At 45.9% G+C, this 56,486-nt stretch overlaps 4 protein-coding genes across 5 annotated transcripts; 1 reads left to right on the top strand and 3 right to left on the bottom strand.

Moving 5' to 3' along the window:
- The first annotated feature begins 12,670 nt into the window (after positions 1-12,670).
- On the top strand, positions 12,671-21,595 carry LOC122541503 (nuclear factor 7, brain-like). 2 transcript variants are annotated; one of them, XM_043678324.2, is made up of 6 exons: positions 12,671-13,258; positions 13,348-13,443; positions 13,535-13,768; positions 14,793-14,815; positions 14,913-15,016; positions 19,040-21,595. In XM_043678324.2, the coding sequence occupies exons 1-6, from the start codon at positions 12,848-12,850 to the stop codon at positions 19,567-19,569; spliced, it is 1,398 nt and encodes a 465-aa protein (XP_043534259.2). In that variant the 5' UTR covers positions 12,671-12,847; the 3' UTR covers positions 19,570-21,595. The 2 variants fall into 2 exon arrangements, with proteins under 2 accessions (XP_043534259.2, XP_043534260.2); XM_043678325.2 differs by lacking the exon at positions 13,348-13,443.
- A 2,190-nt stretch (positions 21,596-23,785) lies between these two features.
- LOC148140002 (heat shock 70 kDa protein-like) lies at positions 23,786-26,173 on the bottom strand. The gene has a single exon (XM_087979150.1). It carries the CDS (start codon positions 26,042-26,044, stop codon positions 24,125-24,127), a length of 1,920 nt encoding a protein of 639 aa, XP_087835276.1. The 5' UTR covers positions 26,045-26,173; the 3' UTR covers positions 23,786-24,124.
- Positions 26,174-35,349: 9,176 nt separating this feature from the next.
- Positions 35,350-37,725, bottom strand: LOC148140001 (heat shock 70 kDa protein 1B-like). Its single transcript, XM_087979149.1, has one exon. It carries the CDS (start codon positions 37,617-37,619, stop codon positions 35,691-35,693), a length of 1,929 nt encoding a protein of 642 aa, XP_087835275.1. The 5' UTR covers positions 37,620-37,725; the 3' UTR covers positions 35,350-35,690.
- Positions 37,726-51,091: 13,366 nt separating this feature from the next.
- Positions 51,092-53,469, bottom strand: LOC148140000 (heat shock 70 kDa protein 1B-like). The gene has a single exon (XM_087979148.1). The coding sequence runs from the start codon at positions 53,360-53,362 to the stop codon at positions 51,434-51,436; it is 1,929 nt and encodes a 642-aa protein (XP_087835274.1). The 5' UTR covers positions 53,363-53,469; the 3' UTR covers positions 51,092-51,433.
- Between the last annotated feature and the right edge of the window lie 3,017 nt (positions 53,470-56,486).

Below are 56,486 nucleotides of genomic sequence, written 5' to 3'. Positions count from 1 at the left end.
GGGGAAGGAAACTCAGTTGAATTCAATTTATTGTCACATGTACCAACGCACAGTGAAAAGCTTTGACTTGCCAGCAATACAGGCAGATCACAGAGTTAAGTAGCATAGACAGTAAATAATAGGTAAACAGCGGTAAAAACAAAAACACAGGTACAGGTGAATGTTAAGAGTTTGAGTCCATTCAGTATTCCAACAACAGTAAGGTAGAAACTGTTGCAAAACCGGCTGGTGCATGTGTTTAGGCTTCTGTACCTTCTCCCCGATGGTCGAGGTTGTAGAAAAACATTGCCAGGGTGGGATGGATCTTTGAGAATGCTGGCGGCCTTTCCTTGACAGCGGGCCTGGTAGGTGGATTCCATAGATGGGAGGTTGGCCTTTGTGATTGTCCGGCGGAGTTCACCACTCTCTGCAACCATCTCTGATCTTGAATGATACAGTTACCATACCAGACAGAATGCTCTCGATGGCGCACCTATAAAAGTTGGCAAGGGTATTCTCCGTCATGCCAAATTTCCTCAGCTGCCTGAGGAAGAAGAGATGTTGTTGGGCCTTTGTAACCAGTGCATCCACATGAAGAGTCCAAGAAAGCTTACATAGAACATAGAACAATACAGCACAGAACAGGCCCTTCGGCCCACGATGTTGTGCCGAACATTTGTCCTAGCTTAAGCACCCATCCATGTACCTATCCAATTGCCACTTAAAGTTCGCCAATCATTCTGACTCTGCCACTCCCACAGGCAGCGCATTCCATGTCCTCACCACTCTCCGGGTAAAGAACCTACCCCTGACATCTCCCCTATACCTTCCACCATTCACCCTAAATTTATGTCCCCTTGTAACACTCTGTTGTACCCGGGGAAAAAGTTTCTGACTGTCTACTCTATCTATTCCCCTGATCATCTTATACACCTCTATCAAGTCACCCCTCATCCTTCTCCGTTCCAATGAGAAAATGGCTAGCACGCTCAACCTATCCTGGTACGACCTATTCTCCATTCCAGGCAACATCCTGGTAAATCTTCTCTGCACCCTCTCCAAAGCTTCCACATCTTTCCTAAAGTGAGGCGACCAGAACTGCACACAGTACTCCAAATGTGGCCTAACCAAAGTCCTGTACAGCTGTAACATCACTTAACGACTCTTGAATTCAATCCCTTTGTTGTTGTGGATGGCTACTCCCGGGAGCTTGACACTCTCCACTCGTTCCACCCCTGTGCTGTTAATGTATAGGGCGGGCATGAGTAACATCCCGCCAAAAGTTAATAATGAGTTCCTTGGTTTTGCCAGCATTGAGAGCTAGGTTGTTCTCAGTGCACCATTTTTCCAGGTCTTCCATCTGTAGTCTGTTTTGTTGCCATCTGAGATTCGACCGATTATGGTGGTGTCATCAGCGAACTTGTAAATGGCATTAGTCTGTTTGGCGACACAGTCATGGGTATATAGTGAGTATAGTAGGGGACTCAGTATGCACCCCTGGGGGACTCCATTACTGAAAGTTAGTGAAGATGAAATATTGTCCCCAATCTTCACTGATTGTGGCCTGTGGGTCAGGAAACTGAGGATCCAGTTGCAGAGAGTGGGGCTTAGTCCGAGATCACGAAATTTAGTAATCAGTCTCAAGGGGATAATAGTGTTGAAAACTGAACTGTAGTCAATGACTAGGATTCTTACATAGCTGTTCTTGGTGTCAAGATGTTCGAAGGAGGAGTAAAGAGCACATGATATGGCATCTGATGTGGATCTGTTGGTCCGATAGGCAAATTGAAGTGCGTCAAGAGTAGTGGGGAGGCTGGAGTTGACTATTGCCATGACCAGCCTGTCAAAGCACTTCATGACCACCAAAGTTAGGGCCACTGGGTGGTAGTCATTGAGACATGCTGCATGAGCCTTCTTAGGCACAGGGATGATGTCGGCCATCTTGAAACAGGCAGGGACAGTGGCCTGCTGCAGGGAGAGGTTGAAGATGTCTGAGAAGACCTCTGCCATTTGATCTGCACAAGGTCTGAGTGCACGGCCTGGTACTCCGTCTGGTCCTATCGCTTTCCTTGGATTCACAGGAAGGAAAACTGATCTGACCTCTGATGCAGTGACTGTTAGGATAGGTTCATCTGGACTTGTCACAATAGGTGTTTCCCTCTCCGCTGAAATTCTGCTCAAAGTGAGCATAGAAGGCGTTGAGACGATCTGGGAGGGATATGTCATCGTCTGCTATCTTGAACTGTCTCTTTTTAGAATCTGTCATCTTTTTTAGAACTGCCATCCTTACCTGGTCTGCCCTATGTATGACTTGAGACCCACAGAAATGTGGTTGACTCTTAATTGCCCTCTGGGCTGGGGGATAAATACCCTCTGGGCTGAAGGGGGAGGTGTGTGAGTGTGTGTGTTTGGGGGATGACATGTGATTGGTAGTGACATCACTGGCTGCGTGATCAGTGTCACTTGTGCGAGTGACATCATTGTGTCCAGTAGTGTGGCGGCTGGAATGGCCGCGTGTAACAATTCTCAGCAGCTTTGAAACAATGTGAGCGTGCAGTAGTTGCTGCTTTCTGGATAGTGACAGTCAGTCGCTGTCAACTCAGTTGCAAATCACACCACACCAGGTTAGAGTCCAACAAGTTTAATTGGAAGCACTAGCTTTTGGAGTGCCATTCCTTCATCTTTCTACACCCCAGTCCAACACCGGCATCTCCAAATCTGTCAACTCAGATTGGGGTTTTGTTTATTTCAGGAGGAAGCATCTCAGGAAGAGGAGGTAGGGCGTGTACTTTACTGAAACTCAGTGCCAGTTGGTGAAGTTACTCGGTTTATGTTGAATTTATAATCAGTTAATGTTTAATGTTTACAGGATTAGCGATCACAGGAAAGCCCTGCCAACTGCAGATGGCATCCTGTCCATTTAAAAAAAAAAGACAATCTTTTCCCATTTGCTGTGTGGGAAGAAATGATGGACACCATTGAACCTGGTAAAGTGCAGATAAGTTCCTTTGTCCTGATTTATATTTTATAACTTGAATTGGTATGTGTGCAATTATCAGAGATGGTATAATTAAGCACTTACCTATGAAGAAAGCTGGTTAACAGTGGCTCTTACTGTCCTTGACTTTGACACAGCATTTGACTTGATGTAGTATAAAGGAGCCCCCGTAAAACTGGGGCAGTATGAATCAGGGGGAAACTCTCCACTGGCTGGAATCATACTGATAACAAAGGAAGATGGTGGTGATTGTTCAAGATCAATCATCTCAGCTCCAGGACAGTATTTTCTAGTCGATATTGAAGAAGAATTGAGTGGATCTTTTAGTTACAATGAAGTCACTATTTTTCAAATCAAAAGTTACAGTTTCTGTAAATCTGAAACAAAACCAAAAACAAATCAGGAAATATTCACTAGATCAAGAGTGATCTGTGGAGAGAATAAACAGCATATGTTTCATTCAGACTGATGGGATAAGTGTTAAGACCTTTAAAACAGATTCTCTAAAGTAGGCCATTCAGCCCATCAAGATAGGCATTTTTGCAATTCTTGCAGTGGCAGGGGAAGGTGCCTGGAGGGGAGGGGAGGTTGGGTTGGTGGGGCACGTGGACATGACAAGGGTATCGTGGACGGAATGGTCTTTACAGAAAGTGGATAGGGGTGGGGAGGGAAATATATCTCTGGTTGTGGGGTTTGTTTGTAGGTGGCGGAAGTGGTGGATGATAATGTGATGTATCCGGAGGTTGGTGGGGTTGAAGGTGAGGACCAGGGGTGCACAACCCTCATTGCATTGTGAGGGGTGGGTTTGAAGGTGTGGGAAGTGGATGAGATGCGCTGGACGGCATCATCGGCCACATGGGAGGGGAAATAGCGGTCTTCGAAGAAGGAGGCCACCTGGTGTGTTCTGTGGTGGGATTGGTCAACCTCGGAGCATCTTTTGCCTCGGGACCCTCCAACCACATGTGATCTATGTGGATTTCACCAGTTTTCTCATTTCCCCTCACCCCACCTTCTCCCAGATCCAGCTTTCTAACTCGGCACCACCTTGTTGAACTGCCTCACCTGTACATCATCTCCCCACCTATTCGCTCCACCCTCCTCTCCGACCTATTACCTCCGCCCCCCCCACTTTTATCCACCTATCACATTCTCAGCTACCTTCCCCCTAGCTCCATCCCCTCCCATTTATCTCTCAGTCCTCTTGAGCCACCCCCTCATTCCTGATGAAGAGCTTATGCTCGAAACGTCGATTCTCCTGCTCCTTGGATGCTGCCTGACCAGCTGTGCTTTTCCAGCGCAACACTCTTTGACTCACTCAGCCCATCACGTCTGCTCTGTTCCACATTAAGATCATGGCTGTGCTGATCATTCTTAACTCCACGTCTCTGCCTTTTCCCTCTAACTCTTGATTCCCTAACTGATTTAGAAAGAAAAGTCCATCTGAGTTTTGAATTATTAACAACCCATTCTCGACAATACTCTGCAGTACAGAATCCTACAGATTCACTATCCTCTGATAGAAGAAATTCTTCCTCATCTCTGCCTTAAATGAGCGACACCTTATTCTGAGACTATGCCCTGTGGTTCTTGACTCTCTCACAATGGGAAACAATCTGTTGACATCCAATCTGTAAAGTCCTTCAAGAATCCTTCATGGTTCAATAATGTTGTGTCACATTCTTCGATATTTCATCGGCCCAATCTGTGCAACTACCCCTCATAACATAGTCTGTCCATCCCTGAAATAACCCTAGTGAACCTTCCCCTGACTTTCTCCAATGCCACTGTAACTTTTTCTTGATAAAGCTCCAAAACAGTTCACAGTATTCCACCTGTATTCCACCTGTGGGCTGACCAGTGCCTTGTACAGTTTGAGCAAAAGCTTCCCACTTCTACAATCCATTCCCTTTGAAATACAGGCCAACATTCCATTGGCCTTCCTGGTAACCCTCTGGACCTAGATGCTATTTTCTTGTGATTCATGGATGAAGACTCCCAAATCCCTGAGTTCCATAGCTTCCTGCAGTCTTTCTCCATTTAAATCCAGATCCTCAATTCTTCCTGCCAAATTCCATCACCTCAAATCCCTATATTATCTTTCAACTGCCAAGACTTTGCCCACTGACTTAACCTGACCGTGTCCCTCTGCAGATTCTTTGTCATCCTCATCTTCCCACCGATTTTCTGCAAACTTGGCATTTACTTTTCTAAACTAAGTCATTCAGATATTTTGTGAATAATTGTGGTCCAGCGTTGATCCTTTTGGCTCACTAGTAGTTACTAGCTATCCTGAAAATGTGCCATTCATCCCAATTCTCAGTCTTTTATTAGTTAATCATCTTACCATTGTAATAAACTACCTCCAATCCTATGGGCTCTTACCTTATTCAGTAGCTTTATGAGTGGCACCTAACCAAATGCCTTCTGCAAATCCATATATATTACATCCACATTGTTCTCTTCATCTATTCTGCTTATTACCTTTTCAAAGATTTTAAATAAATTTGTCAGACATGATTTCTCCTTTCTTACAGTGGTTAGCACTGCTACCTCACAGCACCAGAGACCCGGGTTCAAATCCCGCCTCAGGCGACTCTCTGTGTGGAGTTTGCACATTCTCCCCGTGTCTGTGTGGGTTTCCTCCGGGTGCTCCGGTTTCCTCCCACAATTAAAAAATGTGCAGGTTAGGTGAATTGGCCATGCTAAATTGTCCGTAGTGTTAGGTGAAAGGGGTACATGTAGGGGAATGGGTCTGGGTGGGTTGCGCTTCGGCGCGTCGGTGTGGACTTGTTGGGCTGAAGGGCCTGTTTCCACACTGTAAATAATTTAATCTTACTCTGCCTCATAATATTAAATGCTCTGCTGTGTACATGTCTTTGGAAAGGCAAGGTCTAATTAGGGATAGTCAACATGGCTTCATGCATGGGAAATCATGTCTCACAAAGTTGATTGAGTTTTTTGAAGAAGTAACAAAGAGGATTGATGAGGGCAGAGCGGTAGACGTGATCTATATAGACTTCAGTAAGGTGTTTGACAAGGTTCCCATGGGAGACTGGTTAGCAAGGTTAGATCTCACAAGAAATATAGGGAGAACTGGCCATTTCGATACAGAACTGGCTCAAAGGTAGAAGACAGAGTGTGGTGGTGGAGGGTTGTTTTTCAGACTGGAGGCCTGTGACCAGTGGAGTGCCACAAGAATCGGTGCTGGGTCCTCTACTTTTTATAATTTATATTAGTGATTTGGATGTGAGCTTAAGAGGTACAGTTAGTAAGTTTGCAGATGACATCAAAATTGGAGGTGTAGTGGACGGCGAAGAGGGTAACCTCAGATTACGACAGGATCTGGGCCAGATGGGCCAATGGGCTGAGAAGTGGCAGATGGAGTTTAATTTAGATAAATGCGAGGTGCTGCATTTTGGGAAAGCAAATCTTAGCAGGACTTATACACTTAATGTTAAGGTCCTAGGGAGTGTTGCTGAACAAAGAGACTTTGGAGTGCAGGTTTTCATAGCTCCTTGAAAGTGGAGTCGCAGGTAGACAGGATAGTGAAGAAGGCATTTGGTATGCTTTCCTTTATTCGTCAGAGCATTGAGTATGGGAGTTGGGAGGTCATGTTGCAGCTGTACAGGATGTTGGTTAGGCCACTGTTGGAATATTGCATGCATTCTGGTCTCCTTCCTATCAGAAAGATGTCATGAAACTTGAAGGGGTTCAGAAACGATTTACAAGGATATTGCCAGGATTTGAGGATTTGAGCTATAAGCAGGTGTTGAATGGGCTAGGGCTGTTTTCCCTGGAGAATTGGAGGCTGAGGGATGACCTTATAGAGATTTATAAAATCATGAGAGGCATGGATAGGATAAATAGACAAGGTCGTTTGCCTGGGTTGGGGGAGTCCAGAAATAGCGGGCATACATTTAGGGTAAGAGAGGAAAGATATAAAAGAGAACTAAGAGGCAACCTTTTCACGCAGAGGGTGGTGTGTGTGTGTGGAATAGGCTGCCAGGAGAAATGGTGGAGGCTGGTACAATTGCAACGTTTAAAAGGCATTTGGATGGGTATATGAATAGGAAGGGTTTGGAGGGATATGGGCTGGGTGCTAGCAGGCGGGATTAAATTGGGTTGGGATATCTTGTCAGCATGGATGAGTTGGACTGAAGGGTCTGTTTTTGACCCTATTGAATCCTTTGTAATAGATTGAACATTTTCCCAATAACTTACATTGACCTAACTGGCTGAGATTTGCCTGTGTTGTTACCTCCTTTACTTTTCAAATGAAGCTGGTGTAACATTGACAGTTTTCCAATGTTCTGGGATATTCCAGGATCTAAGGCTTCTTGGAAGATTACTGTCAGTGCATCAACCATCCGTTTCCATTAATATTGAAGGTGCATCCTACCAGGTCCAGGGGACCCATTGATCTTCATTCCCATTAGTTTCCCTGCACTTTCCATCTCAGAATAGTCATTGAATTTGTTTCTTTTCTTTATTTTGACTCTTGAATATTTTGTAATTTTTAGAATTCTATTTGAGTCTTCGACTGTGAAGGCTGATGCAAAGTATTTGTTCAACTCCTCTTCCATTTCCTGATTCCGAATTATAATTTCCCCAGACCCCTTCTCTAAGGAATCAAACATAGAAAGTGCTGGAGAAACTGAACAGAGTTCTTGTCTTGAGTCTAGTGTGTCTTCCTTGGAACTGACAGCAGCTGCAAAATAGTGGTATTTTCTCTGACGATGGATGAGGGTGGGGGTGGGGGTTGATTGAAAATGGATTGGCTTTGCTGGGAACAACTGTTTTGGACCAGAACATACCCCCTCCAAATATATTAAGGAGAAAGTCTAGACCCTAACATTTTCTTATTTTAAAGGTAAGTTTAAGTCATTGTGTTCCAGATTTGATTTGATTGGTTAAAATACCAGGGTTTAAAACAAATCACACTTTATTCTGACACTATGATTAAAAGGTAGACAGAATAAAAATAAAGGAATTGGTTTAAATATAACTCTATTAAAATGCCGAAAAAAATTATATGTATATTAACAACTTTTACTAATGAACTATTCCAGTACAGCAACATCCCATAAACACACCCTTAGCAAAGGCAAATTCAGTAAGACAGATGGTCTCACATGTAATTCTAGCAGCAGGAAGAGAACCCCAGCTTTTTGCTGTAATGGAGAGAGGAATAAGAGCTTTCACATCTAGCTTCAAGACCTTAGCAACTGGTGAAAGCTAAAACTGAAAATCTTGGTTCTGTGGCAGCTTAACCCCACCCATTCAGGCTGCTTCTTTTGTTCTAACTTGGAAAAAATCCCAAGTCCTCACAAACTGCTTACAGGCACGTCATTGGCTTGAGCAGGCTGCTCTAAACCTATATCTTAATCTGTATTCATTGAAATAATCCAGTACAAAATACACCTCTTGAAGTAATAGTATCTTCATAACAACCAATACAGAACAGGACCTAGGGATGTCAGGGTGTGAAACAAACATGGAGGAAGGTGTTCACGCTCTGAACTTGTTAAACTTATTGTTGAGTCCTGAGGGCTGTTAGATACCAAGGGGGAAGATGAGGTGTTGTTCCACCAACTTGTGATGAGCTTCACTGGAGCACTGCAGCAGGCCTGAGACAGAAATGTTGCCATGGCATCATGGGGGGTGTTGAAGTGGCAGGTAACTGGAAGCGCAGGGTCATTTTTACTGGCAGAGCAGAGGTGTTCAGCAAAGCAGTCACTAATGCAGTTTCTAATGCATGAGAACATTATTTCAATGAGCCACCACATACTGCAGCACAGAGGAATTACGAAGAGTAGAGGAACATCACTAGTATCCTTTCGTACAGATGAGGAAGGACACCACTTTGACTGGGACAACACATCCATCCTAGGACAAGCCAAACAGAGACACGCACGAGAATTCCTAGAAGCATGGCATTCCAACCAGAACTCTATCAACAAAAACATTGACTAGGATCCCATTTACCACCCCCTGAGAAAAAGAATGGGAAATGACATCACCATCAGAAGTGACATCACCAACCCAAGGAACCTAAACACATAAATAAAAAGTGGGCCATGCTTCATCCTGAGGCTCAGTGATGATATTACCTAAGATGGTGACGACACAACGAACCTTCAAGCTCAGCGAGCAAACCTGCATCTGGACAGACTTGGAATGCTTACTGTTCACGTTACACCCTACAAGTGTCCCAGTCTGTATTTGGTTAATAAAGTTCCCAATTAAAACTACTCTACAATGTTGGCATCTCTCTGCAATTTGCCTGCAGATTTGTTCCTTCTAAATGATTGGTGGTTGAGAGACGGACACATTGTAATGTCATTGCATCATTCTTATTCCTTTGGAATAGCCAAATACTTCCATCCTTGCACCTTGTGAGAAGTCCATTTCATGCAGACATGGAATATTCTCAGTCAACAATACAGCCAACCATCCTCCTCCCCATTCTTTGCTGAAAACATTGTCATCAGGAATATTTAGTACTAAGGCTTGCCCTTTCCTGAGGCATGTCTCTGGTAGTGCCACCACATGGTTTTTCCAATCTTATTAACTATACCCAGCACATTCACTGTTCGCTGTATTTAGTGGGAACCACTGGTCTCCCGTCCAAGCTGCAGCTAATTCTGGGCTCGCCGTTTCGGAAGGATGTTAAGGCTGAAGGGATGGTGCAAGGGGAGATTTCCCAGAATGGGACCAGGGATGAAGCTCTTCTGTTCTGTGCAGTGACTCCCAAGGTAAGGATTGAGAGAATCCTAGTGGATTTTAAGGGAGAAGTGAGGAAGTGCTGGACAATATATTTCAGCTTGTGTTTCCCACAAAGTCAAACACAATTTGGCCATCCATGCCTGGGGCTGCTTTGGGACTGAAGGATATGAAGGAGGACAAAGTGAAAAGTCAAACGACGCCGGATTAGAGTCCAACAGGTTAATTTGAACCAAAAGCTTTCAGAGCTCCCGTTCCTTCCTCAGGCAGTTCGTGTGTGAGAGAGACACAGACTTTATAGTAAATGATCAAAGGGTCATACAACTCATGCGAATGCATTGAACAAACCTAGATGATAATTAAGTCTTTAATCATGATTTGGAGATGCCAGTGTTGGACTGGGGTGTACAAAGTTTAAAAAATCACATAACACCAGGTTTTAGTCCAACAGGTTTAATTGGAAGCACACTAGCTTTCGGAGCATCGCTCCTTCATCAGGTGGTAGTGGAGGCTCAATCCTAACACACGGAATTTATAGCAAAAATTTACAGTGTGATGTAACTGAAATTATACATTGAAAAATTGATTGTCTGTTAAGTCTTTCATCTGTTTGAATAACATGATAGTTTCACTTCTTTCATGTGTAAATCATAAAACCTTTTTTTTAAAAAGTTGCATTCCCAGGTTAGCTGTTAACAATGGTGATAGCTACACAATATGTTGAAGGTGTTAGCCCCCTGTGTTCTCTGTCTATACCATGATGTTTAGATTGATTCCAATCTAAAAAGTGAGATAACAGAGTTTTACATGAATTCATGCAGTTTTTGAGCTCAGTGTTCTACATGGATGCATGCAGTTTTTGAGCAAAGTACAATCTAACTCTGCAAGTACAAATTCACCCCACAAAATATATGTGTGCATGTGGGTTTTTGTCTGTGTGTGTGTGTGTGTGTGTGTGTGTGTGTGTCTGTCTGTCTGTCTGGGTTGGGGGTTGTGAGTGTGAGAAAGTGTATGTGTGTGTGTAGTGAGTGTAGAGTGTCTTAAGGCTGTGAGGGGGTGCATGTGTGAGTGTGGGAGTGTGTGTGTCTGTAAGGGTGTGTGTGGGTGTCTGTGTGCGCATCTGTGTATATGTTTGTCCATGTGTATGTGTGTATAGGAGTGCCTGTGTTGTGTGAGAGTGTGTGTGTGTGTGTGTGTAGGAGTATCTGTGTGTGTGTGTGTGTGTATGTGTATAGTGCAATGGTGGTCACCTGTAATGTGACATGAACCCAAGGTCCCGGTTGACCACCTCCCTATGGGTACCGAACTTAGCTATCAGCCTCTGCTCAGCCACTTTTCGCTGCTGCCTGTCCTGATGTCCACCTTCGAGGATGGTCACCCGAAGGTCCGAGGTCAAATGTCCTGGACCACTGAAGTGTTCCCCAGTTGGGAGGGAGCTCCTGTCTGTTGATTGTTGTGCGGTGCCCATTCACCCGTTGTTGTAGCCTCTGCTCGGTTTCCCCAATGTACAATGCCTCCGGGCATCCTTGCCTGCAACGTATAAGATAGACAACGTTGGCTGAGTCACATGAGTACCTGCCATGTACAAGGTGGGAGGTGTCCCCACGTGTAATGGTGGAATCTATGTCCACAATCTGACACGCTTGCAGCGTTCACCGTGACAGGGTTGTATGGAGTTGTCCTGAGAGAAGGGCAGTTTGCTACGAACAATGATCTGTTTGAGGTTTGGCGGTTGTTTAAAGGCAAGTAGTGGAGGTGTGGGGAAGGTCTTGGTGAGGTGCTCATCCTCATTGATAATGGGTTGCAGGCTGGGAAGAACATGGTGTAGTTTTTCAGCTCCTGGGAAATACTGAATAACAAAGTGTACCCTGTCGGCTGCAGCATGTGTCTGTCTCCTGAGGAGGTCATTACGGTTCCTTGCTAAAGCATGTCGGAACTGGCAGTCGATGAGTTGGGCATCATACTCCATTCTTGTGAGGGCATCCCTGAGTACTTCCAGGTGTCTGTCACAGTCCTCCTCATCTGAGCAGATCCGGTGTATGCGTAGGGCTTGTCCATAGGGGATGGCTGTTTAATGTGTTTTGGGTGGAAGCTGGAGAAGTGTAGCATTGTGAGGTTGTCTGTGGGTTTGTGGTAGAGTGTGGTGTTGAGCTGTCCATCCTTGATGGAGATGCATGTGTCCAAGAATGAGACAGATAGTCGAGAGTAGTCCATGGTGAGTTTGATGGTGGGATGAAACTTGTTGATGTCACTGTGTAGTTTTATCAGTGACTCCTCGCCATGGGTCTAAAGGAAGAAAATGTCGTCAATGTACCTGGTGTATAGTGTTTGTTGGAGATCCTGCATAGTGAAGAAGTTTTGTTCAAACCTGTGCATAAAAATAATTTGGTCCCCATGGCTGTTCCGTGTGTCTGGATGAAGAACTGGTTGTCAAAGGTGAAGGCGTTGTGATCAAGGATAAAGCGGATGAGTTGTAGGATGGTGTTTGGAGACTGGCAGTTGTTGGTGTTGAGTACTGAGGCTATTGCCGCGATGCTGTCATTGTGGGGGGGTTGAAGGGAGATGCAGGTTTCGATTGATTAATATTTTGGGTTTTATCAGAATAATGCTAAAACCTTCGGTTAGACAATGCAGGTTAGGTGTGAGGCCATGTTTCCAGTCTGTTTGTGTCTCATCCTGGCTTCATTTCCAAAGTAGGAATTTATAAAAGGCTACCTTGACCATCTACAGATTTTGTGCTTTTTGAACAAAACAGAATGTGTCTACAAATTCAAATCTGCACAGGAGAGCAGCAGGCAGCCAGTCACCCAGGTCTAAATGTCCACCCCCCTCCCCACCTCCCGTCTCTCTCTGCCTCCTCCCATCTCTCTTCACACCCACCCTCCCCCTCCCCAGCCCCATTCCCAAGAGAACCTTCCCTCCCACCTCCTGGCTTCACGCTGTTCTCCCCCCCCCCCCCCCCCCCCCTACTCTTCATTCTGCTTTGGGGGTTGTCTCCGCCTCTCAGAGTGGGCGGGCCAAATACAAAATTCCCATTGAAAATTTGCAGTGACCCCCCTGAGGGAGGGACTGAGCTGAAAGTGTTCAGCAGCGCAGGAAGATTGGAACTGGGAGCGGTCTGATTCAGGAAGTGCTGTGTGTGTGAACATGGATTCCAGACTGCAGGCAGAGGGCTGGACCGAGGAGGCAATCTGTCCCATTTGTCTGGATTTCTTCACCGATCCGGTTATGCTGGATTGTGAACACAACTTCTGCCGCTCCTGTATCACCCGGAGTTGGGAAAATAAAGAGATAAACTCCTGCCCGGAATGTAGACAGGAGATTCCGGACAGATCCCTCAGAGGAAACCGGGCCTTAGCGAATCTGGCCGAGAAAGCTCGAACATTAAGTCTGAATCCAGAAGAGAAGGAAAGTAAACATCACTGTGAGGAACATCAGGAAGAGCTGAAGCTGTTTTGTGAAACTGACAAGAAATTGGTCTGTGTGATTTGTAGAGATTCCCAGGAACACAAATCTCACAACTTCCTGCCGATTAAAGACGCTGTTGGAATCTACAAGGTAAAAGGAAAGAGATTTCACCCCTGATTATTTCATCACATTTTCATGGTCTCACACTTTTATTGTCTGACCTTCTCTCCCAATCCCAGGATCGGGTAAAATCTTCCTTGGATTCTCTGACAGGGAAGAAATGGGCTGCTCTAGAAATGGAGCAGCAGCAGAAACAGAAGATTTCCCAAATTCGGGTAAAATCTCCCTGAGCTCAGCTTCAGCATTTGATTGGGTCATTTGTTGTCTTTTTGCAGAAACATATTGTGTTAATATTTCTCCTGATAGGAAGGATCCAGCCGTGTGCAGACCGACATCAAATCCGAGTTTGTTAAAATGCACCAGATGCTGACTGAGAGAGAGCAGAGTTTACTCCGTGATGTCAGGGAACAAGAGGAAAACATTCTCAAAACAATGGAGCAAAACCTTTGTGAAATTCAAGAGAATTTAAATTTTCTTCAGCAGAACCTCTCCAAGTTAGAAAAACAGTTGGAACAAAAGGATGGAGTGTTATTTCTGAAGGTGATTGATTATGTTTCAGTTTAGTTCAGTGAAAGTGTGACTGAACTAACCCAACATGATGCAGACACCCATCCTCCTTCATTCCCCCTGTCACTATCTCCCTCTGCTCCTTTCTCCCTCATGGGTTTCCCTACTTTCCTGTTCAGTATATTTACCTCAGTCACACTGTGTGACAGTGGATTGCACATTCTCATCACTGTTGATAAATACCTTTCTCCTCAACTCCCCATTTTATTTATGTGTAACTGGATAATGTTCACAGATCCATATTTCCAAAATCATTAGAAGGACGTTGGTGAGGTGTCCCTGGAGTACTGTTTTGGTTAGTAAATTATAGGAAGGATATTATTAAGTTGGAAAGGGTTTAGATTAGATTTACAAGGATGTTGCTAGGTAAGGAAGGTTTGAGTAAGGAAGAAAGTTTGGAAAGGCTGGGACATTTTTCACAGGAGCATAGGAGGTTGAGAGGAAACCACATCGAAGTTTATAAAGTAATGAGAGGTATGGATAAAATTTCCCCGAGGATGGGGGATTTGAAGATCGGGGTGTGTCAATTTTTAAGGTGAGAACAGAGCGATTTAAAAAAAAGGTTGAGAGAGATTTTTTGATACCTTTTCTTAAGGAAGCATTGCATGTGTGTACAATTACAACATTTAAAAGACATTTGTTTAGGTACCTGAATAATAAAGGCTTTGACGGATATGGGCCAGTGGCAGGAAGGTGGGACTAGGTTAGTTCAGCATGGACGGATTGGACCGAAGGGTCTGTGTCCGTGCTGGATGACCCTATGACTCGAAGTGGAAACATCTTCGTTGAATCCATCAGTTTGACCCCTTTCTTAAGTTTAAGCATCCAAGCCAGCAAATTATCTTCATCTTTCCTTCAATCTTTTGCAATTGTTCAATTTTTTTATACCTGAAATTGGCAATTCTCAGCAGCTTGTAACAATGTGAGTGTAATTGCTGCTTTTTGGATATAGACAGTCAGTCTCTGTCAACTCAGATTGATGTTTTGTTTATTTCAGGAGGAAGCATCTCGGAAGAGAAGGTAGGACATGCACTTTACTGAAACTCAGTGCAAGTGAGTTACTTGATTTATGATGTTTATGGTGAATTTACAATCAATGTGTATTTAATATTTACAGGATTTGTGGTGACGCAAAAGTCCTGTCAATTACAGATGGTATTCTGTCCACTGAAAAATTCGACAACCTTTTCCCGTTTGCTGTGTGGAATACCACTAAACCAGGTAACGTTCAGATAAGTTCATTTTTTCTGATTTATATTTAATAATTTGAATTGGTGTGTGTGCAAATATCAAAGATGGTAGAATGAAGCACTTAGCTATGAAGAAAGCTGGTTCACAGTGGCTTTGACTGTCCTTGACATTGACACAGCATTTAACTTGGTGTTGCATAAAGGAGCCCTCACTAAACTGGAGTCAATAGGAATTGGTGGAAAGCTGGTTAGCGTCAAACTGAACACAAAGGAAAATGGTGGTGATTGTTCAAGATAGATCATCTCAGCTCCAGGTCATTTCTGTAGGAGTTTGTCAGGTTTGTGTGTTCGGCCCAACCATCTTCAGCTGCTTCATGAATGAATTTCCCTCCATGATGGGGTAGGGTAAGGGTGATGGGGGATAGATTAGATTAGATTACAGTGTGGAAACAGGCCCTTCGGCCCAACAAGTCCACACCGACCCGCCGAAGCGAAACCCACCCATACCCCTACATTTACCCCTTACCTAACACTACAGGCAATTTAGTATGGCCAATTCACCTGACCCTGCACATCTTTGGATGGTGGGAGGAAACCGGAGCACCCGGAGGAAACCCACGCAGACACGGGGAGAACGTGCAAACTCCACACAGTCAGTCGCCTGAGGCGGGAATTGAACCCGGGTCTCAGGCGCTGTGAGGCAGCAGTGCTAACCACTGTGCCACCGTGCCGCCCGGGGATATTTACTGATGATTGCACAATATTCAATACCTTTTGCAACTGCTCAGATACTGAAACATGCTGTATCCACTTGCAGCAATTATCATCATCCTGGAGGTTACCATTGACCAGAAACTGAACTCACCAGCCAGAGGCACTTTATAGATAAAAGGGCTTTTGCTCGAAACGTCGATTTTCCTGCTCCTTGGATGCTGCCTGAACTGCTGTGCTTTTCCAGCACTACTCTAATCCAGAAATAGGCACTTTATAGCTACAAGAGGCTGAAAGGTCTGCAGCCAATAATTTACCCCCTGATTCCCCCCAATGCATATTCCCCCATTTGCAAACCAGAAGACTGTCAACTCGCCTCGATGAGTTCAGCTCCAAAAATACAATCCAGGACAAAACAGCTTGCTTGAATAGGACCCCATCCATCACCTCCTGGAAGATTACTGCTAGCGTATGAACCGTCTGTGTAGGTATTTCAATTAATATCTTGGATGCATCCCCTCAGGTCCAGGAGACCTATTGGTCTGCAGCCCATTAGCTTCTCCTGAAATTCTTGTCTCAGAATAGTCTTTAAATTAATTTCCACTCCTGTTTTTGTCCCTTGAATATTCAATAACTTTTGGAAATTATTAGTGTCTTCAAACTGCGAAGTATTTATTCAACTCCTCTTCCATTTTCTGATTCTGAATTATAATTTCTCCAGTGTCATTCACGAATGAATCAGAAACAACGTGCTGGAGAACGTCGGCAGCGTTCCTGTCTCAGTCCAGTGTCTCTTCCTCCAAACCGGCACCAGCTGGGAAATGGTGGTACTTCTTCTGATGATAGGCTGTGGCTCATGGAAGGGGAAGGATTGAGTCAAATTGATGGAAATGATGCCCAGAGAGAGAAAAAGAGAATAAACAGATTAAAGGATTACTGAAGCAAAGCCGAAAGGGAGATAAATGCTGAATGGGTGCTAATGGGCAGTGTGAATAGTTGAAAATGGATTGGCTTTGCTGGGGACAACTGTTTTGGAGCAGATCAAACCCCCTCCAAATATATTAAGAAGATAGTCTAGATCCTAACATTTTCTTATTTTAAAGCTGTGTAAGGCATTGTGTTCCAGATGCAATTCGACATGTTAAAATCCCACTTTAATCATACATTACAGTTAAAACACAAGACAAACCAAAATTAAAGGTATTGGTTTCACTGTAACTCTATTAAAATGCTGAACAAAATCATGTATATATTAACTGCTAGTAAGTCACTATTCCAATAGAGTAACATCCCATAATCACACCCTTAGCAAAGGGAAATTCAGTAAAATAGATCATCTCACATGTAATTCTAACAGCAGAAGAGAACCCCAGCTTTTAGCTGTAGCAGAGAGAGAAGAATAAGAGCTTCCACATCCTGCTTCAAGATCCCAGCAACTGCTGAAAGCTAAAACTGAAAATCTTAGTTCTGTGGCAGCTTAACCTCACCCATTCAGGCTGCTTCTATTATACTAACTTGAAAAAAACACAAGGCTTCACAAACTGTTTATTTCAGTGGCTTCTGAATGCCTGCTTAGAAATGCTGTCTTAATATTTCTACATAGAAATAAGCTAGGATAAGATACACTTCTTAAAGCCATAGTGTCACCATAACAACCAACACAGAAAAGGACCTAGGGGTGCAGAAATGGGAAATGAATTTGGAAGAAAGTATTCACACTCTGAAATTGTTAAATTCATTGCTGAGGGCTATAAGGTACTGAGGGAGAAGATGAGGTGATGTCCCACCAGCTTGTGGTGAGCTTCACTGGATCACTGCAGCAGGCCTGAGACAGAAATGTTGCCATGGCAACACGGGAGATGGAGGTGTTGAAGTGGCAGGTAACTGGAAGCACCCAGACAAACAAATTCCCCAATGAACACACTGACACATGTATATCCTCGCAAATACCCATCTCCCACTCACACACATCACTCCACACGTACCAAACTCCTTCTCCTCCTCTCTGTCTCTGTCTCTGTCTCTCTCTTCTCTCTCTCTCTCTCTCTCTCTCTCTCTCTCTCTATTCTCTCCCATCAAAAACAGGAGCAGGAGTGACCCCTAGAGCTTGCTCTGTCATTCATAAAGATGGTGGCTGATCTGATTGTGACCCTAACTCCATTTTCCTGCCTGACTCCCACAACCTTCGACTCCCGCATTGACCAAAAGTCTGTTTAACTCAGCTTCGAGTCTATTCAATGAACTGGCCTCCACTGCTCTCAAGGGGGAGAGAATTCCAAAGATTAATGATCCTGAGACACAAAATCCCTTCTCATCTCCATGTTAATTGGCAGGGCCCTTACTTTGAAACTCTGTCCCTGGTTCCATGTTCCCCCACGATGGGAAACAGCCTCTCAATGTCTACTCTGTCAACACCATCATCATCTTATACATTTTAATAAGAACCTCTCATTCCTCTAAACTCCAATGAGTACAGCCCCAGCCTGAAACCTTTCATCACAGGGGAACTGCTTCATCCTAAGGACATCCTCTGACCGGTCTCCACTGTTTCAACAAAGCCCTTACCCAATGGCCCTGACTTCAGTCTAACCAGTACCAGCTGAATTCCTTTCCATGACATTGGATTTCAGGTGGTTTAATTGTTTTTTTTTGAGATCAGATTCAGCATTTTCACTTTCAATGTAGTGAAAACCCACTTCACTCCACCATGATATCGGAAAATAATGAATGACAGTGGGACTCAGACAAACAGGAGAAAAGATTAGAGTGGTGCTGGAAAAGCACAGCAGGTCAGGCAGCATCCGAGGAGCAGGAAAATCGACGTTTCGGGCAGGAATCCTTCATCAGGAATCAGCTCCTGCCTGAAACGTTGATTTTCCTGCTCCTCGGAAGCTGCCTGACCTGCCGTTCTCTTGCAGCACCAATCTAATCTTGAGTCTGATCTCCAGCATCTGCTGTCCTCACTTTTGTCTTGAACAAACAGGGGCTTGTTCTCAGTGAGGCAGCTGGAGCAATATCCCATTGAGTGTCAACTCAGAGGAAAAGCTTGAAATAGGCTGGAATAATATAAAAGCTGTGGAGTTTGAAATTTTTTTCCATTTGCAGCTGTAAAGATCCACATTTATTTGCCGCCTCACACTACACTTTACAATATAATGCTGACTCATATTCTTATGATCTAAGCACACTGTCCCCTTCTATTCACACATTCCCCACCCACATCTTCCTTCACACACACATACACATGTCCCTGCCCCCAGCATATACACACACACACACATACACACAGATATGCCCTCCTCTCCCCCCAAGGCACTGTCTCTAATTCTGTGTTTTCTCCCAGTCTCTGTGACCCTGGATGTGGAAACAGCGAATCCCTGGCTCGAGGTGTCTAAGGATTTGAAGAGTTTGAGATGTACCAGGATCCGAAGGAGTCTCCCTGTCACTGGGAAGAGATTTACAGACTGTCTCTGTGTACTGGGATCAGAGGGATTCACGTCGGGGAGACATTACTGGGAAGTGGAGGTGGTGGGGAATCAGCACTGGCGATTGGGAGTAGCCTCGGAGTCTATGGAGAGGAAGGGACTGATCAGTCTGATCCCAGAGAATGGATTCTGGATCATCGAGTGGGACTGGGATCAGTTATATGTAAACTTCCCTCGATCCCCTCTCCCTGTCAGTCAGATCCCCAGGAAGGTGGGAGTTTATCTTGGTTATGAATCTGGGACAGTTTCATTTTACAACGCGGACACCAAGTCCCATCTCCACACCTTCATTGGGAATACATTCACTGAGAAATTTTATCCTTTCTTTGGGACTTGGGATTTAAACAAATTTCTGAGTATCTGTTCTGGTATGGATCTGAAAATGTGAAAGCAGCGGGGCCTTCCTGACCTCAGGATGATCTGATCCTGGGATTAGGGTCAGAGGTGAGGGATTGGGGTCAGAAATCCCAATTGACAACAGATTGTTTCACAACCAAAGTGTCAACAAATCATGTCCAAATTTGATATCCAAATATCTATATAAATGTCAAATGGTAAAAATGAAAAAGGACATTACATCTCTTCTGTCTCTCCTTCCATCATTTACTCCCTGCTTCAGGCCTATCCTCCATCTCTTCACCTGTTTCCAGTCTGGAGCTGGGATTTCTCTGAGTTTCCATTTCTCTCTCTGCAGTAGGCTCATGAAATCCTGAGGGGGATATCTATACACTGAATGGTGACAAAACTGTACTTTCAGAGTATGCTCTACTGAGCTCCTTGTATCATTGAGGAGGGGAGAACAAAATCCACACTCTCCCAGGAATTCCACCACTGAAGTCAGACTCATCAGTCAGAAGTTTTTAGGCTTGTCCTTACATCCCTTCTCTAAACATTAGCCATTCTCCAGTAACCTGACACCTCACTCGTATATATAGATGATACAAATATTTCTGCAAGAAAAAATTCTACCTGGCTGGATTCTGAATTTATCCCAGTCTTTGGCATCTACAATAGTATCACAGCGCAAGCCAGATTGTTATCCATTGAGATCACACCACATTCTCACCCTCTCCCTCTTCTCATTTTCACTCTGTCACACAGATGTAAATATATCCACACATTCTGTATGTTCCCTGTACTCTTTAAGAACATGGCTTTGCTCTTGCCTCGATTTCCCTTGGCTGTCGAGGCCAGTTTGAACTGGTCACAGTTTCCCATGAGTCTGTGCAATGACAGCAAATTCGAACAGAAAACGGTGACACAATCCATGTCCAGGGAGGCTTTGACCGGCACTGCCTGAAACATTCACCCCTCTCAGGTTCACAGGGAGACAGTGAGGACAGGAGATGTTGGAGAGTCAGAGTCAGAAGTGTGGTGCTGGAAAAGCATAACGCCACACTTTTCAACTCTCAGGCTCACACTCTTCCTGATGGGCTCAACAAAGAGCTCTATCCAACACACAAACAATGCATGAGAGAGGGGGCAGTCGTGCCTGATTCCGGATCTGATTGGGAAGCTTTATAATTCCCACCCATTGGTTGAGACTGCACTAATGATATTGGTGAAGAGCAGTTGGATCCCATTGCAGATTCCCTCCCCAGACCCCATTTTGGAGAACACGTCCCACATGTAGATGTGCGATATCCTGACAAAAGCCTTTTCCTGGCCTTGGCTAATGAGGCACGTTGCCGATCGTATCCCTGAGGAGCACAAGGCTTTCAGAGATCATTTAGAAGGATTGATGGTTGAGAGAGACGACACCTAGTAATCTTGTTGCACTCTTATCGTTCCTTAGCTGAAGACAAATGCATTCCGCCCTTGGACCTTGTGGGAAATCCACTTCCTCCAGATTTGGAATGCTCTTGGGTCACCAATACAGCCAGGCCTCCTCCATCCCATTCTTTTCTGAACACCTTGTCATCAGGAATATTTAGCACTCAGACCTGCCCTTCCCAGAGGCATATCTCTTGTTGTGCCGTCTAGGCCAGCTTTACTGCCCTTCCCTAATTTTCCCTGAGAAGGTGCCTTATTGAACTGATACAATCTGTCTGTTTTGGGTAGACCCACAATGCTGTTAGCGAGAGGATTTTAGGATTTTGATCTATTGTCTCTGTTAGTGCTGTCTCTTTCTCTCTGTCTCTGTCTCAGCTTTTTGTGCTTTTAGATATCCTTCACTAATATTCTCTCTTGGTTCCCATGGCCTCATTTGCAGTGATCAACATTGCCACCTACTGTCCTGGTAGGGAAACTGCTGCGGAAGCTGGTCTGGGATCGCTCTTGATTTCACTGCATTGGTGCCATCTGTCACAGTCCAGTAGAGCTGGTTTATAACACAGAATTTGTTCATGGTTGATGAATGATGTTATCCCTGGCGGATACTAGAGCTGTAATAAATCGGCAGACTATTCACAATCCAGAGTATTTGGTTTTATATAATTTCTCAGCAAAAGGCATCATAAATTGTGTCAGTGATGAGCCTGCCTATTGGAACAACAACAACTTATATCTGTGCAGCTTAGCTTTGTAAAACATCTCAAGGCGTTTTGCTGTAGCATTACTGGACAAATTGTGATGGAACCAGAAAGATACATTTAGACAAATGACCAAAACCTGGTCAAAGGTGAGCTAATTAGAATACAGAGGGTTCAAGAGATTTAGGGAAGTAAATTCCTGGCCACTTCATGCATGGCAAATTACAAATGGGGACAGTGTTGGGGAACGGTCAGGCTCTGGTGCAGGTTATGACACAGACAACAAGACACATCACTCTATGGATGTGCATTAACTGCAGCAGGGAACTCAGACCAGGATTTCTTACATAGTTTGCTTGTTAGCAGGGTGTGGGCATTGCTGGCTGGGTTTATTGCCGGTCATTACTTGCTGAGAGGACAGTTAAGAATCATCCCCTTTCCTCTCGTTCTGGAATCAAATCAGCCAAACCAGGTAAGGATGGCTAATTCCTCCCCTAAATGACAAGAGGAAGCCAGAGGTTTTGAAACCACAGTTGACAGTGATGACTTGATTGGCATTGGGCTGTATTCCATATCGGATTGAAACTGAAATATAATTTCTCCATCTCTGGTGGTTGGATTCAAACCTATGCCCCAGAGCTGTATTCTGAACTGACAGGCTGAATCCACCAACCCTAGCCGATTATTCAACACCACGTAACCCCCACTTGGTCACCCTGTGATGCCATGGTTGTAGTCAGCTATTCAGCACATGGACTATCTGTACATCTTCTAAAGATACAATTTATTAATCACAGAATTTATTAATCACTGAAATAATAATTCTGAATTTGGGCAATAATCTTGCCATTTTGCCATAAGCAAGATTTATCCTGAAGTTCAGTTTGAATTGAAAATAAAACATCAACATGAGAAACAGTATGTGATCATAAGCAAGCAATTCTGAAATGGCCTTTGTACAGAACGACATAGAGTCATAGAGATGTACAGCACAAAAACAGACCCTTCAGTCCAACTCATCCATGCTGACCAGATATCCCAACCCAATCTAGTCCCACCTGCCAGCACCCAGCCCATATCCCTCCAAAACCTTCCTATTCATATACACATCCAGATGCCTTTTATATGTTGCAATTGACCAGCGTCCACCATTTCCTCTGGCAGCTCATTCCATACACCTATCACTCTCTGCGTGAAAACATTGCCCCTTAGGTCTCTTTTATATCTTTCCCCTTCCCCCAGGGAAGATCTTTGTCGATTTATCCTATCCATGCCCCTCGTGATTTTATAAACTTTTACAAGGTCACCCTTCAGTGTCCAACACGCGAGGGAAAACAGCCCAAGTCTATTCAACCTCTCTCTATGGCTCAAAATTCGAATCCTGGCAACATCCTCATAAATCTTTCCTGAACCCTTTCAGATTTCACCATATACTTGCAAGAGGAAGGAGACCAGAAGGATTTTGAACTCAAGGAAATACTAGCATTTCTTGGTTTTGGTCAGGTCACACTTTCAGTTCTGGTTATGACACGACAGGAAGAATGTGGAGACTTTGAAGAGGGTTCAGCAGAATTTTACCAGGATGCTACCTGGATTAGAGAGTATGAGCTATAAGGAGACACTGGACAGACTGGGGTGGTCTTCTCTGAAGCAGCAGTAATAGAGGAGAAGCATAAGTAGGATTGACAGACAGCACTTCGTCCCCAGCTGTGATATGTCTAATACTGGAAGTCATACATTTACAGTCAGACAGAGCAAATTGAAAGATGATGTGAGAGGCAAGTGTTTTTTAAAAGTAGGTGCCAGGAATGGGCAGCCTGGGGTAGTGGAGGAGGTAGATACTATAGTGACTTTTAATAGGTTTTTAGATCAGCACAGGAATAAACATGCAACGGAGGCATATGGACCAGGGGGATTGCCAGGCAGAAGGGACAAGTTTAACTTGGGGCCGTGGATGACACAACATCGTGGCGCTAAAGGCCTGTTATATGCTGTACTGCTCTATGTTTTATAATCTGGAGTAAAAATAACTCAGTGCTGGTGTGAAAATGTGTCAGAAATGCTTTGCAGGAGGAAAACAAAGAAAAATCATGCACAGTATTTGTGTCAAATCATACACCTCAGAAAGAAGCATGCAGAAATCAATAAGAACATTTATTATTTTTAAAAAAAGAGAACTTGTAAACAAAAATAAATATTTTTCTGTAAATTAAGAACTATCCCCAATAAAAACAAATATAACAAGATAATGTTCTTCCAGAGGATTCAGAAAATTAATTCACCACATTGACAAATAAATTACAAAATGTCAACAGGCTCCAAGATCAGTGACATCATAAGTGTTATAGCTGGCAGTAATTTCTGCAGCAACCCTCTCCTCTCCCTGTCACTGAAAGAGAGCGATCTTGGTGCTGACCAAGTCCCAGTCTAAAGTTCAGTCCTGGATTGCGGAGGCTCTGACTTTCTAGTCCTTTAATCCACCTCCTCCACTGTTGGTCCTGTGGAAGTGGCACATCCAGCCTGGGCTCTGCAAGAACCACCTGCTCCTCCTTGGTACAAGTTGGCAATGAGGGGTCGGCAAAGCTTTTCCAGTTCTTTCAGCTGGTACTCAAACTCCTCCTTGTCTGCCATCTGGTTGTTCTCCAACCACAGGATTGCCTGGTTACATTGCTCAAGAATTTTCTTCCGGTCTCCCTCACTGATCTTAGTTTTCACATTCTCACCCTCCACGGTGCTCTTCATGTTGAAGGCGTAGGACTCCAGACTGTTCTTGGCTCCGATCCTTTCCCGCTGGGCTTCATCCTCATTCTTGTACTTTTCCGCATCCTGCACCATCCGCTCAATCTCCTCCTTACTCAGCCTGCCCTTGTCATTGCTGATGGTGATCTTGTTCGATTTGCCAGTGCTCTTATCAACAGCAGAGACATTTAAAATGCCATTGGCATCGATATCAAAGGTGACCTCAATCTGAGGCACACCACGAGGGGCAGGAGCAATGCCACTCAACTCAAATTTACCCAGGAGATTGTTGTCCTTGGTCATGACTCGCTCCCCTTCATACACCTGAATAAGGACACCAGGCTGGTTATCAGAGTAGGTGCTGAAGATCTGGGTCTGCTTGGTGGGAATGGTGGTGTTGCGCTTGATGAGTGCAGTCATGACACCTCCTGCTGTCTCGAGTCCCAGAGACAGGGCAGCGACATCCAGGAGAAGTAGATCCTGAACATTCTCTGACTTGTCCCCCATCAGAATAGCTGCTTGAACAGCTGCCCCATAGGCCACAGCCTCATCAGGATTGATGCTCTTGTTCAGCTCCTTGCCACTGAAGAAATCTTGCAGCAGTTTCTGGATCTTGGGGATGCGGGTGGAGCCCCCAACCAAGACAATGTCATGGATCTGTGACTTGTCCAACTTGGCATCTCTCAGAGCTTTCTCCACTGGTTCCAGAGTCCCTCTGAACAGGTCAGCATTCAGCTCCTCAAACCGAGCCCTGGTGATGGAGGTGTAGAAGTCGATACCTTCGAACAGACAGTCAATCTCAATACTGGCTTGTGTGCTGGAAGACAGGGTTCTCTTGGCTCTTTCACAGGCTGTCCTCAGCCTCCTGACTGCCCTCTTGTTCTGACTGATGTCCTTTTTGTATTTCCGCTTGAACTCTTCAATGAAGTGATTGACCATGCGGTTATCAAAGTCCTCTCCCCCCAAGTGGGTATCACCAGCTGTTGATTTCACTTCAAAGATACCATCATCAATGGAGAGAATAGACACATCGAAGGTGCCACCCCCCAGGTCAAAGATGAGAACATTGTGTTCTCCTCTGCCCTTCTTGTCCAGGCCGTAGGCAATGGCAGCTGCCGTTGGCTCATTGATGACACGGAGGACATTGAGACCAGCGATCACACCAGCATCTTTGGTTGCCTGGCGCTGGGAGTCATTGAAGTAAGCAGGCACCGTGATAACAGCATTGGTGACAGGGTGTCCCAGGTAGGCTTCTGCTGTCTCCTTCATTTTGGTCAGCACCATGGAAGATATTTCCTCAGGGTAAAAGGCTTTATTCTCCCCTTTGTACTCAACCTTGACCTTGGGCTTCCCTCCATCATTCACCACCTGGAAGGGCCACTGCTTCATGTCAGTCTGGACAACTTGGTCATCGAATCTCCTCCCGATGAGCCGCTTGGCATCGAAGATGGTATTCTGGGGGTTCAGAGCCACCTGGTTCTTGGCAGCATCTCCGATGAGCCTCTCAGTGTCATTGAAGGCCACGTAGCTGGGAGTGGTACGGTTGCCCTGGTCATTGGCGATGATCTCCACCTTGCCATGCTGGAAGACCCCAACACAAGAGTAGGTGGTGCCCAGGTCAATACCAATAGCTGTTCCTTGAGCTGCAGGCATGTTGATCAAAGTCTGTGGTAGAACTGAGTCTTCTCCTCTGCTGTGGAGTGCTCCCTTCTGTCTGCCGCAGTGACCGAGCTGTCACTCAGTGTCCAATCAATGCGAACGACTGTGATTGTGACGCTCAGTGGGAGCTGCGGCCCTTTAAATAGAATGTGTGGGCGGTCCCGGGCAGGTGGGGCCGGGTGATCGGCAGCGGCGCGGACCAATGGTGGAGCGCGGCGGTGAGGTCACGGCGGAACGTTGTGGAAGGTTCTGAGGCGGCGGCCAATGGGAGCGCGGACGGTTCCGCGAGACGCCGAGAGCCCGCGAGTGTTCTGGAAGGAGCGAGCCCGGGGGAGAAGGTTCTGGAAAGAGGCGGAAATTTCCAGCGGGATCTGTCCCCCGCCCCCGCCCGGCGGCAGCGGGAAAGGATGGGGGGGAGGGGGTGTGGATGGAGGGGGATCGAATCAGCGAGATGTGAGCAGCAGAATGTCCCAGATGCAGCGGATCCCTGTGAAGGCGGTCATTGACAAGTCCTGATGCACAAGGACAGGACAGGAACTGGACTTTACCGCCTACCTCCCCCATTCAACACACTCCTGAGAACCTGATGTTTGCATTTTAAATCTCTAGTCACTTGGGTCAAAATAGAACGTATTATCCGAATGTAAAATTATTTCATGGTGCGAGCAAAACTGTCCTTTCTTTTCAGAAAAAAAGAAGCAACTTGTCCAGGAATATTTTCAGTTAATTAACTGCTAATCTCTTTGGGAAACATAGCAGCCAGTTCTCACACAGGAAGCTCCCGTAAACAGCAATGTGAGAATGACTGAATAATTATTGAGCGTTGTTGTGGGATGGCTATTGGCCAGGGAGCGGGGGACTACTCAGCATCTCCCTGACCCTCCTTCATGCGTTCAGAATGATCGTCGTTTCCTGTAAGGTGCTGAGGGGGGGGAAGATGAGGTGTTGTTCCACCAGCTTGTGACTAACATCACTGGAGCACTGCAGCAGGACTGAGACTGAAATGTTGACAATAGAATCATGGGGATGTGTTGAAGTGGCAGGTAACTGGAGGCTCAGGGTCATTTTTACAGACAGAGCCTAGTGTTCAGCAAAATGGTCACCCCCCCCCCCCCCCCCCCCCCCGCCCACAGTCTGCATATTGTCTCTCAAATGTAAAGGAGACTGCATTGTCAGCAGTGAATACAATAGACTGGACTCAGTGAAGTGAAAATGAATTAGTACTTCAGCTGGTCCGTGTTTTCTGGAACGTTGGATAGTGAGGAAGTAAGCGGGCAAGAGTTGCACTTCCTGTGGGAGCAGGGGATGGTGATGTGGGGCTCTCGGGAGGTGTGGAGGGTAGAGGGTGACTGGACCAGATGGAATAGTCCCTATGGAATGCTGAAAAAGGAAGGGGGCATAGTATGTGTCTGGTTATCGGAGAAATTAGCCCAATAAAGCAGAGATCATAAAACACAGATGGTAGTGAAATTAACAAAGATTTTATTAACACCGCGATATCACGAAAGAGAAACTGACTAAGCTGAAACAGCATAGAGAGTTTGTTCAGGTAGTTGAAATTCTTTCTTCGCGCTGAAAATCAAGCCATGTTTTATACAATCTTGTACAATGATGCTAATTAAAAATAGGGAAAATGCAATGTATTTGATAATTAAGTAATCCAGTTACGATGGTGATAACTGCAAAGCAGGTTAATTTCATCAGTAGTTGTTGCAGTGTGGGAGTAGGTTTTCCGGCTACCATGATGCCTTGGGGTAGTAGTAGTCTGGTGGTCATCTCTGCAATGTTTTTGTGTAGTAGGGTTCCTCGACGTGAGTGTACAGAGAACACCAAACGGAGAATTCACCACTAAGGTACACAGGAAAGCCACACACACAGACCAAGTCCTGAATTATGAAAGCAACCAGCCCAATACACACAAACGAAGTTGCATCAAGACACTATTCAAAAGGGCCTCAACACACTGCAGCACACCAGAACTGCAAAAAGAGGAAGAGGAACACCTATACAAGGTATTCGCAAAAAACGGATATCCTCGCAATTTCATCAACAGATGCCTAAGGGAGATACAACAGAATGAGGACATGCCGCAACCCAAAGGACTAGCCACACTACCATACATCAAGAACATCTCTGAACTGACAGCCAGACTACTGCGACCACTAGGACTTATAACAGCACACAAACCAACAGCCACTCTCAGACAACAACTCACCAAAATGAAGGACCCGACACCCAGCATGAGCAAAACTAATGTAGTGTACAAAATCCCATGTAAGGACTGAACAAAACACTATATAGGACAAACAGGAAGACAGCTAACGATCCGCATCCACGAACATCAACTAGCCACGAAACGACATGACCAGCTATCCCTAGTAGCCACACACGCAGACGACAAGCAACATGAATTTGACTGGGACAACACTACCATTATAGGGCAAGCGAAACAAACAACAGCCAGGGAATTCCTAGAAGCTTGGCACTCATCCACAAACTCCATCAACAAACACATAGACCTGGACCCAATATACCGGCCACTACAGCGGACAGCTGAAACTGACAACCGGAAGCGGCAGGGACAGGCCACTATAAATGCCGGAGGAAACACCAAAGAAGCGCTTCTCAGGAGGCTCCCAAGCACTGAGGATGTCACCTAGACAGGGGATGAAACGTTTGCAACAAAAACTTCCAGCTCGGTGAACAGAACCACAGGAACGAGCACCCGAGCTACAAATCTTCTCACAAACTTTGATCATAAGTAGTTGTTGCAGTGTGGGAGTAGGTTTTCGGGCTATCATGATGCCTTGGGGTAGTAGTAGTCTGGTGGTCATCTCTGAAATGTTTTTGTGTGGTAGGGTGACTAGAGTCACTGGGCATGTTGAACGTGTCTGGTGTTGACATCCCACTGGAGATGAAATAAATGGCACCTTATGATCCTTTGGATGCAGAGGACGGTGTCAAAAGTAGGCACAAGGGGGACCCTGTCGTTGTGGGAGGGAAGGGAAGGAGCGATGGCAGAATTGTGGGAATTGGGTTGGATACGGCTGAAGGCCCTGTTAATCATGGTGCTGGGGAATGCTCGGTTGAGGACATGGATATCTCTGTGGTCCCTCTGCGGAAGTTAGCGTCATCAGAACAGATGTGATGGAGACAGAGAATGGAATGTGGTTCTTAAATAAAGCAGGATATGTGAGTGTGTATTCGATGGAACTGTGGGAGTTGCTGGATTAGGGATGGTTATTGGTGACCTGCCAGTCTCAGAAATGGAAACAGAGATGTGGAGGAAGGGAAGGGAGGAGTCAGAGATGGACCAGGTGAAGGTGAGAGCAGGATTGGTCACATCTACTGTATTCGCTGCTGACAATGTCAGCTCCTCTATATTAGGGAGACAAAGTGCAGGCTGGGTGATCACTTTGCAGAACACCTACTCTCTGTCTGTAAAAATGACCTTGAGCTTCCACTTACCTGCCACTTCAACACCTCTATCCCCCATGTTGCCTTTTCTGTCTCAGACCTGCTGCAGTACTCCAGTGAAGCTCATCAAAAGCTGGTGGAACAACTCCTCATCTTCCCCCTCGATATCTTACAGCCTGCAGGGCTCAGCAATGGGTTTAACAATTTCAGAGCTTGACCACCTTGTTCATTTCCCATCCCATACCACCATGTCCTGTTCCCTATGGGTTACACTCAGCATGTACAACCCATTTTCACCTGTTCCCAATTCCCATTTGTATCCCCTCAGCATTTCTCTCTCATGAATTATCAATAGTAATCCCTTTGTCTGCTACCCCATCTTTTCGCTCTCTGGGCACAGACTCCCATCTATTTGATTGACAACTTTCTCACACGGGCGCCTATATACAGCCATCTTGCCCAGACAAATACATTCCCCAATGAGCACACCTACACATGTATATCCTCACAAATACCCATCTCCCACTCACACACATCCCTCCACACATACCAAAATCCTCCTCCTCCTCTCTGTCTCTTTCTCTTTCTCTCACACCTAAAACAGGAGCAGGAGTGACCCCTAGAGCTGGCTCTGTCATTCATAAAGATGGTGGCTGATCTGATTGTGACCCTAACTCCATTTTCCTGCCTGACTCCCACAACCTTCGACTCCCTCATTGATCAAAAACCGGTTTAACTCAGCTTCGAGTCTATTCAATGAACTGGCCTCCACTGCTCTCGAGGGGGAGAGAATTCCAAAGATTAATGATCCCGAGACACAAAATCCCTTCTCACCTCCATGTTAATTGGCAGGGCCCTTACTTTGAAATTCTGTCCCTGGTTCCATGTTCCCCCACGATGGGAAACAGCCTCTCAATGTCTACTCTGTCAACACCATCATCATCTTATACATATTAATAAGAACCTCTCATTCCTCTAAACATCAATGAGTACAGCCCCAGCCTGAAACCTTTCATCACAAGGGAACTGCTTCAACCCAGGAACCAACCGAGTGAGCATTCTCTGACCTGTCTCCACTGTTTCAATAAAGCACTTTCCTGATGTCCCCTATTTCAATCTAACCAGTACCAGCTGAATTTCTTTCTATGACATTGGACTTCAGGTGGTTTAATTGTTTTTTTGAGATCAGATTCAGCATTTTCACTTTCAACTTTCAAAATCGACGTTTTGGGCAGGAACCCTTCATCAGGAATCAGCTCTTGCCTGAAACGTTGATTTTCCTGCTCCTCGGAAGCTGCCTGACCTGCCGTTCTCTTCCAGCACCAATCTAATCTTGAGTCTGATCTCCAGCATCTGCAGTCCTCACTTTTGTCTTGAACAAACAGGGGCTTGTTCTCAGTGAGGCAGCTGGAGCAATATCCCATTGAGTGTCAACTCAGAGGAAAAGCTTGGAATAGGCTGGAATAATATAAAAACTGTGGAGTTTGAATTTTTTTTCCGTTTGCAGCTGTAAAGATCCACATTTATTTGCCGCCTCACACTACACTTTACAATATAATGCTGACTCATATTCTTATGATCGAAGCACACTGTCCCCTGCTATTCACACATCCCCCACCCACATCTTCCTTCACACACACACACACACGTCCCTGCCCTCACCGTACACATACACACACACACACCCCAACACACATCACCCACCCCACACACACATTCTCTCTCTCTCTCTCTCTCACACACACACACGCAAAGATATGCCCTCCCCTTTCCCCCAAGACACTGTCTCTTAATCTGTGTTTTCTCCCAGTCTCTTTCAGAGATCATTTAGAAGGATTGGTGGTTGAGAGAGACGACACCTAGTAATCTTGTTGCACGGTTATCGTTCCTTAGCTGAAGACAAATGCATTCCGCCCTTGGACCTTGTGGGAAATCCACTTCCTCCAGATTTGGAATGCTCTCGGCTCACCAATACAGCCAGGCCTCCTCCATCCCATTATTTTCTGAACACCTTGTCATCAGGAATATTTAGCACTCAGACCTGCCCTTCCCAGAGGCATATCTCTTGTCGTGCCGTGCAGGCCAGCTTTACTGCCCTTCCCTAATTTTCCCTGAGAAGGTGCCTTATTGAACTGATACAATCTGTCTGTTTTGGGTAGACCCACAATGCTGTTAGCGAGAGGATTTTAGGATTTTGATCTATTGTCTCTGTTAGTGCTGTCTCTTTCTCTCTCTCTCTGTCTCAGCTTTTTGTGCTTTTATATATCCTTCACTAATATTCTCTCTTGGGTCCCATGGCCTCATTTGCAGTGATCAACATTGCCACCTACTGTCCTGGTAGGGAAACTGCTGCGGAAGCTGGTCTGGGATCGCTCTTGAATTCACTGCATTGGTGCCATAGAACATAGAACGCAGAACATTACAGTGCAGTACAGGCCCTTCGGCCCGCGATGTTGCGCCGCCCTGTCATACTAATCTGAAGCCCATCCCACCTACACTATTCCGTGTACGTCCATATGCCTGTCCAATGACGACTTAACTGCACTTAAACTTGGCAAATCTACTACCGTTGCTGGCAAAGCATTCCAGACCATTACTACTCTCTGAGTAAAGAAACTACCTCTGACATCTGTCTTATACCTATCTCCCCTCACTTTAAAGTTGTGTCCCCTCGTGTTTGCCGTTCCCATACTTGGAAAAAGACTCTCCCTGTCCACCCTCTCTAACCCTCTGATGATTTTATATGTCTCTATTAAGTCACCTCTCAACCTTCTTCTCGAACGAAAACAGCCTCAAGGCCCTCAGCCTTTCCTTGTAAGACATTCCTTCCATACCAGGCAACATCCTAGTAAATCTCCTCTGCATCCTTTCCAAAGCTTCCACATCCTTCTTATAATGCGGTGACCAGAACTGTACACAATACTCCAAGTGTGGCCATACCAGAGCTTTGTACAGTTGCAGCATAACCTCATGGTTCTGGAACTCAATCCCTCTATTAGTAAAGGCCAAACACTGTATGCCTTCTTAACAACCCTGTCAATCTGGGTGGCAGCTTTCAGGGATCTGCGTACATGGACACCGAGATCTCTCTGCTCATCTGCACTCCCAAGAATCTTGCCATTAGCCCAGTACTTTGTATTCTGATTGCTATGTCTAAAGTGTATTACCTCACACTTGTCCACATTAAACTCCATTTGCCACCTCTCAGCCCAGCTGTGCTTCGTATCTATGTCTCTCTGCAACCTACTACATCCTTCGTCACTATCCACAACTCCACTGACCTTAGTATCATTCGCAAATTTACTAACCCACCCTTTTAAACCCTCATCCAGGTCATTTATGAAAATGACAACCAGCAGTGGATCCAACACCTACCCTTGCAGTACCCCGCTAGTAACTGGACACCAAGATGAACATGTTCCATAAACTACAACCCTTTGTTTTCTTTCAGCAAGCCAATTACTGATCCAAACTGCTATGTCTCCCACAATCCCATTCCTCTGCATTTTGTAAAATAGCCTACTGTGGGGAACCTTATCAAACGTCTTGCTGAAATCCATATACACCACATCAACCGGTTTACTCTCATCTACCTGTTTCCATCCGTCACAGTCCAGTAGAGCTGGTTCATAACACAGCATTTGTTCATGGTTGATGAATGACATTATACCTGGCGGATACTAGAGTTGTAATAAATCGGCAGACTATTCACAATCCAGACTATTTGGTTTAATTGGTCTGATTTTATATGATCTCTCAGCAAAAGGCATCATAAACTATGTCAGTGGTGAGCCTGCCAATTGTGCCAATGACTGGAACAACAACAACTTATATCTGTGCAGCTTAGCTTTGTAAAACATCTCAAGGCGTTTTGCTATAGCATTACTGGATAAATTGTGATGGAACCAGAAAGACACATTTGAATAAATGACCTAAACCTGGTCAAAGGTGAGCCAATTAGAATACAGAGGGTCCAAGAGATTTTGGGAAGTAAATTCCTGGCCACTTCATGCATGGCAAATTACAAATGGGGACAGTGTTGGGGAACGGACAGGTTCTGGTGCAGGTTATGATACAGTCAACAAGACACATCACTCTATGGATGTGCATTAACTGCAGTAGGGAACTCAGACCAGGATTTCTTATATAGTTTGCTTGTTAGCAGGGTGTGGGCATTGCTGGCTGGGTTTATTGCTGGTCATTACTTGCTGAGAGGACAGTTAAGAATCATCTCCTTTCCTCTCGTTCTGGAATCACATCAGCTAAACCAGGTAAGGATGGCTGATTCTCCCCTAAATGACAAGAGGAAGCTAGAGGTTTTGAAACCACAGTTGACAGTGATGACTTGATTGGCATTGGGCCACAGCTGTATTCCATATCGGATTGAAACTAAAATATAATTTCTCCATCTCTGGTGGTTGGATTCAAACCTATGCCCCAGAGCTGTATTCTGAACTGACAGGCTGAATCCGCCAACCCCAGCCGATTATTCAACACCACCTAACCCCCACTTGGTCACCCTGTGATGTCATGGTTATAGTCAGCTACTCAGCACATGGACTATCTGTACACCTTCTAAAGATACAATTTATTAATCTCAGAATTTATTAATCGCCGAAATGATAATTCTGAATTTGGGCGACAATCTTGCCTTTTTGCCATAAGCAAGATTTGTCCTGAAGTTCAGTTTGAATTGAAAATAAAACATCAACATGAGAAACAGCATGTGATCACAAGCAAGCAATTCTTAAATGGCCTTTGTACAGAACGACATAGAGTCATAGAGATGTACAGCACAAAAACAGACCCTTCAGTCCAACTCATCCATGCAGACCAAATATCCCAACCCAATGTAGTTCCACCTGCCAGCACCCAGCCCATATCGCTCCAAAACCTTCCTATTCATATATGCATCCAGATGCCTTTTATATGTTGTAATTGTACCAGCGTCCGCCATTTCCTCTGACAGCTCATTCCATACACCTATCACTCTCTGCGTGAAAACATTGCCCCTTAGGTCTCTTTTATATCTTTCCCCTCCCCCCAGGGAAGATCTTTGGCGATTTATGCCCCTCGTGATTTTATAAACCTCTACAAGGTCACCCTTCAGTGTCCAACACTCAAGGGAAAACAGCCCAAGTTTATTCAACTTCTCCCTATGGCTCAAAATCTCCAATCCTGGCAAGATCCTTGTAAATCTTTCCTGAACCCTATCAAGTTTCACCATATACTTGCAAGAGGAAGGAGACCAGAAGGATTTTGAACTCAAGGAAATACTAACATTTCTCAGTTTTTGGTCAGGTCGCACTTTCAGTTCTGGTTGTGACACGACAGAAAAAATGTGGAGACTTTGAAGAGGGTTCAGCAGATGGTTACCAGGACGCTACCTGGATTAGAGAGTATGAGCTATAAGGAGATGCTGGATAGACTAGGGTGGTTTTCTCTGGAGCAACAGAAATAGAGGAGAAACAGAAATAGGATTGACAGATAACACTTCTTCCCCAGATATGTCTAATACTGGAAGGCATGTATTTACGCTAAGGCGAGGTGCCTGGAATGGGCAGCCTGGGGTAGTGCAGGAGGTAGACACCATAGTGACTTTTAATGGGCTTTTAGATCAGCACACGAATAAACATACAATGGAGGCAGATAGACCAGGGGGATTGCCAGGCAGAAGGGATGAGTTTAACTTGGAGCCGTGGACGACGCTACATCATGGGTCGAAAGGCCTGTTTCTGTGCTGTACTGTTCTATGTTTCGTAATCTGGAGTAAAAATAACTCAGTGCTGGTGCAAAAATGTGTCAGAAATGCTTTGCAGTAGGAAAACAAAGAAAAATCATTCACAGTATGTGTGTCAAATCATACACCTCAGAAAGAAACATGCAGAAATCAATAAGAACATTTATTTTTTTAAAAAAAAAGTGAATTTGTAAACAAAAATAAATATTTTTCTGTACATTAAGAATTATCCCCTATATAAATCAAATATAACAAGATTATGTTCTTCCAGAGTATTCAGAAAATTAATTCACCACATTGACAAACATATTACAAAATGTCAACAGGCTCCAAGATCAGTGACATCGTAACTGTTACAGCTGGCAGTAATTTCTGCAGCAACCCTCTCCTCTCCCTGTCACTGAAAGAGAGAGATCGTGGTGCTGACCAAGTCCCAGTCTAAAGTTCAGTCCTGGATTGCGGAGGCTCTGACTTTCTAGTCCTTTAATCCATCTCCTCCACTGTTGGTCCTGTGGAAGTGGCACATCCAGCCTGGGCTCTGCAAGAACCCCCTGCTGCTGCTGCTCCTCCTTGGTACAAGTTGGCAATGATGGGACGGCAAAGATTTTCCAGTTCTTTCAGCTGGTACTCAAACTCCTCCTTGTCTGCCATCTGGTTGTTCTCCAACCACAGGATTGCATGGTTACATTGCTCAAGAATTTTCTTCCGGTCTCCCTCACTGATCTTAGTTTTCACATTCTCATCCTCCACTGTGCTCTTCATGTTGAAGGCATAGGACTCTAGACTGTTCTTGGCTCCGATCCTTTCCCGCTGGGCTTCATCCTCATTCTTGTACTTTTCCGCATCCTGCACCATCCTCTCAATCTCCTCCTTACTCAGCCTGCCCTTGTCATTGCTGATGGTGATCTTGTTCGATTTGCCAGTGCTCTTATCAACAGCAGAGACATTCAAGATGCCATTGGCATCGATATCAAAGGTGACCTCAATCTGGGGCACACCACGAGGGGCAGGAGCAATGCCACTCAACTCAAATTTACCCAGGAGATTGTTGTCCTTAGTCATGGCTCGCTCCCCTTCATACACCTGAATAAGGACACCAGGCTGGTTATCAGAGTAGGTGCTGAAGATCTGGGTCTGCTTGGTGGGAATGGTGGTGTTGCGCTTGATGAGTGCAGTCATGACACCTCCTGCTGTCTCGAGACCCAGAGACAGGGCAGCGACATCCAGGAGAAGTAGGTCCTGAACATTCTCAGACTTGTCCCCCATCAGAATAGCTGCTTGAACAGCTGCGCCATAGGCCACAGCCTCATCAGGATTGATGCTCTTGTTCAGCTCCTTGCCACTGAAGAAATCTTGCAGCAGTTTCTGGATCTTGGGGATGCGGGTGGAGCCCCCAACCAAGACAATATCATGGATCTGTGACTTGTCCAACTTGGCATCTCTCAGAGCTTTCTCCACTGGTTCCAGAGTCCCTCTGAACAGGTCAGCATTCAGCTCCTCAAACCGAGCCCTGGTGATGGAGGTGTAGAAGTCAATGCCTTCGAACAGACAGTCAATCTCAATACTGGCTTGTGTGCTGGAAGACAGGGTTCTCTTGGCTCTTTCACAGGCTGTCCTCAGCCTCCTGACTGCCCTCTTGTTCTGACTGATGTCCTTCTTGTATTTCCGCTTGAACTCTTCAATGAAGTGATTGACCATGCGGTTATCAAAGTCCTCTCCTCCCAAGTGGGTATCACCAGCCGTTGATTTCACTTCAAAGATACCATCGTCAATGGAGAGAATAGACACATCGAAGGTGCCACCCCCCAGGTCAAAGATGAGAACGTTGTGTTCTCCTCTGCCCTTCTTGTCCAGACCGTAGGCAATGGCAGCTGCCGTTGGCTCATTGATGACACGGAGGACATTGAGGCCAGCGATCACACCAGCATCTTTGGTTGCCTGGCGCTGGGAGTCATTGAAGTAAGCAGGCACCGTGATAACAGCATTGGTGACAGGGTGTCCCAGATAGGCCTCTGCTGTCTCCTTCATCTTGGTCAGCACCATGGAAGATATTTCCTCAGGATAAAAGGCTTTACTCTCCCCCTTGTACTCAACCTTGACCCTTGGCTTCCCTCCATCATTCATCACCTGGAAAGGCCAGTGCTTCATGTCAGTCTGGACAACTGGGTCATCGAACCTTCTTCCGATGAGCCTCTTGGCATCAAAGATGGTATTCTGAGGGTTCAGAGCCACCTGGTTCTTGGCAGCATCTCCGATGAGCCTCTCAGTGTCATTGAAGGCCACGTAGCTGGGGGTGGTACGGTTGCCCTGGTCATTGGCGATGATCTCCACCTTGCCATGCTGGAAGACCCCAACACAAGAGTAGGTGGTGCCCAGGTCAATACCAATGGCTGTTCCTTGAGCTGCAGGCATGTTGATCAAAGTCTGTGGTAGAACTGAGTCTTCTCCTCTGCTGTGGAGTGCTCCCTTCTGTCTGCCGCAGTGACCGAGCTGTCACTCAGTGTCCAATCAATGCGAACGACTGTGATTGTGACGCTCAGTGGGAGCTGCGGACCTTTAAATAGAATGTGTGGGCGGTCCCGGGCAGGTGGGGCCGGGTGATTGGCAGCGGCGCGGACCAATGGTGGAGCGCGGCGGTGAGGTCACGGCGGAATGTTGTGGAAGGTTCTGAGGCGGCGGCCAATGGGAGCGCGGACGGTTCCGCGAGACGCCGAGAGCCCGAGAGTGTTCTGGAAGGAGCGAGCCCGGGGGAGAAGGTTCTGGAAAGAGGCGGAAAGTTCCAGCGGGATCTGTCCCCCGCCCCCGCCCGGCGGCAGCGGGAAAGGATGGGGGGAGGGGGTGTGGATGGAGGGGGATCTACTGGGGATCGAATCAGCGAGATGTGAGCAGCAGAATGTCCCAGATGCAGCGGATCCCTGTGAAGGCGGTCATTGACAAGTCCTGATGCACAAGGACAGGACAGGAACTGGACTTTACCGCCTACCTCGCCCATTCAACACACTCCTGAGAACCTGATGTTTGCATTTTAAATCTCTAGTCACTTGGGACAAAATAGAACGTATTATCCGAATGTAAAATTATTTCATGGTGCGAGCAAAACTGTCCTTTCTTTTCAGAAAAAAAGAAGCAACCTTGTCCAGGAATATTTTCAGTTAATTAACTGCTATTCTCTTTGGGAAACATAGCAGCCAGTTCTCAGACAGGAAGCTCCCGGAAACAGCAATGTGAGAATGACTGAATAATTATTGAGCGTTGTTGTGGGATGGATATTGACCAGGGAGCGGGGGACTACTCAGCATCTCCCTGACCCTCCTTCATGCGTTCAGAATGATCGTCGTTTCCTGTAAGGTGCTGAGGGGGGAAGATGAGGTGTTGTTCCACCAGCTTGTGACTAACATCACTGGAGCACTGCAGCAGGACTGAGACTGAAATGTTGACAATAGAATCATGGGGATGTGTTGAAGTGGCAGGTAACTGGAGGCTCAGGGTCATTTTTACAGACAGAGCCTAGTGTTCAGCAAAATGGTCACCCCCCCCCGCCCCAGTCTGCATATTGTCTCTCAAATGTAAAGGAGACTGCATTGTCAGCAGTGAATACAATAGACTGGACTCAGTGAAGTGAAAATGAATCAGTACTTCAGCTGGTCCGTGTTTTCTGGAACGTTGGATAGTGAGGAAGTAAGCGGGCAAGAGTTGCACCTCCTGTGGGAGCAGGGGATGGTGATGTGGGGCTCTCGGGAGGTGTGGAGGGTAGAGGGTGACTGGACCAGATGGAATAGTCCCTATGGAATGCTGAAAAGGGAAGGGGGCACAGTATGTGTCTGGTTATCGGAGAAATTAGCCCAATAAAGCAGAGATCATAAAACACAGATGGTAGTGAAATTAACAAAGATTTTATTAACACCGCGATATCACGAAAGAGAAATTGACTTAGCTGAAACAACATAGAGAGTTTGTCCAGGTAGTTGAAACTCTTTCTTCGAGCTGAAAATCAAGCCATGTTTTATACAATCTTGTACAATGATGCTAATTAAAAATATGGAAAATGCAATGTATTTGATAATTAAGTAATTCAGTTACGATGGTGATAACTGCAAAGCAGGTTAATTTCATCAGTGGTTGCTGTGGTTCTGTTCGCCCAGCTGGAAGTTTTTGTTGCAAACGTCCCCTGTCTAGGTGACATCCTCAGTGCTTGGGAGCCTCCTGTGAAGCGCTTCTGTGGTGTTTCGGCATTTATAATGGCCTGTCCCTGCCTCTTCCGGTTGTCAGTTTCAGCTGTCCACTGTAGTGGCCGGTATATTGGGTCCAGGTCTATGTGTTTGTTGATGGAGTTCGTGGATGAGTGCCAAGCTTCTAGGAATTCCCTGGCTGTTCTTTGTTTCGCTTGCCCTATAATGGTAGTGTTGTCCCAGTCTTACCACAAATTCAACCCAAACTCTGGGTCAGATAGTTGATGACACTTTTGTAATCATTAAAAACACGGAAATAGAGAATACACATTGGATCATCAACTCCACACCAACAGGAATCCGATTCACGAGAGAGGAAGAAAAGGACAACCAACTACCATTCCTCGACGTGAGTGTGCAGAGAACACCAAACGGAGAATTCACCACTAAGGTACACAGGAAAGCCACACACACAGACCAAGTCCTGAATTATGAAAGCAACCATCCCAATACACACAAACGAAGTTGCATCAAGACACTATTCAAAAGGGCCACAACACACTGCAGCACACCAGAACTGCAAAAAGAGGAAGAGGAACACCTATACAAGGTATTCGCAAAAAACGGATATCCTCGCAATTTCATCAACAGATGCCTAAGGGAGATACAACAGAACGAGGACATGCCGCAACCCAAAGGACTAGCCACACTACCATACATCAAGAACATCTCTGAACTGACAGCCAGACTACTGCGACCACTAGGACTTATAACAGCACACAAACCAACAGCCACTCTCAGACAACAACTCACCAAAACGATGGACCCGATACCCAGCATGAGCAAAACTAATGTAGTGTACAAAATCCCATGCAAGGACTGCACAAAACACTATATAGGACAAACAGGAAGACAGCTAACGATCCGCATCCACGAACATCAACTAGCCACGAAACGACACGACCAGCTATCCCTAGTAGCCACACACGCAGACGACAAACAACATGAATTTGACTGGGACAACACTACCATTATCGGGCAAGCGAAACAAACAACAGCCAGGGAATTCCTAGAAGCATGGCACTCATCCACAAACTCCATCAACAAACACATAGACCTGGACCCAATATACCGGCCACTACAGCGGACAGCTGAAACTGACAACCGGAAGCGGCAGGGACAGGCCACTATAAACACCGGAGGAAACATCAAAGAAGCACTTCACAGGAGGCTCCCAAGCACTGAGGATGTCACCTAGACAGGGGACGAAACGTTTGCAAGAAGAATTTCCAGCTCGGTGAACAGAACCACAGGAACGAGCACCCGAGCTATAAATCTTCTCACAAACTTTGATCATAAGTAGTTGTTGCAGTGTGGGAGTAGGTTTTCGGGCTACCATGATGCCTTGGGGTAGTAGTAGTCTGGTGGTCATCTCTGCAATGTTTTTGTGTAGTAGGGTGACTAGAGTCACTGGGCATGTTGAACGTGTCTGGCGTTGACATCCCACTGGAGATGAAATAAATGGCACCTTATGATCCTTTGGATGCAGAGGACAGTGTCAAAAGTAGGCACAAGGGGGACCCTGTCGTTGGGGAGGGAAGGGAAGGAGCGATGGCAGAATTGTGGGAATTGGGTTGGATACAGCTGAATGCCCTGTTAATCATGGTGCTGGGGAATGCTCGGTTGAGGACATGGATATCTCTGTGGTCCCTCTGCGGAAGTTGGCGTCATCAGAACAGATGTGATGGAGACAGAGAATGGAATGTGGTTCTTAAATAAAGCAGGATATGTGAGTGTATATTCGATGGAACTGTGGGAGTTGCTGGATTAGGGATGGTTATTGGTGACCTGCCAGTCTCAGAAATGGAAACAGAGATGTGGAGGAAGGGAAGGGAGGAGTCAGAGATGGACCAGGTGAAGGTGAGAGCAGGATTGGTCACATCTACTGTATTCGCTGCTGACAATGTCAGCTCCTCTATATTAGGGAGACAAAGTGCAGGCTGGGTGATGACTTTGCAGAACACCTACTCTCTGTCTGTAAAAATGACCTTGAGCTTCCACTTACCTGCCACTTCAACACCTCTATCCCCCATGTTGCCATTTCTGTCTCAGACCTGTTGCAGTACTCCAGTGAAGCTCATCAAAAGCTGGTGGAACAACTCCTCATCTTCCCCCTCGATATCTTACAGCCTGCAGGGCTCAGCAATGGGCTTAACAATTTCAGAGCTTGACCACCTTGTTCATTTCCCATCCCATACCACCATGTCCTGTTCCCTATGGGTTACACTCAGCATGTACAACCCATTTTCACCTGTTCCCAATTCCCATTTGTATCCCCTCAGCATTTCTCTCTCATGGATTATCATCAGTAATCCCTTTGTCTGCTACCCCATCTTTTCTCTCTCTGGGCACAGACTCCCATCAATTTTGACTTTGAGTGCGAGCAGCAGCTAAGGTAAGACAGTTTGTTTTAAAATTACTTACCGGTAGCGGGCAGCGTTTTTTTTTTTCTCTCTTTACAGAAAGAGCGGGAGCAGCAGGGGGAAGTGACGAAGACCGGAGGGGCAGCCGGGTAGGTTTATTTTCCCTTTAAAAGCTCGCAGGAGAAGAACCTGAGGCACTACAGAGGTAGTGTCTCCCACCCGCCCTCCTCCTCTAACCTAAATAATAAGACCCGTTGTGGTAAGTAGGTAAGTGTTGCATTTTGCTTGTTGTACTCTTTAGACCCAGTTTTTTTTTATAAAAGGTTACTTTCAGAGGGATGGCAGTGAAGGCAGTGCAATGTTCCTCTTGCAACATGTTTGAGGTGAGGGATGCCATGGACGTCCCTGCTGATAACACTTGCAGGAAGTGCACCCATCTCCAGCTCCTCCAAGACCGTGTTAGGGAACTGGAGCTGGAGTTGGATGAACTTCGGATCATTCGGGAGGCAGAGGGGGTCATAGATCGGAGCTTTAGGGAAGTAGTAACTCCAAAGATGGCAGATAGATGGGTGACAGTGAGGGGGACTGGGAGGAAGCAGCCAGTGCAGGGACCCCCTGCGGCCGTTCCCCTCAAGAACAAGTATACCGTTTTGGATACTTGTGGGGGGGACGACTTACCAGGGGCAAGTAACGGGGCTCAGGCCTCTGGCACGGAGCCTGTCCCCGTTACTCAGAAGGGAAGGGTGGAAAAGAGCAGAGCAATAGTAATTGGGGACTCGATAGTTCGGGGCACAGATAGGAGGTTTTGTGGGAATGAGAGAGACTCACGTTTGGTATGTTGCCTCCCAGGTGCAAGGGTACGTGATGTCTCTGATCGTGTTTTCCGGGTCCTTAAGGGGGAGGGGGAGCAGCCCGAAGTCGTGGTCCACATTGGCACCAATGACATAGGTAGGAGGAGCGCTGAGGATGTTAGGCAGGCTTTCAGGGAGCTAGGTTGGAAGCTCAGAGTTAGAACGAACAGAGTTGTTGTCTCTGGTTTGTTACCCATGCCACGTGATAGAGAGTCGAGGAATAGGGAGAGAGAACAGTTAAATGCGTGGCTACAGGGATGGTGCAGGAGGGAGGGATTCCGGTATTTGGATAACTGGGGTTCCTTCTGGGGAAGGTGGGACCTCTATAAACAGGATGGTCTACATCTGAACCTGAGGGGCACCAGTATCCTTGGTGGGAGGTTTGCTAGTGCTCTTGGGGGGGGTTTAAACTAACTCTGCAGGGGCATGGGAACCCAGACTGTAGCTTTAGGGTGCAGGACCTGGAATGTAGGGAGGTTCGGAACATGGCATCAATTTCAAAGGAGGGTGCCTGTAAACAGGAAAGTGGTTTGAAGTGTGTATACTTCAATGCAAGAAGTATACGAAATAAGGTAGGTGAACTTGCAGCGTGGGTTGGTACCTGGGACTTCGATGTTGTGGCTATTACGGAGACATGGGTAGAACAGGGACAGGATTGGCTGTTGCAGGTTCCAGGGTTTAAATGTTTTAGTAGGGTCAGAGGTGGGGGTAAAAGAGGGGGAGGTGTGGCATTGCTTGTCAAAGATAGTATTAAAGCTGTGGAAAGGACGATGGATGAAGACTCGCCATCTGAGGTAGTTTGGGCTGAGGTTAGGAATAGGAAAGGTGAGCTCACCCTGTTAGGAGTTTTTTACAGGCCTCCTAATAGTCCTAGAAACGTAGAAGAAAGGATTGCGAGGATGATTTAAGAGAAGAGTGAAAGTAATAGGGTGGTTGTTATGGGGGACTTTAACTTTCCTGATATTAATTGGGAAAGCTATAGCTCAAGTTCGTTAGATGGGTCAGTGTTTGTCCAATGTGTGCAGGAGGGTTTCCTGACACAATATGTAGATAGGCCAACAAGAGGTGAGGCCATACTGGGATTTGGTTCTGGGTAATGAACCAGGCCAGGTGTTAGAATTAGAGGTAGGTGAGCACTTTGGGGACAGTGACCACAATTCGGTGACCTTTACTCTAGTGATGGAGAGGGATAAGTGTGCACTACAGGGCAAGAGTTATAGATGGGGGCAGGGAAATTATGATGCTGTGAGGCATGACTTAGGATGTGTGGCCTGGAAAAGTAAGCTTCAAGGCAAGGGTGTAATTGATATGTGGAGCTTGTTCAAGGAGCAACTATTGAGTGTCCTTGATAAGTATGTGCCCGTCAGGCAGGGAGGAAAGGATCGTGTGAGGGAGCCGTGGTTTAATAAGGAATTGGAATCTCTTGTTAAATGGAAGAGGGCGGCCTATGTAAAGATGAGGCGTGAAGGTTCAATTGGGGCGATTGAGAGTTATAAGGTAGCCAGGAAGGACCTGAAGAGAGAGCTAAGAGCAGCAAGGAGGGGACATGAAAGGTCCTTAGTTGGTAGGATTAGGGAAAACCCTAAGGCTTTCTATAGGTATGTCAGGAATAAAAGAATGACTAGGGTAGGAATAGGTCCAGTCAAGGATAGTAGTGGGAAGTTGCGTGTGGAGGCTGAAGAGATTGGGGAGACACTGAATGAATACTTTTCGTCAGTATTCAATCAGGAACAGGACATTGTTGTCAATGTGAGTATTGAGTCACAATTAAGTAGAATGGATGGCTTTGAGGTATGTAGAGAAGAGGTGTTGGAAATTCTGGAAAGGATGAAAATAGATACGTCCCCTGGGCCTGATGGCATTTATCCTAGGATTCTCTGGGAAGCAAGGGAAGAGATTGCAGAGCCATTGGCCTTGATTTTTATGTCCTCGTTGTCTACAGTAGTAGTGCCAGAAGATTGGAGGCTAGCAAATGTGGTTCCCTTGTTCAAGAAGGGGAGTAGGGATAACCCTAGTAACTATAGGCCGGTGAGTCTCACTTCTGTTGTAGGCAAATTCTTAGAGAGAATTGTAAGGGATAGGATTTATGAACATCTGGATAGGAATAATGTGATCAAGGATAGTCAGCATGGTTTTGTGAAGGGCAGGTCGTGCCTCACAAACCTTATTGAATTCTTTGAGAAGGTGACTAAGGAGGTGGACGAGGGGAAAGCAGTAGATGTGGTGTATATGGATTTTAGTAAGGCGTTTGATAAGGTTCCCCATGGTAGACTACTGCAAAAAATACGGAGGTATGGCATTGAGGGTGAGTTGGAGGTTTGGATTAGGAGTTGGCTGGCTGGAAGAAGACAGAGGGTAGTAGTTGATGGCAAATGTTCATCTTGGAGTGCCGTCACTAGTGGTGTTCCGCAAGGATCTGTTTTGGGACCATTGCTGTTTGTCATTTTTATAAATGACCTGGAGGAGGGGTTAGAAGGTTGGGTGAGTAAGTTTGCGGATGATACGAAAGTCGGAGGAGTTGTAGACAGTGAGGAAGGATGTGGCAGGTTACAGCGGGATATAGATAAGCTGCAGAACTGGGCAGAAAGGTGGCAAATGGAGTTCAATGTAGCTAAGTGTGAGGTGATTCACTTTGGTAAGTGTAATAAAAAGATGGGGTACTGGGCTAACGGTCAGATACTTGGTAGTGTGGATGAGCAGAGGGATCTTGGTGTCCATGTACACAAATCTTTGAAAGTTGCCACCCAGGTAAATAGTGCGGTGAAGAAGGCATATGGCGTACTGGCTTTTATTGGTAGAGGAATTGAGTTCCGGAGTACTGAGGTCATGTTGCAGTTGTATAGGAATCTGGTGCGGCCACATCTGGAGTATTGTGTGCAGTTTTGGTCGCCATACTATAGGAAGGATGTGGAGGCACTGGAACGGGTGCAGAGGAGGTTTACCAGGATGTTGCCTGGTATGGTAGAAAGATCGTATGAGGAAAGGCTGAGGCACTTGGGGTTGTTTTCATCGGAGAAAAGAAGGTTTAGGGGTGACTTGATAGAGGTGTATAAGATGATTAGGGGTTTAGATAGGGTCGACAGTGAGAATCTTTTTCCACGTATGGAGTCAGCTATTACAAGGGGGCATAGCTTTAAATTAAGGGGGGGGGTAGGTATAGGACAGATGTTAGGGGTAGGTTCATTACTCAGCGAGTCGTGAGTTCATGGAATGCCCTGCCAGTAGCAGTGGTGGACTCTCCCTCATTATGGGCATTTAAGCGGGCATTGGATAGGCATATGGAGGATAGTGGGCTAGTGTAGGTTAGGTGGGCTTGGATCGGCGCAACATCGAGGGCCGAAGGGCCTGTACTGCGCTGTATTCTTCTATGTTCTATGTTCTATGTTCTAATTTGATTGACAACTTTCTCGCACGGGCGCCTACATACAGCCATCTTGCCCAGACAAATACATTCCCCAATGAGCACACCTTCACATGTATATCCTCACAAATACCCATCTCCCACTCACACACATCCCTCCACACATGCCAAAATCCTCCTCCTCCTCTCTCTCTCTCTCTTTCTCTCTCTCTTTCTCTCACACCAAAAACAGGAGCAGGAGTGACCCCTGGAGCTGGCTCTGTCATTCATAAAGATGGTGGCTGATCTGATTGTGACCCTAACTCCATTTTCCTGCCTGACTCCCACAACCTTCGACTCCCTCATTGATCAAAAACCGGTTTAACTCAGCTTTGAGTCTATTCAATGAACTGGCCTCCACTGCTCTCGAGGGGGAGAGAATTCCAAAGATTAATGATTCCCGAGACACAAAATCCCTCCCCATCTCCATGTTAATTGGCAGGGCCCTTACTTTGAAATTCTGTCCCTGGTTCCATGTTCCCCCACGATGGGAAACAGCCTCTCAATGTCTACTCTGTCAACGCCTTCACCATCTTATACATTTCAGTAAGAACCTCTCGTTGCTCTAAACTCCAATGAGTACATCCCCAGCCTGAAACCTTTCATCACGAGGGAACTGCTTCAACCCAGGAACCAACCGAGTGAGCATTCTCTGACCTGTCTCCACTGTTTCAATAAAGCACTTTCCTAATGTCCCCTATTTCAATCTAACCAGTACCAGCTGAATTTCTTTCTATGACATTGGACTTCAGGTGGTTTAATTTTTTTTTGAGATCAGATTCAGCATTTTCACTTTCAACTTTCAAAATCGACATTTCGGGCAGGAACCCTTCATCAGGAATCAGCTCCTGCCTGAAACGTTGATTTTTCTGCTCCTCGGAAGCTGCCTGACCTGCCGTTCTCTTCCAGCACCAATCTAATCTTGAGTCTGATCTCCAGCATCTGCAGTCCTCACTTTTGTCTTGAACAAACAGGGGCTTGTTCTCAGTGAGGCAGCTGGAGCAATATCCCATTGAGTGTCAACTCAGAGGAAAAGCTTGGAATAGGCTGGAATAATATAAAAACTGTGGAGTTTGAAATTTTTTTCCATTTGCAGCTGTAAAGATCCACATTTATTTGCCGCCTCACACTACACTTTACAATATAATGCTGACTCATATTCTTATGATCGAAGCACACTGTCCCCTGCTATTCACACATCCCCCACCCACATCTTCCTTCACACACACACACACACGTCCCTGCCCTCACCATACACATACACACACACACACCCCAACACACATCACCCACCCCACACACACATTCTCTCTCTCTCTCTCACACACACACGCAAAGATATGCCCTCCCCTTTCCCCCAAGGCACTGTCTCTTAATCTGTGTTTTCTCCCAGTCTCTTTCAGCGATCATTTAGAAGGATTGGTGGTTGAGAGAGACGACACCTAGTAAGCTTGTTGCACTCTTATCGTTCCTTAGCTGAAGACAAATGCATTCCGCCCTTGGACCTTGTGGGAAATCCACTTCCTCCAGATTTGGAATGCTCTCGGCTCACCAATACAGCCAGGCCTCCTCCATCCCATTATTTTCTGAACACCTTGTCATCAGGAATATTTAGCACTCAGACCTGCCCTTTCCAGAGGCATATCTCTTATCGTGCCGTCCAGGCCAGCTTTACTGCCCTTCCCTAATTTTCCCTGAGAAGGTGCCTTATTGAACTGATACAATCTGTCTGTTTTGGATAGACCCACAATGCTGTTAGCGAGAGGATTTTAGGATTTTGATCTATTGTCTCTGTTAGTGCTGTCTCTTTCTCTCTCTCTCTGTCTCAGCTTTTTGTGCTTTTATATATCCTTCACTAATATTCTCTCTTGGTTCCCATGGCCTCATTTGCAGTGATCAACATTGCCACCTACTGTCCTGGTAGGGAAACTGCTGCGGAAGCTGGTCTGGGATCGCCCTTGAATACACTGCATTGGTGCCATAGAACATAGAACGCAGAACATTACAGTAAATCTCCTCTGCATCCTTTCCAAAGCTTCCACATCCTTCTTATAATGCGGTGACCAGAACTGTACACAATACTCCAAGTGTGGCCATACCAGAGCTTTGTACAGTTGCAGCATAACCTCATGGTTCTGGAACTCAATCCCTCTATTAGTAAAGGCCAAACACTGTATGCCTTCTTAACAACCCTGTCAATCTGGGTGGTAACTTTCAGGGATCTGCGTACATGGACACCGAGATCTCTCTGCTCATCTGCACTCCCAAGAATCTTGCCATTAGCCCAGTACTTTGTATTCTGATTGCTATGTCCAAAGTGTATTACCTCACACTTGTCCACATTAAACTCCATTTGCCACCTCTCAGCCCAGCTGTGCTTCGTATCTATGTCTCTCTGCAACCTACTACATCCTTCGTCACTATCCACAACTCCACTGACCTTAGTATCATTCGCAAATTTACTAACCCACCCTTTTAAGCCCTCATCCAGGTCATTTATGAAAATGACAAACAGCAGTGGATCCAACACCTACCCTTGCGGTACGCCGCTAGTAACTGGACACCAAGATGAACATGTTCCATCAACTACAACCCTTTGTTTTCTTTCAGCAAGCCAATTACTGATCCAAACTGCTATGTCTCCCACAATCCCATTCCTCTGCATTTTATAAAATAGCCTACTGTGGGGAACCTTATCAAACGTCTTGCTGAAATCCATATACACCACATCAACCGGTTTACTCTCATCTACCTGTTTCCATCCGTCACAGTCCAGTAGAGCTGGTTCATAACACAGCATTTGTTCATGGTTGATGAATGACATTATACCTGGCGGATACTAGAGCTGTAATAAATCGGCAGACTATTCACAATCCAGACTATTTGGTTTAATTGGTCTGATTTTATATAATCTCTCAGCAAAAGGCATCATAAACTATGTCAGTGGTGAGCCTGCCAATTGTGCCAATGACTGGAACAACAACAACTTATATCTGTGCAGCTTAGCTTTGTAAAACATCTCAAGGCATTTTGCTGTAGCATTACTGGGCAAATTGTGATGGAACCAGAAAGACACATTTGAATAAATGACCTAAACCTGGTCAAAGGTTAGCCAATTAGAATACAGAGGGTCCAAGAGATTTTGGGAAGTAAATTCCTGGCCACTTCATGCATGGCAAATTACAAATGGGGACAGTGTTGGGGAACGGACAGGTTCTGGTGCAGGTTATGATACAGTCAACAAGACACATCACTCTATGGATGTGCATTAACTGCAGTAGGGAACTCAGACCAGGATTTCTTATATAGTTTGCTTGTTAGCAGGGTTTGGGCATTGCTGGCTGGGTTTATTGCCGGTCATTACTTGCTGAGAGGACAGTTAAGAATCATCTCCTTTCCTCTCGTTCTGGAATCACATCAGCTAAACCAGGTAAGGATGGCTGATTCTCCCCTAAATGACAAGAGGAAGCTAGAAGTTTTGAAACCACAGTTGACAGTGATGACTTGATTGGCATTGGGCCACAGCTGTATTCCATATCGGATTGAAACTAAAATATAATTTCTCCATCTCTGGTGGTTGGATTCAAACCTATGCCCCAGAGCTGTATTCTGAACTGACAGGCTGAATCCGCCAACCCCAGCCGATTATTCAACACCACGTAACCCCCACTTGGTCACCCTGTGATGCCATGGTTGTAGTCAGCTACTCAGCACATGGACTATTTGTACACCTTCTAAAGATACAATTTATTAATCTCAGAATTTATTAATCACCGAAATGATAATTCTGAATTTGGGCGACAATCTTGCCTTTTTGCCATAAGCAAGATTTGTCCTGAAGTTCAGTTTGAATTGAAAATAAAACATCAACATGAGAAACAGCATGTGATCACAAGCAAGCAATTCTTAAATGGCCTTTGTACAGAACGACATAGAGTCATAGAGATGTACAGCACAAAAACAGACCCTTCAGTCCAACTCATCCATGCAGACCAAATATCCCAACCCAATGTAGTTCCACCTGCCAGCACCCAGCCCATATCGCTCCAAAACCTTCCTATTCATATATGCATCCAGATGCCTTTTATATGTTGTAATTGTACCAGCGTCCGCCATTTCCTCTGACAGCTCATTCCATACACCTATCACTCTCTGCATGAAAACATTGCCCCTTAGGTCTCTTTTATATCTTTCCCCTCCCCCCAGGGAAGATCTTTGGCGATTTATGCCCCTCGTGATTTTATAAACCTCTACAAGGTCACCCTTCAGTGTCCAACACTCAAGGGAAAACAGCCCAAGTTTATTCAACTTCTCCCTATGGCTCAAAATCTCCAATCCTGGCAAGATCCTTGTAAATCTTTCCTGATCCCTATCAAGTTTCACCATATACTTGCAAGAGGAAGGAGACCAGAAGGATTTTGAACTCAAGGAAATACTAACATTTCTCAGTTTTTGGTCAGGTCGCACTTTCAGTTCTGGTTGTGACACGACAGAAAAAATGTGGAGACTTTGAAGAGGGTTCAGCAGATGGTTACCAGGACGCTACCTGGATTAGAGAGTATGAGCTATAAGGAGATGCTGGATAGACTAGGGTGGTTTTCTCTGGAGCAACAGAAATAGAGGAGAAACATAAATAGGATTGACAGATAACACTTCTTCCCCAGATATGTCTAATACTGGAAGGCATGTATTTACGCTAAGGCGAGGTGCCTGGAATGGGCAGCCTGGGGTAGTGCAGGAGGTAGACACCATAGTGACTTTTAATGGGCTTTTAGATCAGCACACGAATAAACATACAATGGAGGCAGATAGACCAGGGGGATTGCCAGGCAGAAGGGATGAGTTTAACTTGGAGCCCTGGACGACGCTACATCATGGGTCGAAAGGCCTGTTTCTGTGCTGTACTGTTCTATGTTTCGTAATCTGGAGTAAAAATAACTCAGTGCTGGTGCAAAAATGTGTCAGAAATGCTTTGCAGTAGGAAAACAAAGAAAAATCATTCACAGTATGTGTGTCAAATCATACACCTCAGAAAGAAACATGCAGAAATCAATAAGAACATTTATTTTTTTTAAAAAAAAAGTGAATTTGTAAACAAAAATAAATATTTTTCTGTACATTAAGAATTATCCCCTATATAAATCAAATATAACAAGATTATGTTCTTCCAGAGTATTCAGAAAATTAATTCACCACATTGACAAACATATTACAAAATGTCAACAGGCTCCAAGATCAGTGACATCGTAACTGTTACAGCTGGCAGTAATTTCTGCAGCAACCCTCTCCTCTCCCTGTCACTGAAAGAGAGAGATCGTGGTGCTGACCAAGTCCCAGTCTAAAGTTCAGTCCTGGATTGCGGAGGCTCTGACTTTCTAGTCCTTTAATCCATCTCCTCCACTGTTGGTCCTGTGGAAGTGGCACATCCAGCCTGGGCTCTGCAAGAACCCCCTGCTGCTGCTGCTCCTCCTTGGTACAAGTTGGCAATGATGGGACGGCAAAGATTTTCCAGTTCTTTCAGCTGGTACTCAAACTCCTCCTTGTCTGCCATCTGGTTGTTCTCCAGCCACAGGATTGCATGGTTACATTGTTCAAGAATTTTCTTCCGGTCTCCCTCACTGATCTTAGTTTTCACATTCTCATCCTCCACTGTGCTCTTCATGTTGAAGGCGTAGGACTCTAGACTGTTCTTGGCTCTGATCCTTTCCCGCTGGGCTTCATCCTCATTCTTGTACTTTTCCGCATCCTGCACCATCCTCTCAATCTCCTCCTTACTCAGCCTGCCCTTGTCATTGCTGATGGTGATCTTGTTCGATTTGCCAGTGCTCTTATCAACAGCAGAGACATTCAAGATGCCATTGGCATCGATATCAAAGGTGACCTCAATCTGGGGCACACCACGAGGGGCAGGAGCAATGCCACTCAACTCAAATTTACCCAGGAGATTGTTGTCCTTAGTCATGGCTCGCTCCCCTTCATACACCTGAATAAGGACACCAGGCTGGTTATCAGAGTAGGTGCTGAAGATCTGGGTCTGCTTGGTGGGAATGGTGGTGTTGCGCTTGATGAGTGCAGTCATGACACCTCCTGCTGTCTCGAGACCCAGAGACAGGGCAGCGACATCCAGGAGAAGTAGGTCCTGAACATTCTCAGACTTGTCCCCCATCAGAATAGCTGCTTGAACAGCTGCGCCATAGGCCACAGCCTCATCAGGATTGATGCTCTTGTTCAGCTCCTTGCCACTGAAGAAATCTTGCAGCAGTTTCTGGATCTTGGGGATGCGGGTGGAGCCCCCAACCAAGACAATATCATGGATCTGTGACTTGTCCAACTTGGCATCTCTCAGAGCTTTCTCCACTGGTTCCAGAGTCCCTCTGAACAGGTCAGCATTCAGCTCCTCAAACCGAGCCCTGGTGATGGAGGTGTAGAAGTCAATGCCTTCGAACAGACAGTCAATCTCAATACTGGCTTGTGTGCTGGAAGACAGGGTTCTCTTGGCTCTTTCACAGGCTGTCCTCAGCCTCCTGACTGCCCTCTTGTTCTGACTGATGTCCTTCTTGTATTTCCGCTTGAACTCTTCAATGAAGTGATTGACCATGCGGTTATCAAAGTCCTCTCCTCCCAAGTGGGTATCACCAGCCGTTGATTTCACTTCAAAGATACCATCGTCAATGGAGAGAATAGACACATCGAAGGTGCCACCCCCCAGGTCAAAGATGAGAACGTTGTGTTCTCCTCTGCCCTTCTTGTCCAGACCGTAGGCAATGGCAGCTGCCGTTGGCTCATTGATGACACGGAGGACATTGAGGCCAGCGATCACACCAGCATCTTTGGTTGCCTGGCGCTGGGAGTCATTGAAGTAAGCAGGCACCGTGATAACAGCATTGGTGACAGGGTGTCCCAGATAGGCCTCTGCTGTCTCCTTCATCTTGGTCAGCACCATGGAAGATATTTCCTCAGGATAAAAGGCTTTACTCTCCCCCTTGTACTCAACCTTGACCCTTGGCTTCCCTCCATCATTCATCACCTGGAAAGGCCAGTGCTTCATGTCAGTCTGGACAACTGGGTCATCGAACCTTCTTCCGATGAGCCTCTTGGCATCAAAGATGGTATTCTGAGGGTTCAGAGCCACCTGGTTCTTGGCAGCATCTCCGATGAGCCTCTCAGTGTCATTGAAGGCCACGTAGCTGGGGGTGGTACGGTTGCCCTGGTCATTGGCGATGATCTCCACCTTGCCATGCTGGAAGACCCCAACACAAGAGTAGGTGGTGCCCAGGTCAATACCAATAGCTGTTCCTTGAGCTGCAGGCATGTTGATCAAAGTCTGTGGTAGAACTGAGTCTTCTCCTCTGCTGTGGAGTGCTCCCTTCTGTCTGCCGCAGTGACCGAGCTGTCACTCAGTGTCCAATCAATGCGAACGACTGTGATTGTGACGCTCAGTGGGAGCTGCGGCCCTTTAAATAGAATGTGTGGGCGGTCCCGGGCAGGTGGGGCCGGGTGATTGGCAGCGGCGCGGACCAATGGTGGAGCGCGGCGGTGAGGTCACGGCGGAATGTTGCGGAAGGTTCTGAGGCGGCGGCCAATGGGAGCGCGGACGGTTCCGCGAGGCGCCGAGAGCCCGAGAGTGTTCTGGAAGGAGCGAGCCCGGGGGAGAAGGTTCTGGAAAGAGGCGGAAAGTTCCAGCGGGATCTGTCCCCCGCCCCCGCCCGGCGGCAGCGGGAAAGGATGGGGGGCGGGGGTGTGGATGGAGGGGGATCTACTGGGGATCGAATCAGCGAGATGTGAGCAGCAGAATGTCCCAGATGCAGCGGATCCCTGTGAAGGCGGTCATTGACAAGTCCTGATGCACAAGGACAGGACAGGAACTGGACTTTACCGCCTAGCTCGCCCATTCAACACACTCCTGAGAACCTGATGTTTGCATTTTAAATCTCTAGTCACTTGGGACAAAATAGAACGTATTATCCGAATGTAAAATTATTTCATGGTGCGAGCAAAACTGTCCTTTCTTTTCAGAAAAAAAGAAGCAACCTTGTCCAGGAATATTTTCAGTTAATTAACTGCTAATCTCTTTGGGAAACATAGCAGCCAGTTCTCACACAGGAAGCTCCCGTAAACAGCAATGTGAGAATGACTGAATAATTATTGAGCGTTGTTGTGGGATGGCTATTGACCAGGGAGCGGGGGACAACTCAGCATCTCCCTGACCCTCCTTCATGCGTTCAGAATGATCGTCGTTTCCTGTAAGGTGCTGAGGGGGGGAAGATGAGGTGTTGTTCCACCAGCTTGTGACTAACATCACTGGAGCACTGCAGCAGGACTGAGACTGAAATGTTGACAATAGAATCATGGGGATGTGTTGAAGTGGCAGGTAACTGGAGGCTCAGGGTCATTTTTACAGACAGAGCCTAGTGTTCAGCAAAATGGTCACCCCCCCGCCCCCTCCCCAGTCTGCATATTGTCTCTCAAATGTAAAGGAGACTGCATTGTCAGCAGTGAATACAATAGACTGGACTCAGTGAAGTGAAAATGAATCAGTACTTCAGCTGGTCCGTGTTTTCTGGAACGTTGGATAGTGAGGCAGGAAGCGGGCAAGAGTTGCACTTCCTGTGGGAGCAGGGGATGGTGATGTGGGGCTCTCGGGAGGTGTGGAGGGTAGAGGGTGACTGGACCAGATGGAATAGTCCCTATGGAATGCTGAAAAGGGAAGGGGGCACAGTATGTGTCTGGTTATCGGAGAAATTAGCCCAATAAAGCAGAGATCATAAAACACAGATGGTAGTGAAATTAACAAAGATTTTATTAACACCGCGATATCACGAAAGAGAAATTGACTAAGCTGAAACAGAGTTTGTCCAGGTAGCTGAAACTCTTTCTTCGAGCTGAAAATCAAGCCATGTTTTATACAATCTTGTACAATGATGCTAATTAAAAATATGGAAAATGCAATGTATTTGATAATTAAGTAATCCAGTTACGATGGTGATAACTGCAAAGCAGGTTAATTTCATCAGTAGTTGCTGTGGTTCTGTTCGCCCAGCTGGAAGTTTTTGTTGCAAACGTTTCGTCCCCTGTCTAGGTGACATCCTCAGTGCTTGGGAGCCTCCTGTGAAGCGCTTCTGTGGTGTTTCGGCATTTATAGTGGCCTGTCCCCGCCTCTTCCGGTTGTCAGTTTCAGCTGTCCACTGTAGTGGCCGGTATATTGGGTCCAGGTCTATGTGTTTGTTGATGGAGTTCGTGGATGAGTGCCAAGCTTCTAGGAATTCCCTGGCTGTTCTTTGTTTCGCTTGCCCTATAATGGTAGTGTTGTCCCAGTCTTACCACAAATTCAACCCAAACTCTGGGTCAGATAGTTGATGACACTTTTGTAATCATTAAAAACACGGAAATAGAGAATACACACCGGATCATCAACTCCACACTAACAGGAATCCGATTCACGAGAGAGGAAGAAAAGGACAACCAACTACCATTCCTCGACGTGAGTGTACAGAGAACACCAAACGGAGAATTCACCACTAAGGTACACAGGAAAGCCACACACACACCAAGTCCTGAATTATGAAAGCAACCATCCCAATACACACAAACGAAGTTGCATCAAGACACTATTCAAAAGGGCCACAACACACTGCAGCACACCAGAACTGCAAAAAGAGGAAGAGGAACACCTATACAAGGTATTCGCAAAAAACGGATATCCTCGCAATTTCATCAACAGATGCCTAAGGGAGATACAACAGAACGAGGACATGCCGCAACCCAAAGGACTAGCCACACTACCATACATCAAGAACATCTCTGAACTGACAGCCAGACTACTGCGACCACTAGGACTTATAACAGCACACAAACCAACAGCCACTCTCAGACAACAACTCACCAAAACGATGGACCCGATACCCAGCATGAGCAAAACTAATGTAGTGTACAAAATCCCATGCAAGGACTGCACAAAACACTATATAGGACAAACAGGAAGACAGCTAACGGTCCGCATCCATGAACATCAACTAGCCACGAAACGACACGACCAGCTATCCCTAGTAGCCACACACGCAGACGACAAGCAACATGAATTTGACTGGGACAACACTACCATTATCGGGCAAGCGAAACAAACAACAGCCAGGGAATTCCTAGAAGCTTGGCACTCATCCACAAACTCCATCAACAAACACATAGACCTGGACCCAATATACCGGCCACTACAGCGGACAGCTGAAACTGACAACCGGAAGCGGCAGGGACAGGCCACTATAAACACCGGAGGAAACATCAAAGAAGCGCTTCACAGGAGGCTCCCAAGCACTGAGGATGTCACCTAGACAGGGGACGAAACGTTTGCAAGAAAAATTTCCAGCTCGGTGAACAGAACCACAGGAACGAGCACCCGAGCTATAAATCTTCTCACAAACTTTGATCATAAGTAGTTG

The sequence above is a fragment of the Chiloscyllium plagiosum genome, unplaced genomic scaffold (assembly GCF_037043375.1).
Source record: "Chiloscyllium plagiosum isolate Xiang-an unplaced genomic scaffold, Cpla_swu_hap1 HiC_scaffold_35, whole genome shotgun sequence".
Lineage (NCBI taxonomy): Eukaryota > Metazoa > Chordata > Chondrichthyes > Orectolobiformes > Hemiscylliidae > Chiloscyllium > Chiloscyllium plagiosum.
Note: the sequence above shows the minus strand (reverse complement) of the source record. Positions and strands in the feature narration are given on the sequence as shown.

Bases quoted from the DNA above. Each gene is read 5' to 3' on its own strand.
- LOC122541503 (XM_043678324.2), top strand. From the start codon at position 12,848: ATGGATTCCAGACTGCAGGCAGAGGGCTGGACCGAGGAGGCAATCTGT. The intron at 13,259-13,347 runs GTAAAAGGAAAG...TCCCAATCCCAG, and splicing joins ACGCTGTTGGAATCTACAAG to GATCGGGTAAAATCTTCCTT. The intron at 13,769-14,792 runs GTGATTGATTAT...TGTTTATTTCAG, and splicing joins ATGGAGTGTTATTTCTGAAG to GAGGAAGCATCTCGGAAGAG.
- LOC148140002 (XM_087979150.1), bottom strand. From the start codon at position 26,044: ATGCCTGCAGCTCAAGGAACAGCTATTGGTATTGACCTGGGCACCACC.
- LOC148140001 (XM_087979149.1), bottom strand. From the start codon at position 37,619: ATGCCTGCAGCTCAAGGAACAGCCATTGGTATTGACCTGGGCACCACC.
- LOC148140000 (XM_087979148.1), bottom strand. From the start codon at position 53,362: ATGCCTGCAGCTCAAGGAACAGCTATTGGTATTGACCTGGGCACCACC.